General features: G+C 44.5%; 5 protein-coding genes and 1 long non-coding RNA gene across 8 annotated transcripts; 2 read left to right on the top strand and 4 right to left on the bottom strand.

Moving 5' to 3' along the window:
* On the bottom strand, nucleotides 1628–5023 carry LOC8059078 (aldose 1-epimerase). Of its 2 annotated transcripts, XM_002453616.2 has the most exons (5): nucleotides 4747–5023; nucleotides 4534–4583; nucleotides 3966–4089; nucleotides 3722–3829; nucleotides 1628–2478 (listed from the first exon to the last, which is right to left on the bottom strand). In XM_002453616.2, the coding sequence occupies exons 1-5, from the start codon at nucleotides 4925–4927 to the stop codon at nucleotides 1850–1852; spliced, it is 1092 nt and encodes a 363-aa protein (XP_002453661.2). In that variant the 5' UTR covers nucleotides 4928–5023; the 3' UTR covers nucleotides 1628–1849. The 2 variants fall into 2 exon arrangements, with proteins under 2 accessions (XP_002453661.2, XP_021316061.1); XM_021460386.1 differs by lacking the exon at nucleotides 4534–4583 and having other exon boundaries at nucleotides 4747–4943.
* Nucleotides 15176–18547, bottom strand: LOC110435065 (aldose 1-epimerase-like). Of its 2 annotated transcripts, XM_021460387.1 has the most exons (5): nucleotides 18298–18547; nucleotides 18085–18134; nucleotides 17517–17640; nucleotides 17273–17380; nucleotides 15176–16029 (listed from the first exon to the last, which is right to left on the bottom strand). In XM_021460387.1, the coding sequence occupies exons 1-5, from the start codon at nucleotides 18476–18478 to the stop codon at nucleotides 15401–15403; spliced, it is 1092 nt and encodes a 363-aa protein (XP_021316062.1). In that variant the 5' UTR covers nucleotides 18479–18547; the 3' UTR covers nucleotides 15176–15400. The 2 variants fall into 2 exon arrangements, with proteins under 2 accessions (XP_021316062.1, XP_021316063.1); XM_021460388.1 differs by lacking the exon at nucleotides 18085–18134 and having other exon boundaries at nucleotides 18298–18494.
* On the bottom strand, nucleotides 28723–31130 carry LOC8059079 (aldose 1-epimerase). Its single transcript, XM_002453617.2, has 5 exons — nucleotides 30947–31130; nucleotides 30738–30787; nucleotides 29889–30012; nucleotides 29666–29773; nucleotides 28723–29583 (listed from the first exon to the last, which is right to left on the bottom strand). The coding sequence occupies exons 1-5, from the start codon at nucleotides 31128–31130 to the stop codon at nucleotides 28955–28957; spliced, it is 1095 nt and encodes a 364-aa protein (XP_002453662.1). The 3' UTR covers nucleotides 28723–28954.
* On the top strand, nucleotides 39309–39641 carry LOC8059082 (putative calcium-binding protein CML23). Its single transcript, XM_002451881.1, has one exon. It carries the CDS (start codon nucleotides 39309–39311, stop codon nucleotides 39639–39641), a length of 333 nt encoding a protein of 110 aa, XP_002451926.1.
* On the top strand, nucleotides 53552–54412 carry LOC110434498. The gene is made up of 3 exons (XR_002452002.1): nucleotides 53552–53635; nucleotides 53908–54034; nucleotides 54121–54412. It is a non-coding gene; the product is annotated as an uncharacterized LOC110434498 (long non-coding RNA).
* On the bottom strand, nucleotides 56769–58696 carry LOC8080378 (protein FAR1-RELATED SEQUENCE 5). The gene is made up of 4 exons (XM_021459468.1): nucleotides 57722–58696; nucleotides 57439–57607; nucleotides 56906–57084; nucleotides 56769–56789 (listed from the first exon to the last, which is right to left on the bottom strand). Exons 1-4 carry the CDS (start codon nucleotides 58694–58696, stop codon nucleotides 56769–56771), a joined length of 1344 nt encoding a protein of 447 aa, XP_021315143.1.

Genomic DNA, 71656 nt, shown 5'->3' on the forward strand with positions numbered 1-71656 from the left:
GTTGGTCGTGTTGTTGCCCCTGCAACCTGTGGCCCCTCTAGCCAGCACCTGTGACCTATCTAGGCAGCCAGTGGCCGCCGCGCTCAACTGGCCTCCGGCTGCTCCAGGACCTAGCCATGAGCATAGAGGGCAACGATGGGAGCGCTGCCGGTGTACTCGAACTAGCAACGGTGTCAACAGCAATGCAGTGAAGGGGATACTGAGGAGCAGCAGTGACAGTGGCTCCGTCAAGCCCCCCTGCACGGGATCCATTGCTGCCCACCTGTAGATCTTGCCTCAACTGATTTCCATTGGTATGGATTTGGATATTCAGTTTAATTTAGTGTTGTACTTTGTTAGTTGATGTAGTGGTTGTAACTGAGGTTAGATTGATTTATTTTCTACAATTTTTGATGTAGATGGACAGACGTTGGATTCATGGTGCTCTGTTTATGCCTCAATATATTTGTGGTGTCCGGTCTTTCATAAACTTTATCAAAGAGAGGTTTACTAAGGCTGAGAAGATTTTGTGTCCATGTCAACACTGTCTGAACAATGAATCTCTAGAGCAAAATGAAGTGGAGAGGCACCTACTACTCAATGGCATGTCCAACACATATACCAGGTGGATAGATCATGGAGAGGATAGTAATATTCATGTTTTGGAGTAACTAGTAGTAGTTGAGGATGCAAATGTTGATTATTTTATACCTGAGGACACAAATGATTGTGGACTTGAAGGGATGTTAGGGGAACTCGTCAAGTGAACAACAAGGAAATGAGGTTGTACCAAAAGATGGAAATCAGGGTGCTATGGCATCACATTTGAAACAACTGATTGAAGATGCTAAGCGTGAGCTATATCATGGTTGTATGAATTTTTCAAGGTTCACATTTGTAATCAAGATGCTCCATGTAAAGTTATACTATAGGATCACTAACTCAGCATTTTCTACAATTTTGAAGATCTTATCAGAAGCTTTCCCACATTTCAATACTATATTCCAAAATCATATGACGAAGTAAAGAAAATGCTACTGAATTAGGACTTGGTTATGAATCAATTTTATGTATGCCCCAACAATTGTGTCATTTAGAAAGACATATATATAATTAAGGTCCTCATCTTTGTTTTGGTCATTTCTCCATTTGACTTTTTTCAAACAATTTCGAATGTGAATTTCCAAATACTAGAACTCTGAATAGAATTTTGGATACCAAAAATGATATCAAAGGAAAAAAGTGTCAACAATAAAGTTGTAGATCTCATCAAGATCTACTGCATCTTTTGTTTTGGTCATTGACTTTGAGTAGCAGTAAGTTAATCCAACCATAACTCTTCTTATGTTATGTTGTGCATGAGGTTTAAAGGCTTTTAACAGATTTTTTGTTTTATATAGTTCAAATAAATTTTTGTATGTTTATTTGAAATAACTCTAAATTGAATTGTCATTGTACCATGCGGCGAGAGCTGGATGGAGGTGGGGCGTGCGAGGTGGAAGTGGGGCCTATTTTTTTAGCAATAGACAGTTATCTATAGCGACACACAAAATCGTTAATGAGAAATTAGTGACAAATCATCCATCAATAAATATAATCTTTAGCGTCAGATGTCTGACAGTGCTATGGTGTTGTGGTGTAGTGTCTCCATACCGAGAAAAGCTGCGAACATGTTATAAACTAGGGGTTTTTTTTGGAACAAAAATCTTATGCTAAAATAACGGATGCAAAGAAGAACGAACAGCCTTAGACACGTAATGGATCTTGAAGCACTATTTCTCCACAAGTCCACAACCAACAAGTGCATTGCCACTCTGCCACATGGCTGCCCTGGTCCTATTAGACACAAACTAATACAATCGCCGGCGGTCTAGAACGAGAACTTGAAGACCATGTCGTGCCTGTACACCTGGCCAGGCCTGATGATCTGCGACGGGAACTCAGGGTGGTTCACGGCGTCGGGGTACCCCTGCGTCTCCAGGCAGAACCCCGCGTACCGCTCGTACACCGCGCCGCCTTTCCCCTTGGTGTGGTTGAGCCAGTTGGCCGTATAGAGCTGCATCGCCGGCTGGTTGCCCCACAGCTCCAGCGTCCTGCCGGACGCGCCGTCCAGGGCCCGTGCCACGGGCCGCATCTCGCCGGGCTCCCCATCGACGACGTAGTTGGCGTCGTACCCGAGCACGCGCCCCCCCACGACGCCGCGGATGCGCGCGCCGACGGTCGTCGGCGCGAGGAAGTCGAAGGGCGTGCCGGCGACGGGCGCGGCGCCGCGGCCCGACGACGGCAGCATCTCGGCGTCCAGCGGGGTGTAGCGCGACGCGTGGAGCCGGAGCGTGTGGCCCAGCACGTCGCCGGCGCCGTGCCCGCCCAGGTTCCAGTACGTGTGCTGCAGGAGGTTCACCGGCGTCGCCCTGCCCAGCGCCGTCGCGTTCATGTGCACGCCCAGCTCGTACGGCGACAGACGGTACGTCACGTACACGTCCAGGTCACCCGGGAAACCTGATCATGCCTTGTTTAGTTCAAAAAATTTTTTCGAAATAGGAATAGTAGCACTTTCGTTTGTATTTGACAAATATTGTCCAATCTTGAACTAACAGACTCAAAAGATTCGTCTCGTCAATTCCGACCAAACTGTATAATTAGTTTTTATTTTCGTCTATATTTAATACTTCATGCATATGTTTAAAGATTTGATGTGACGGAGAATCTAAAAAATTTTGTAAATTTTTTTTTGAACTAAACAAGGCCTCATATGCACGACTAAGGTTGAAAACAGAACAGAAATATCCCGAACCGAACCGCATCGTTTTCTAAATTTGACCCGATCGATTCCGTATTTTTCGGACAAATTCGGATTCGGTTCGAAATTCGGAGTACTAAATTCGAACTCGGAGCGAAATCGGTTTGGGGTTTGTTCGACCGGTTTCCATATTTCCATATTATATTCGGAATTTGATCGGTTTCAAATTCGGACAAATTCGGATTCGGTTCGAAATTCGGAGTACTAAATTCTAACTCATGTTATCTATTATATTCAAATGCTTTGACTAATGTTGTGGCTAAACTCAAAATTGAGGTATGTTATTGACTGCTTGGTGCTTGCTATCCTTAACTGTACTAGTTGCTGTATCTAATTTTAATTAACTTTGCAATAGGAAAATAACAAGGAGGAAGATGAGCACTATGAGGAGGATAGGGACAACGAGGAAGCAATAGACATTGACGGTGATCCAGACGTCATGAACGATGCTGATGAACTTTAGACATGTATTTCCTAATAATTGTTTGTTCTAGACTTATATATTTGTGTGTCGGTGTGATGACACTTGAGAGTTTATGCGGTCATGCACTTGTTTGGCTATTGACTGTTATCGGATGGTATAGTATGGTTCTGGACTTCTGGTAGTATGGTACTGTACTGGTGGCGAGTGGACACGTGGGTGGTGTTCGTACACTTTGTTAAGATTATGTACTGTGGATCGGTATTCCGTATTAATTCCGTATACCGACCGTGTTCGATATAATTTCGCTCGAATTGGTTCGTGTTCGAGATTCCGTACGTTCGAGTTCGTGTTCGTGTACGGCTTTACCGTTTTCGTTTCCGTTTTCGTATTTAAATGTAAAAATAGAAAACAATTGAGCAGTATTTCGACCGAGTTCGACCGTTTTCATCCTTATGCACGACGACACATGTAGGGAACTCAAGTAATAAAGAAAGAAAATATTCAAATTTGTATTGTACCTTGCTCTCCGTCGAAGCTGCGATAGTATAGGGTGACGTACGGGGAGTCGCCGCCGGCGACGTACTCCTTCACCGTCCAGATGACTTTGTTGAATCCTCTGCCGCCACCTGATGAATATATAAACAAACAGATAGAGTGTAGTGTGGCAAGCCCAATCACATTACGTTCGGAGCAATATGTAAACGTAATTAATTACTAGCACACATTGAGCAAGCAGCATGGACAATAGTAATTTATAATCACCTTGAAGCGTATTCCTGCCGTCGTTGATGTCCAGATGGTATACTTTCCCGTCGAGGACGAACCGGCCCCTGGCAATTCTCCCTGCTACGCGCCCGGCCACCGGGCCGAAGAAAGAAGTGTCGTTCTGCTTGCCAAGACGATCAAGTTGCATTAAAACAACATCAAACACATGGGAAAGTTGGGAGCACGGCTGCAACTTGAACCACCACATGTTACTGCTACCAGGTGTGAGGGTGACTCCACATGCATGTTCTTGAATATTACTGTATTGCAAGACAGATCTGTGAAGGGTACCGATTGACAGTGCTAGCTGATTTCTTAAAAAATGCTACAAGTTGGTTTGTTCGAGAAAAATTCTGCTAGTTGCACTATAACTAGGTGATTATTTGTAGTAAGCAAACAAAACGAGATGTTCAAGTGTTATGCTTCTTCCTGCAAAAATGTGTTCGTCAAAGAGACGACGACGGCATGGTAATCCACACACACACAGGAACTTCTGCATTAAGAGAGACAAGCTAGCGCAAGAAAAATGCCATTAATTGGAGGGCTTTTAATTTGGTGATCTTACAATGTATTCAGCGATAGTGTCCTTGCCAAGGACGACATCAGCCAAGTTCCCTGCAAATTAATTAAAACAAGGAGCTAGCCTGAAACAAATTAAAAGCCTCGGCCAAATTAAAGAACGAGGAAGAAATTAAGAATCACAACGACAGAGGAGAGGGGGTCACAATAATCACAAGAGGACGAGATGAACACGAGAGAACCGAAGGTACGTACGCACCTTTGGAGTCGGGGAGAATGACCGACATGATCGTGGTGCCCCAGTTGGTGATCTTGACGGAGAAATCCCCATGCCTGAGCTCGTACACCCCAATCGTCTTCCTCGCTCCGCCGGCACCGGTGGCGGCCAGTGCGGAGGCCACGAGGCACAGCGCGAGGCGGAGCATCTCAGCTCTCGCCATTGCCAGACAATCAACGACGACGCTAGCTAGCAGAAGGGGGGGGGGTTTGAGCTAGCAGGAGGGCAGGACTCACAAATTAAAGGATGGTGGGCATTGGGCAATGTCCCAATGGCATTTGAAGGGAGACAATGGTGGGTGATCTTGACGGTTGACTTTGAAGGTTGTGCGGATCTGCATGCATGCTCCCCCTTCTTTATATTTGGTGTTTTCTGTGCACCCCGGCCGGCCGGCCCTAAGCCCCTAACCACATGCATGGCACCGGTTGGATTCTCCCATCAAATGTTTTATTGCAAAGATCCCCACTCTACACATTTTTGTTGCAAAAATCACCCCACCATGGGTAAACTCAATGGATTCCGCTTGTTTCCGTCAATGTAAACCTGTTAACTTAGTCTATATCAAAGACATACACTTCTACAAGTGCAATCTCAATAGTTTCTGAAGTCCCTGCTAAAGATATTGTCAATGAAAGTGTAATCATCATCACGTTAAGTTTTACTCTTTGTACTTTTTTTTCACCATAACACGATGAATAAGTAATTTAAGTCATTATCTAATTCTACATACTTACCTTATCTTATAGTGTCTATATGTTCGCAAAAGCATACAAAACAATTATTAAACATATGTGTAGCGGGGTGTTTTTTCCCCCAAAATTGGCTAGGGTGGGAAATTTGCAACAAAATGTCTTGTAGGAGGAAATCTCAAAACTTGCGGGTGGGTTTTTGCAATTTTGCCAAAAATTTATCAAATACGAGGTAATTTAGGACAATAATCTATCATCTCTACCTCCATCTGAGAAAGAATTCGATTCTGAGATATTTGGGAAAAATTAAGGTGGATACCAAATGACTTTGTTGCCCTAATCAATTAGAGATAGCTTCCATACAAACTTAATTAACAAGGCAAAAGATCTGCATGCATGCATATATGTGAAAGAAATCATTTTGGGTTCTTTCATTAAGGTCATCTTCAGTGAGAGTTTTATGACCTAGTTTCCAACAAACAATGTAGAAGAGTTTCATGGGGATGAAACTCTCTCTACTTCCATGAAACTCTTATCATCTCTCTCTTTATTAATACAGTACCACATCAGCATATTTAATGTGCATGAAACTTTAATCAAATTGCATTGAGATTGACCTAATTGTTGCAAGCCCACAGCACCCACAATAGCAACCTTTATGAACAAAAATTAAAATGTCAAATCTAATTCTTTATGGGACGAAGCACCTTATACCAGTGAGAATGTCAAGTGTTGTTGGAGGTGCACTATTTTTTTGTCACACAATCATTACTAAAAAGTTACACATGTAATTAGTATGTAATTTCGTGTAAAATCGAGTTATATATTTTGAATTTTTTTTGCATCTTGTCTAAAGCACAAATCTTGGCATAAATTCGACATGGTAAAATTTTAGGTGTTGGAGTACTATGAAACCCTTTAGGTGATTTAGTTTTTCCCTTGTTATCTATATTATTATTTAAGACTTCCTACGTTTTAGGTGTCTAAAATTTTTCAGCTGTGTCAGACAACCTATATTTAATGTTGCAATGGTTGTTTATCAACATTGTATATGTTGTTATTAATGTTACGAACAGTGCAACACAAGACCAACGGTGGTTTCATTCTCATTCATTAGGTGTCATGTCATCATAAAAATGTGGTATCAAATTAATGATGAATAGGGGAGGGGGGATGGTTTCATCCTGATGAAAAGCACACTGTTTCGAGAATTGGAAACCATGTGAAACTAGCATTCGGGGATATGAAGTTTCATCTCATCCAACAATCAGTCAATCAATCATGAGCTTCACGTGTTAAATGTTATGATTAGCCTATAAAATAATAATAAGATAAAACAAGTATTGGATGGAGGTGTTTCATTCACACCATTTCAAAGCATTATAGATGACCTCATAGCCTAGGTAACATCAAAATGAAACACCCCATTAGGATTGGCCTAACAACATTGTTGCGGTGAGAGTGAGACCTTTTTTTTCCTCAAAGAATTGAAATGATAGCAAACATGACAGACATTTTTCGATGATGTTTCAGATGTTCCATTTTGATGTTGTGACTGTCGTTTGAAAATTATTTAAATTTTGACTTTCTTCATCTCAAATTTGACCAGTCGTCTTATTTAAAAAATTTATGCAAACATAGTCAAATTCAAATTATTCTTGAAGAATTTTTTTATTAATAAACTAGCCATGACAAAAAAAAGATATTATGAGTGATCAAATTTAGTGTGAAAAGGTCAAATATTTTATAATTTGAGATAGATTAGGTATATAATATATAGTCTCCCGTAAGCCTGGGCGTTCGGGTTATCCGATTTTGTCGGGTTAGTTAATTCGGGTAATGAAAAATGTTACCCGATATTAATTTTGAAAAAATACTACCCGCAATTTCGGGTACCCGATATTTTGAGTTCGGGTACTCCCGATTTACCCGCATTTTCATAAGACAACACACTACACAAAATTTTAATAGCAATTTATATATAATTTTAGCACAATTTGTATAGAATTTCAATAGCATTTTGTAGAGAATAATATATTACGGTCACTTGTTCAAACAAAGAGAATTATATTCTAATAAATTGATAAGTTCTAATGTTTAACTAACAACACATGATAAATACAAAGACATAGACAAATGTTTGGATAATTCGGGTAGTTTGGGTACCGGGGGATATTACCCGAATTACCTAAACTAATTTCGGGTAATCAAAATCGCTATCCGAATTTAGGATTAGGTACCTTGGGTTCGGTTAATTAAGTCTGAGTCTGAATAATTCGGGTACAGGTAATGGGTATCGGGTAATTTGCCGAGGTTAATCTTCCGTATTATTTCCCTCCAGACACCCAACACACCGATTTTACTTGAGAACAAGTAAATCTTGCAGATGCACCTACTAGAAGGAGAACTTGAAGACGGCCGGGTCTCACGGTGATCGACGGGAACTCGCGGGTGGTTCACGGCGTCCACGTACGCCATGGTCGCCGTACTTGTCGTACACCTTGCCGTCCCGTGGTGTGGTTCAGCCCGTTCCCCGAGTACAGCTGTATGGTCGGCTGGTTCGCCCACAGGTGGAACGTCATGTACGCGTCCACGTTCCTACACAGGCAATAATACAATGTAGTATGTACATACTCAGCATTGCTTATCTGGATCATCAAAATATGCTTTGAAATTTGTGCTGCTGCACTTTTTCTCACTGTTTCACATACTTTCGCTATTGTTTCACACATCTCGATGCATACTGAATAATTTAGATAAGCAATACTCCCTCCGTATCGTTAAAAAACGACGTCCTAGCTCCTACGGTGGATTGCGAATTAAACAACGTCGTAGCACAGTAGCCCATTTCCTGGACTTCTTTGCCCTTAACACATCGATCTCCGTATACAGTAACTCCACGCCTCGATTCCCATCTCTGCCGCACGGCTCGCCCTCTCGCATCGCGTCTATTAAACCGGCCCGCCGGTCAAGCAACGATCGCATCGCAGCTACTCGCTGCGTCGTTCCCCTCGCCGCGCTGCTCCGTCCGTCGTTCCTCGCGCTCATGGCTTCACCGCATTCTAGGGTTGCGGCGCCTGCGGACTCGACGTCGGAAGAGCTCGTGCCGGACTCCATGGAGATGACTCCGGAGTCCTTCGTGCCGGACTCGATGATGGCGCCGGACTCCGTCACGTCGGAGTTGCAGGAGCTAATGCCAGACTCCATGGAGATGGCGATATATGGAAGACGTTGTCGAGGTGACTCCAGAGTCCTTCGTGCTAGACTCGCTGATGGCGCCGGACTCCGTCACCACGCCGGAGTTGCAGGAGCTCATGCTGGACTCGGAGATGGCGCTGGGCTCCTTGACGTCGGAGGTCTAGGAGCTCACGCCGGACTCGGAGATGGTGCCTGATTCCTTGCCGTCGGGTGCTTTTCTATGCGGTCGCTGTCATCTCATCCATAAGGACCGCGAAACATGAAATCATGCGCACTCGCGGTTCACCCGTGCTCTCACTGTGGTCTCATCCATCGTGACTTGTTTATGGACGCTATCGACAAATTCGTGAAAACAGACTGCGAGCTTTTCTTCCAGCATTATCCGTTCATGCTGCCAAAAAAAAGATGACGACAAAGCATCGGTAAGCATTACAGGGACTTGTTACAAGAATGTCTCGACTAGTACATGTAAACTTGCATCCATCTAGCTAACATCATCTAACTAGCTTTCATCTAATCTTTCATGCAGCAAGAGTAGCCTCGGCTTCAGGAGCAAAGATGGTTCACAAGGGATAGAAGTTGGCAGTCGATCTTCTCTTTCTAATTTATCTTTGTTCATGTGAGGGATCATGAACTTGTTGCATCCTTTCACCTTCATAGCTTCAATGTAAACACTTTGTAGTGTTACAAAGATCCGATTTGCTTGCTTTACCGAGTACTATATGAATGCCTACAAATGAATGAATGACCAAATCTGTAGTTCAAGAAACAATGAAACATGTGTGGACATTTCGATCAAATTACCTGTTGCACTGTTGTAACTAGAGCTTCTAATGTTTTTTCATTCTTCTTGAATTGAATTGCTTGAATAGCTCGAAAAAAACCCAAGTCAAGAATGTTGAAATCGGGAGAATTGGGCGGTTGGCAAATTAGGCGAATATCTAATCCTTCTTGCTTAGCATGCTCACAAAATTCCGGATCATCCAATTTCAAATGGGTAGGTGCATTATCTTGTTGAATGAATATTGGTTTGTCCACATCTTCTCTTGGCCATTTGGCACGAATGTTAGGCAACACTTTTTGTTGATCATGAATTCTCTAATAACTTCTCTTGTGATTGAAGTTATGGGCTTCATAACCATGGCTCCATGGACACGGCTGGTTCTATCATTATCTCTCTAAGCTGGCTCATATCGAACAAGTGGGAAACAACCAATTCTACCATCAAAAATACAATTCCCGTCCCTAAATCTTGGTCGAGCAACAACACACAAGAACATGATCTTAGGGATGTAGTTCTTGTTCTTACAAGTCCGATAGGCATCATTTTCGTCAGGTAGCATATAATATTTTCAGATTTTTGATAGAGGAAGAACCATTTTTCATCAATGAACACAAAGTGAAGGATCGAGATGACATACTAGAGGGGGGTGAATAGTCCTTTCTAAAACTTATCGCACCGGCTAACCGAAATAAATGCGGAACTAAAACTATCGGTCTAGCCAAGACTACACCCCTCTATCTAAGTTCTCTAGCACCTTGTAAAAGATCCTACACAAGCAAACAAGGTGCTACCTTATCAAGAGCTCACGTATCCAATTCTAGAAGCAAGGTCACACAAACCAATGCCACTAGTACTTCACAAACCTAGGAGCTCCTATACAACTAGTAAGCAAAAGCACAAAGCTCATAAGCTCACTAGCAAAGCTCAATAACAAGGCAACCAATGCCAAATTAGAGAGCGCAAACTACTTAGCTACACAAACTAAGCATTATGACTAACAAGATTACACAAACCAAATTAGTCACACAAAGGAACTACTTCAAGCTACATAAGCGAGAAGGTAACTAGCAAGCTACACAAGCTAACTAATTACAAGAGCAACTACACAAGCACAAGTATATAAAGAATGTAAATACAAGCTCATGTATAGTGAATGCAAACCACCGAGAAGAGTAGACAATGTTGACACGGTGATTTTTATCGAGGTTCACTTGGTTGCCACCAAGCTACGTCCTCGTTGTGGCGATTCACCCACTTGATGGATCACGAGCTAATTGGCAATCCAAAGCCAAACCCTCATCAGGTGCCACACATCCACTCTCAGGATGGGGATCCTCCAATGCCACAAGCAATCTACTAGAGTTGCTCTTCGCGATCCCTGCGGGGTGAGCACCGTACCCCTCACAATCTCTTCTCCGGAGCACCGCACAATCTTCTTGTGTGCTTCGATGGAGTCACAAGCCACCAAGCCGTCTAGGAGGTGGCAACCTCCACGAGTAACAAGCACCATTGGCTTGCAACACAAACACCTAGTGCCACTCAATACAATCTCTCAATGCAATGCACTAGAATCGCTCACTCACACAATCGGATGATCACTATCAAGCACATGTGAGTTAGAGGCTTCACTAGCACTCTCCAAGCATGGACACTAAGTCTCAAGGGTGCTCAGCGCCAGCCAAGGCCGGCCACCACTTCTATTTATAGCCCCAAGGGCTAAACTAGTCGTTGCCCCTTCACTGGGCAAAACACGGGGGCACCGGACGCGCTAAGGGAGCCACCGGATGCTCAAACCCAGCGTCCGGTGCTCACACGATGGCCATGTGTCACTAGCCGTTTGAACTCGACCATTGCCGGCAACGGCTAACTCGCACGTGCGCCTGAAACAGTAGCACCGGACACTCTGCTGGTCCACACCAGATGCGTCCGATGCATACCGGACTCGTACGCATAGAGGGTGTTTACACCTAAGGCCACCGGACGCTCTCCTGCGTCTGATGCTGCAGGCTCTTCTTCTATAGATCACCGGACGCTCGGCACCAGACTCGCTCGCATTACTGCACATGCATCTGGTGTGTTCACCTCAGTAGGTTCAACGTCCAAAGCTCACTCTACACCTGCGTCATCAACTGGCAATACATCGGACGCTCTGGTCCAATGATTGATGCCTCCGAGGCCAGCGTTCGGTGAGTGTTTTTCCATTGAAAAACACTCCCGCGACTTCTTCAAATTTTCCACCGACGCATAGAAAATATGCACTTAATTTTCTCAAAAGCGTCGAATCAGAGAGGAACCCAAATCTCTCTCTATCCTAGGAACTCTACCTCCTTTGCAAATGTGCCAACACCAACAAGTTTACACCACCATGTGCAAGTGTGTTAGCATTTTCACAAACATTTTCACAAATGAGTTAGCCTCTCAACTTGCCACACCACTCGATCCTAACACGTATGCAAAGTTAGATCACTCAGTGGCACTAGATGACCAATATGCAAACAAGTTTGCCCCTCTTGATAGTACGGCCATCTATCTTAAATCCGGTCATAAACTTCTCTACACACCTATGACCGGTGAAATGGAAATGCCCTAGGTTATACCTTTGCCTTGCGCATTCCATTCCATCTCCTCCAATGTTGATGCAACACATGCACCATTCAATTACCAAATGATATGATCCACTTTATATCATCACATGACCGTATTGTTCATTGATCTTGACCTCACTTGCTCTTCACCGTTGCCTCGGTCCATCGACGCCAAGTCTTGCTCAAGCTTCGCCGACACACGCGGTCCCTCGCTTCAAAGCCTCCGACTTGCCCTTCACTCTTGCAACTGGTCCATCGAGCCAAGCCTCATCTTGATCTTCTCCACCTTGGTCACATGACTTCATGTCATGTCTCATGTGCAATGAACTCCTTCATCATCACATAATCACCTGTGGACTAATCTCCTGTGTATCTCACATAAACACTATTAGTCCACCTAAGTTGTTGTTGACACCGTTTTTGGACACGTACCCAGAGACCAGTAGAGTATAGATCGGCAGGTGGAGCAACGGTAACTAGCCTGCAGAAGAGCTACCGATGAGGATAGTTGCTGATGAAGAGACGATTGAATATGACTAAGTCCAGAGGTGGTGACGTGTTCTTGCCGATGCTCAATATTGGTGTTTGTCGATGACTATAATAGGAAGACTGCCGATGACTCTGAAGGGAAACGTGGAGGTTGCCGATTGATCTGTGGCGGTGTCCCAGTTAGTTACGAGGGGTGGTTCTATGTTTTCCTTAGTTATTTAAAATCGTTTTGTATACGGATTCTGTTTAATTTGGAATTTGAGTCCTAGTCGTGTCTGATTGTAGCTCTTTGAGCAGGGTATAAATGTAGACCCTAGGGCCTTGTAATGAGAGATCTATCAATCAATCAAACACAAGTTTTTACTCATATTCCAGCATCTACTTTTTCGACGACTTCGTTATATTTTCCTTTTTATTATGAGTTCTTAGGAGTTCGTCGACTTAAGCTCGACGTATTCTCGAGTTCCGCGTGAATACCTCTTGGCCGTGACATTCGGGCGCATCGCTGTTGTCGGGACCAAAGTATTCGAGTTATCACCTTTGCCGATAGTAAGGTCAAATCGGTTGGCACGCCTTAACGTTTAAATCGGGTATTAGCCCTTTGTGTTTGCAGATCAGCTTTTACATTAACACATCTTTTGGCACGTCCAGTGGGACTTATTCAAGAGCAAGATCGACATGTCGACTACCGAATTCGATTTGGAGAACGTCATCTCTGTGACGGAAGCCAATCTCAGAGATGAGCTGAAGCAAGCTATTGCAAAAGCTATAGAGGATTACAAGCAGCAATGTTTGAAATCCTTCAGTATCAACAGGAGTGGCGAGGTGATCCAGAAGGAAGCACTGCCGGCGCTTCGGCAGGTTACTTTTGAAGCCAATCCTGGTAAACTTTAAGACATGGTTGATAGTGCAATTAACCGTGCCTTGATCAATCAAGCTGGTGTGCTGTCCAATACGGTTTTCAACGCCGTGGCTAGAACTTTCAAAGAAGGACAATTGCCACCAAACTATGTGGGCCCTGTCTATCATCAGCCAGGATCACTAGTTGTCACGGCTCCATCGGCTGCTACGGCCGCTGCGGGTACAGAAACTACCGTTCCTCCAAGCACGTTAGGAGTCACTAACGCGCAATCTACGCCGATGACAACCAATCCATCACCGTCAGGTGAGGAGATCAAGCTTACTACGGATCTATTGGCATCGGCAATGTCGGGGTCAGTTCCTCCCAACTGGTGGGGTTATGGTATGCCCCCAGAGATGATGTTGAAGACTCCTAGAACATCTCAGACGGCTGACACGAGAGGCAAGGCTCCTATGGCATCGGCACCTCCAAATTTGCCGATGAATCAGAGTCCCCAGTATACTACAACTACTACTGCAAGACCTTACACTAGGAATTCTCAAGCTCCAATGTTTCGGATGCCTAACGCATCGGCAGATTCGATGCTGACGCAGCAGAGGTTCATGACACAACCAGGGTTTGGCAATTCAATGATGATACCCAATCTTCAGTCATTGGCAGGGTTCATGCCGATGAATGCTAATAATGGATGGACAGGGCAGCTAGTCTTTCCACAGATGCCTCAGCAGAATCATCAGGCTGTTGGATTCCAATAAGGACAGATCCAACCTGGGTTTCAGAATCAAGGATTGATCAACCAGCCGATGAATCTGGGACAGCAGATTGGTGGTCAGATGGTTAATCCCATGTTCCATGCAGATCGTGCGCCTCAGCGACACGTGGAAGCTTAGCAGCAGGTGCTAGATACACAACCACCCCATCGGCAAGATGCCGATGCTTATTGGGCCGATAAGATTGCTGAAGTAATGAGAGACTAATTTGGGATAAAACCCAAAGTCAACACTTACTCTTATCGGACACCGTATCCTCCTGCATATGATTTAATCCCGCTTCCAAATCGGTACAAGGTGCCGGATTTCACTAAGTTTTCTAGGCAGGATGATACATCGACCATGGAGCATGTCAACAGGTTCATCATCCAGTGTGGGGAAGCTGCTAACAGGGATGAATTGAGGGTTCGATTGATTTCATCATCTTTATCTGAATCAATTTTATGTATGCCCCAACAATTGTGTCATTTAGAAAGACATATTTATAATTCAGGTCTTTAACTTTGTTTTTGTCATTTCTCCATTTGACTTTTTTCAAACAATTTCAAATGTGAATTTCCAAATACTAGAACTTCGAATAGAATTTTGGATAGCAAAAATGATATCAAAGGAAAAAAGTGTCAACAATAAAGTTGTAGATCTCATCAAGATCTACACCTTTTGTTTTGGTCATTTTTATATTGACTTTGAGTAGCAGTAAGTTAATCCAACCATAACCCTTCGTATGTTATGTTGTGCACGAGGTTTAAAGGCTTTTAACAGATTTTCTGTTTTATATAGTTCAAATGAATTTTTGTATGTTTATTTAAAGTAACTCTAAATTGAATTGTCATTGTACCATGCAGCGCGAGCTGGATGGAGGTGGGGCGTGCGAGGTGGAAGTGGGGCCTATTTTTTTTACGATAGAAAGTTCAACGATTATCTATAGCGACAGACAAAATCGTTAATGAGAAATTAGCGACAAATCATCCATCAATAAATATAATCTTTAGCGTCAGATGTCTGACAGTGCTATGGTGTTGTGGTGTAGTGTCTCCATACCGAGAAAAGCTGCGAACATGTTATAAACTAGGGGGTTTTTTTGGAACAAAAATCTTATGCTAAAATAACGGATGCAAAGAAGAAACGAACAGCCTTAGACACGTAATGGATCTTGAAGCACTATTTCTCCACAAGTCCACAACCAACAAGTGCATTGCCACTCTGCCACATGGCTGCCCTGGTCCTATTGGACACAAACTAATACAATCGCCGGCGGTCTAGAACGAGAACTTGAAGACCATGTCGTGCCTGTACACCTGGCCAGGCCTGACGATCTGCGACGGGAACTCAGGGTGGTTCACGGCGTCGGGGTACCCCTGCGTCTCCAGGCAGAACCCCCCGTACCGCTCGTACACCGCGCCGCCTTTCCCCTTGGTGTGGTTGAGCCAGTTGGCCGTGTAGAGCTGCATCGCCGGCTGGTTGCCCCACAGCTCCAGCGCCCTGCCGGACGCGCCGTCCAAGGCCCGTGCCACGGGCCGCATCTCGCCGGGCTCCCCATCGACGACGTAGTTGGCGTCGTACCCGGGCACGCGGCCCCCGACGACGCCGCGGATGCGCGCGCCGATGGGCGTCGGCGCGAGGAAGTCGAAGGGCGTGCCGGCGACGGGCGCGGCGCCGCGGCCCGACGACGGCAGCATCTCGGCGTCCAGCGGGGTGTAGCGCGACGCGTGGAGCCGGAGCGTGTGGCCCAGCACGTCGCCGGCGCCGTGCCCGCCCAGGTTCCAGTACGTGTGCTGCAGGAGGTTCACCGGCGTCGCCCTGCCCAGCGCCGTCGCGTTCATGTGCACGCCCAGCTCGTACGGCGACAGACGGTACGTCACGTACACGTCCAGGTCACCCGGGAAACCTGATCATGCCTTGTTTAGTTCAAAATTTTTTTTCGAAATAGGAATAGTAGCACTTTCGTTTGTATTTGACAAATATTGTCCAATCTTGAACTAACAGACTCAAAAGATTCGTCTCGTCAATTCCGACCAAACTGTATAATTAGTTTTTATTTTCGTCTATATTTAATACTTCATGCATATGTTTAAAGATTTGATGTGACGGAGAATCTAAAAAATTTTGTAAATTTTTTTTTGAACTAAACAAGGCCTCATATGCACGACTAAGGTTGAAAACAGAACAGAAATATCCCGAACCGAACCGCATCGTTTTCTAAATTTGACCCGATCGATTCCGTATTTTTCGGACAAATTCGGATTCGGTTCGAAATTCGGAGTACTAAATTCGAACTCGGAGCGAAATCGGTTTGGGGTTTGTTCGACCGGTTTCCATATTTCCATATTATATTCAGAATTTGATCGGTTTCAAATTCGGACAAATTCGGATTCGGTTCGAAATTCGGAGTACTAAATTCTAACTCATGTTATCTATTATATTCAAATGCTTTGACTAATGTTGTGGCTAAACTCAAAATTGAGGTATGTTATTGACTGCTTGGTGCTTGCTATCCTTAACTGTACTAGTTGCTGTATCTAATTTTAATTAACTTTGCAATAGGAAAATAACAAGGAGGAAGATGAGCACTATGAGGAGGATAGGGACAACGAGGAAGCAATAGACATTGACGGTGATCCAGACGTCATGAACGATGCTGATGAACTTTAGACATGTATTTCCTAATAATTGTTTGTTCTAGACTTATATATTTGTGTGTCGGTGTGATGACACTTGAGAGTTTATGCGGTCATGCACTTGTTTGGCTATTGACTGTTATCGGATGGTATAGTATGGTTCTGGACTTCTGGTAGTATGGTACTGTACTGGTGGCGAGTGGACACGTGGGTGGTGTTCGTACACTTTGTTAAGATTATGTACTGTGGATCGGTATTCCGTATTAATTCCGTATACCGACCGTGTTCGATATAATTTCGCTCGAATTGGTTCGTGTTCGAGATTCCGTACGTTCGAGTTCGTGTTCGTGTACGGCTTTACCGTTTTCGTTTCCGTTTTCGTATTTAAATGTAAAAATAGAAAACAATTGAGCAGTATTTCGACCGAGTTCGACCGTTTTCATCCTTATGCACGACGACACATGTAGGGAACTCAAGTAATAAAGAAAGAAAATATTCAAATTTGTATTGTACCTTGCTCTCCGTCGAAGCTGCGATAGTATAGGGTGACGTACGGGGAGTCGCCGCCGGCGACGTACTCCTTCACCGTCCAGATGACTTTGTTGAATCCTCTGCCGCCACCTGATGAATATATAAACAAACAGATAGAGTGTAGTGTGGCAAGCCCAATCACATTACGTTCGGAGCAATATGTAAACGTAATTAATTACTAGCACACATTGAGCAAGCAGCATGGACAATAGTAATTTATAATCACCTTGAAGCGTATTCCTGCCGTCGTTGATGTCCAGATGGTATACTTTCCCGTCGAGGACGAACCGGCCCCTGGCAATTCTCCCTGCTACGCGCCCGGCCACCGGGCCGAAGAAAGAAGTGTCGTTCTGCTTGCCAAGACGATCAAGTTGCATTAAAACAACATCAAACACATGGGAAAGTTGGGAGCACGGCTGCAACTTGAACCACCACATGTTACTGCTACCAGGTGTGAGGGTGACTCCACATGCATGTTCTTGAATATTACTGTATTGCAAGACAGATCTGTGAAGGGTACCGATTGACAGTGCTAGCTGATTTCTTAAAAAATGCTACAAGTTGGTTTGTTCGAGAAAAATTCTGCTAGTTGCACTATAACTAGGTGATTATTTGTAGTAAGCAAACAAAACGAGATGTTCAAGTGTTATGCTTCTTCCTGCAAAAATGTGTTCGTCAAAGAGACGACGACGGCATGGTAATCCACACACACACAGGAACTTCTGCATTAAGAGAGACAAGCTAGCGCAAGAAAAATGCCATTAATTGGAGGGCTTTTAATTTGGTGATCTTACAATGTATTCAGCGATAGTGTCCTTGCCAAGGACGACATCAGCCAAGTTCCCTGCAAATTAATTAAAACAAGGAGCTAGCCTGAAACAAATTAAAAGCCTCGGCCAAATTAAAGAACGAGGAAGAAATTAAGAATCACAACGACAGAGGAGAGGGGGTCACAATAATCACAAGAGGACGAGATGAACACGAGAGAACCGAAGGTACGTACGCACCTTTGGAGTCGGGGAGAATGACCGACATGATCGTGGTGCCCCAGTTGGTGATCTTGACGGAGAAATCCCCATGCCTGAGCTCGTACACCCCAATCGTCTTCCTCGCTCCGCCGGCACCGGTGGCGGCCAGTGCGGAGGCCACGAGGCACAGCGCGAGGCGGAGCATCTCAGCTCTCGCCATTGCCAGACAATCAACGACGACGCTAGCTAGCAGAAGGGGGGGGGGGGGTTTGAGCTAGCAGGAGGGCAGGACTCACAAATTAAAGGATGGTGGGCATTGGGCAATGTCCCAATGGCATTTGAAGGGAGACAATGGTGGGTGATCTTGACGGTTGACTTTGAAGGTTGTGCGGATCTGCATGCATGCTCCCCCTTCTTTATATTTGGTGTTTTCTGTGCACCCCGGCCGGCCGGCCCTAAGCCCCTAACCACATGCATGGCACCGGTTGGATTCTCCCATCAAATGTTTTATTGCAAAGATCCCCACTCTACACATTTTTGTTGCAAAAATCACCCCACCATGGGTAAACTCAATGGATTCCGCTTGTTTCCGTCAATGTAAACCTGTTAACTTAGTCTATATCAAAGACATACACTTCTACAAGTGCAATCTCAATAGTTTCTGAAGTCCCTGCTAAAGATATTGTCAATGAAAGTGTAATCATCATCACGTTAAGTTTTACTCTTTGTACTTTTTTTTCACCATAACACGATGAATAAGTAATTTAAGTCATTATCTAATTCTACATACTTACCTTATCTTATAGTGTCTATATGTTCGCAAAAGCATACAAAACAATTATTAAACATATGTGTAGCGGGGTGTTTTTTCCCCCAAAATTGGCTAGGGTGGGAAATTTGCAACAAAATGTCTTGTAGGAGGAAATCTCAAAACTTGCGGGTGGGTTTTTGCAATTTTGCCAAAAATTTATCAAATACGAGGTAATTTAGGACAATAATCTATCATCTCTACCTCCATCTGAGAAAGAATTCGATTCTGAGATATTTGGGAAAAATTAAGGTGGATACCAAATGACTTTGTTGCCCTAATCAATTAGAGATAGCTTCCATACAAACTTAATTAACAAGGCAAAAGATCTGCATGCATGCATATATGTGAAAGAAATCATTTTGGGTTCTTTCATTAAGGTCATCTTCAGTGAGAGTTTTATGACCTAGTTTCCAACAAACAATGTAGAAGAGTTTCATGGGGATGAAACTCTCTCTACTTCCATGAAACTCTTATCATCTCTCTCTTTATTAATACAGTACCACATCAGCATATTTAATGTGCATGAAACTTTAATCAAATTGCATTGAGATTGACCTAATTGTTGCAAGCCCACAGCACCCACAATAGCAACCTTTATGAACAAAAATTAAAATGTCAAATCTAATTCTTTATGGGACGAAGCACCTTATACCAGTGAGAATGTCAAGTGTTGTTGGAGGTGCACTATTTTTTTGTCACACAATCATTACTAAAAAGTTACACATGTAATTAGTATGTAATTTCGTGTAAAATCGAGTTATATATTTTGAATTTTTTTTGCATCTTGTCTAAAGCACAAATCTTGGCATAAATTCGACATGGTAAAATTTTAGGTGTTGGAGTACTATGAAACCCTTTAGGTGATTTAGTTTTTCCCTTGTTATCTATATTATTATTTAAGACTTCCTACGTTTTAGGTGTCTAAAATTTTTCAGCTGTGTCAGACAACCTATATTTAATGTTGCAATGGTTGTTTATCAACATTGTATATGTTGTTATTAATGTTACGAACAGTGCAACACAAGACCAACGGTGGTTTCATTCTCATTCATTAGGTGTCATGTCATCATAAAAATGTGGTATCAAATTAATGATGAATAGGGGAGGGGGGATGGTTTCATCCTGATGAAAAGCACACTGTTTCGAGAATTGGAAACCATGTGAAACTAGCATTCGGGGATATGAAGTTTCATCTCATCCAACAATCAGTCAATCAATCATGAGCTTCACGTGTTAAATGTTATGATTAGCCTATAAAATAATAATAAGATAAAACAAGTATTGGATGGAGGTGTTTCATTCACACCATTTCAAAGCATTATAGATGACCTCATAGCCTAGGTAACATCAAAATGAAACACCCCATTAGGATTGGCCTAACAACATTGTTGCGGTGAGAGTGAGACCTTTTTTTTCCTCAAAGAATTGAAATGATAGCAAACATGACAGACATTTTTCGATGATGTTTCAGATGTTCCATTTTGATGTTGTGACTGTCGTTTGAAAATTATTTAAATTTTGACTTTCTTCATCTCAAATTTGACCAGTCGTCTTATTTAAAAAATTTATGCAAACATAGTCAAATTCAAATTATTCTTGAAGAATTTTTTTATTAATAAACTAGCCATGACAAAAAAAAGATATTATGAGTGATCAAATTTAGTGTGAAAAGGTCAAATATTTTATAATTTGAGATAGATTAGGTATATAATATATAGTCTCCCGTAAGCCTGGGCGTTCGGGTTATCCGATTTTGTCGGGTTAGTTAATTCGGGTAATGAAAAATGTTACCCGATATTAATTTTGAAAAAATACTACCCGCAATTTCGGGTACCCGATATTTTGAGTTCGGGTACTCCCGATTTACCCGCATTTTCATAAGACAACACACTACACAAAATTTTAATAGCAATTTATATATAATTTTAGCACAATTTGTATAGAATTTCAATAGCATTTTGTAGAGAATAATATATTACGGTCACTTGTTCAAACAAAGAGAATTATATTCTAATAAATTGATAAGTTCTAATGTTTAACTAACAACACATGATAAATACAAAGACATAGACAAATGTTTGGATAATTCGGGTAGTTTGGGTACCGGGGGATATTACCCGAATTACCTAAACTAATTTCGGGTAATCAAAATTGCTATCCGAATTTAGGATTAGGTACCTTGGGTTCGGTTAATTAAGTCTGAGTCCGAATAATTCGGGTACAGGTAATGGGTATCGGGTAATTTGCCGAGGTTAATCTTCCGTATTATTTCCCTCCAGACACCCAACACACCGATTTTACTTGAGAACAAGTAAATCTTGCAGATGCACCTACTAGAAGGAGAACTTGAAGACGGCCGGGTCTCACGGTGATCGACGGGAACTCGCGGGTGGTTCACGGCGTCCACGTACGCCATGGTCGCCGTACTTGTCGTACACCTTGCCGTCCCGTGGTGTGGTTCAGCCCGTTCCCCGAGTACAGCTGTATGGTCGGCTGGTTCGCCCACAGGTGGAACGTCATGTACGCGTCCACGTTCCTACACAGGCAATAATACAATGTAGTATGTACATACTCAGCATTGCTTATCTGGATCATCAAAATATGCTTTGAAATTTGTGCTGCTGCACTTTTTCTCACTGTTTCACATACTTTCGCTATTGTTTCACACATCTCGATGCATACTGAATAATTTAGATAAGCAATACTCCCTCCGTATCGTTAAAAAACGACGTCCTAGCTCCTACGGTGGATTGCGAATTAAACAACGTCGTAGCACAGTAGCCCATTTCCTGGACTTCTTTGCCCTTAACACATCGATCTCCGTATACAGTAACTCCACGCCTCGATTCCCATCTCTGCCGCACGGCTCGCCCTCTCGCATCGCGTCTATTAAACCGGCCCGCCGGTCAAGCAACGATCGCATCGCAGCTACTCGCTGCGTCGTTCCCCTCGCCGCGCTGCTCCGTCCGTCGTTCCTCGCGCTCATGGCTTCACCGCATTCTAGGGTTGCGGCGCCTGCGGACTCGACGTCGGAAGAGCTCGTGCCGGACTCCATGGAGATGACTCCGGAGTCCTTCGTGCCGGACTCGATGATGGCGCCGGACTCCGTCACGTCGGAGTTGCAGGAGCTAATGCCAGACTCCATGGAGATGGCGATATATGGAAGACGTTGTCGAGGTGACTCCAGAGTCCTTCGTGCTAGACTCGCTGATGGCGCCGGACTCCGTCACCACGCCGGAGTTGCAGGAGCTCATGCTGGACTCGGAGATGGCGCTGGGCTCCTTGACGTCGGAGGTCTAGGAGCTCACGCCGGACTCGGAGATGGTGCCTGATTCCTTGCCGTCGGGTGCTTTTCTATGCGGTCGCTGTCATCTCATCCATAAGGACCGCGAAACATGAAATCATGCGCACTCGCGGTTCACCCGTGCTCTCACTGTGGTCTCATCCATCGTGACTTGTTTATGGACGCTATCGACAAATTCGTGAAAACAGACTGCGAGCTTTTCTTCCAGCATTATCCGTTCATGCTGCCAAAAAAAAGATGACGACAAAGCATCGGTAAGCATTACAGGGACTTGTTACAAGAATGTCTCGACTAGTACATGTAAACTTGCATCCATCTAGCTAACATCATCTAACTAGCTTTCATCTAATCTTTCATGCAGCAAGAGTAGCCTCGGCTTCAGGAGCAAAGATGGTTCACAAGGGATAGAAGTTGGCAGTCGATCTTCTCTTTCTAATTTATCTTTGTTCATGTGAGGGATCATGAACTTGTTGCATCCTTTCACCTTCATAGCTTCAATGTAAACACTTTGTAGTGTTACAAAGATCCGATTTGCTTGCTTTACCGAGTACTATATGAATGCCTACAAATGAATGAATGACCAAATCTGTAGTTCAAGAAACAATGAAACATGTGTGGACATTTCGATCAAATTACCTGTTGCACTGTTGTAACTAGAGCTTCTAATGTTTTTTCATTCTTCTTGAATTGAATTGCTTGAATAGCTCGAAAAAAACCCAAGTCAAGAATGTTGAAATCGGGAGAATTGGGCGGTTGGCAAATTAGGCGAATATCTAATCCTTCTTGCTTAGCATGCTCACAAAATTCCGGATCATCCAATTTCAAATGGGTAGGTGCATTATCTTGTTGAATGAATATTGGTTTGTCCACATCTTCTCTTGGCCATTTGGCACGAATGTTAGGCAACACTTTTTGTTGATCATGAATTCTCTAATAACTTCTCTTGTGATTGAAGTTATGGGCTTCATAACCATGGCTCCATGGACACGGCTGGTTCTATCATTATCTCTCTAAGCTGGCTCATATCGAACAAGTGGGAAACAACCAATTCTACCATCAAAAATACAATTCCCGTCCCTAAATCTTGGTCGAGCAACAACACACAAGAACATGATCTTAGGGATGTAGTTCTTGTTCTTACAAGTCCGATAGGCATCATTTTCGTCAGGTAGCATATAATATTTTCAGATTTTTGATAGAGGAAGAACCATTTTTCATCAATGAACACAAAGTGAAGGATCGAGATGACATACTAGAGGGGGGTGAATAGTCCTTTCTAAAACTTATCGCACCGGCTAACCGAAATAAATGCGGAACTAAAACTATCGGTCTAGCCAAGACTACACCCCTCTATCTAAGTTCTCTAGCACCTTGTAAAAGATCCTAGACAAGCAAACAAGGTGCTACCTTATCAAGAGCTCACGTATCCAATTCTAGAAGCAAGGTCACACAAACCAATGCCACTAGTACTTCACAAACCTAGGAGCTCCTATACAACTAGTAAGCAAAAGCACAAAGCTCATAAGCTCACTAGCAAAGCTCAATAACAAGGCAACCAATGCCAAATTAGAGAGCGCAAACTACTTAGCTACACAAACTAAGCATTATGACTAACAAGATTACACAAACCAAATTAGTCACACAAAGGAACTACTTCAAGCTACATAAGCGAGAAGGTAACTAGCAAGCTACACAAGCTAACTAATTACAAGAGCAACTACACAAGCACAAGTATATAAAGAATGTAAATACAAGCTCATGTATAGTGAATGCAAACCACCGAGAAGAGTAGACAATGTTGACACGGTGATTTTTATCGAGGTTCACTTGGTTGCCACCAAGCTACGTCCTCGTTGTGGCGATTCACCCACTTGATGGATCACGAGCTAATTGGCAATCCAAAGCCAAACCCTCATCAGGTGCCACACATCCACTCTCAGGATGGGGATCCTCCAATGCCACAAGCAATCTACTAGAGTTGCTCTTCGCGATCCCTGCGGGGTGAGCACCGTACCCCTCACAATCTCTTCTCCGGAGCACCGCACAATCTTCTTGTGTGCTTCGATGGAGTCACAAGCCACCAAGCCGTCTAGGAGGTGGCAACCTCCACGAGTAACAAGCACCATTGGCTTGCAACACAAACACCTAGTGCCACTCAATGCAATCTCTCAATGCAATGCACTAGAATCGCTCACTCACACAATCGGATGATCACTATCAAGCACATGTGAGTTAGAGGCTTCACTAGCACTCTCCAAGCATGGACACTAAGTCTCAAGGGTGCTCAGCGCCAGCCAAGGCCGGCCACCACTTCTATTTATAGCCCCAAGGGCTAAACTAGTCGTTGCCCCTTCACTGGGCAAAACACGGGGGCACCGGACGCGCTAAGGGAGCCACCGGATGCTCAAACCCAGCGTCCGGTGCTCACACGATGGCCATGTGCCACTAGCCGTTTGAACTCGACCATTGCCGGCAACGGCTAACTCGCACGTGCGCCTGAAACAGTAGCACCGGACACTCTGCTGGTCCACACCAGATGCGTCCGATGCATACCGGACTCGTACGCATAGAGGGTGTTTACACCTAAGGCCACCGGACGCTCTCCTGCGTCTGATGCTGCAGGCTCTTCTTCTATAGATCACCGGACGCTCGGCACCAGACTCGCTCGCATTACTGCACATGCATCTGGTGTGTTCACCTCAGTAGGTTCAACGTCCAAAGCTCACTCTACACCTGCGTCATCAACTGGCAATACATCGGACGCTCTGGTCCAATGATTGATGCCTCCGAGGCCAGCGTTCGGTGAGTGTTTTTCCATTGAAAAACACTCCCGCGACTTCTTCAAATTTTCCACCGATGCATAGAAAATATGCACTTAATTTTCTCAAAAGCGTCGAATCAGAGAGGAACCCAAATCTCTCTCTATCCTAGGAACTCTACCTCCTTTGCAAATGTGCCAACACCAACAAGTTTACACCACCATGTGCAAGTGTGTTAGCATTTTCACAAACATTTTCACAAATGAGTTAGCCTCTCAACTTGCCACACCACTCGATCCTAACACGTATGCAAAGTTAGATCACTCAGTGGCACTAGATGACCAATATGCAAACAAGTTTGCCCCTCTTGATAGTACGGCCATCTATCTTAAATCCGGTCATAAACTTCTCTACACACCTATGACCGGTGAAATGGAAATGCCCTAGGTTATACCTTTGCCTTGCGCATTCCATTCCATCTCCTCCAATGTTGATGCAACACATGCACCATTCAATTACCAAATGATATGATCCACTTTATATCATCACATGACCGTATTGTTCATTGATCTTGACCTCACTTGCTCTTCACCGTTGCCTCGGTCCATCGACGCCAAGTCTTGCTCAAGCTTCGCCGACACACGCGGTCCCTCGCTTCAAAGCCTCCGACTTGCCCTTCACTCTTGCAACTGGTCCATCGAGCCAAGCCTCATCTTGATCTTCTCCACCTTGGTCACATGACTTCATGTCATGTCTCATGTGCAATGAACTCCTTCATCATCACATAATCACCTGTGGACTAATCTCCTGTGTATCTCACATAAACACTATTAGTCCACCTAAGTTGTTGTTGACACCGTTTTTGGACACGTACCCAGAGACCAGTAGAGTATAGATCGGCAGGTGGAGCAACGGTAACTAGCCTGCAGAAGAGCTACCGATGAGGATAGTTGCTGATGAAGAGACGATTGAATATGACTAAGTCCAGAGGTGGTGACGTGTTCTTGCCGATGCTCAATATTGGTGTTTGTCGATGACTATAATAGGAAGACTGCCGATGACTCTGAAGGGAAGCGTGGAGGTTGCCGATTGATCTGTGGCGGTGTCCCAGTTAGTTACGAGGGGTGGTTCTATGTTTTCCTTAGTTATTTAAAATCGTTTTGTATACGGATTCTGTTTAATTTGGAATTTGAGTCCTAGTCGTGTCTGATTGTAGCTCTTTGAGCAGGGTATAAATGTAGACCCTAGGGCCTTGTAATGAGAGATCTATCAATCAATCAAACACAAGTTTTTACTCATATTCCAGCATCTACTTTTTCGACGACTTCGTTATATTTTCCTTTTTATTATGAGTTCTTAGGAGTTCGTCGACTTAAGCTCGACGTATTCTCGAGTTCCGCGTGAATACCTCTTGGCCGTGACATTCGGGCGCATCGCTGTTGTCGGGACCAAAGTATTCGAGTTATCACCTTTGCCGATAGTAAGGTCAAATCGGTTGGCACGCCTTAACGTTTAAATCGGGTATTAGCCCTTTGTGTTTGCAGATCAGCTTTTACATTAACACATCTTTTGGCACGTCCAGTGGGACTTATTCAAGAGCAAGATCGACATGTCGACTACCGAATTCGATTTGGAGAACGTCATCTCTGTGACGGAAGCCAATCTCAGAGATGAGCTGAAGCAAGCTATTGCAAAAGCTATGGAGGATTACAAGCAGCAATGTTTGAAATCCTTCAGTATCAACAGGAGTGGCGAGGTGATCCAGAAGGAAGCACTGCCGGCGCTTCGGCAGGTTACTTTTGAAGCCAATCCTGGTAAACTTTAAGACATGGTTGATAGTGCAATTAACCGTGCCTTGATCAATCAAGCTGGTGTGCTGTCCAATACGGTTTTCAACGCCGTGGCTAGAACTTTCAAAGAAGGACAATTGCCACCAAACTATGTGGGCCCTGTCTATCATCAGCCAGGATCACTAGTTGTCACGGCTCCATCGGCTGCTACGGCCGCTGCGGGTACAGAAACTACCGTTCCTCCAAGCACGTTAGGAGTCACTAACGCGCAATCTACGCCGATGACAACCAATCCATCACCGTCAGGTGAGGAGATCAAGCTTACTACGGATCTATTGGCATCGGCAATGTCGGGGTCAGTTCCTCCCAACTGGTGGGGTTATGGTATGCCCCCAGAGATGATGTTGAAGACTCCTAGAACATCTCAGACGGCTGACACGAGAGGCAAGGCTCCTATGGCATCGGCACCTCCAAATTTGCCGATGAATCAGAGTCCCCAGTATACTACAACTACTACTGCAAGACCTTACACTAGGAATTCTCAAGCTCCAATGTTTCGGATGCCTAACGCATCGGCAGATTCGATGCTGACGCAGCAGAGGTTCATGACACAACCAGGGTTTGGCAATTCAATGATGATACCCAATCTTCAGTCATTGGCAGGGTTCATGCCGATGAATGCTAATAATGGATGGACAGGGCAGCTAGTCTTTCCACAGATGCCTCAGCAGAATCATCAGGCTGTTGGATTCCAATAAGGACAGATCCAACCTGGGTTTCAGAATCAAGGATTGATCAACCAGCCGATGAATCTGGGACAGCAGATTGGTGGTCAGATGGTTAATCCCATGTTCCATGCAGATCGTGCGCCTCAGCGACACGTGGAAGCTTAGCAGCAGGTGCTAGATACACAACCACCCCATCGGCAAGATGCCGATGCTTATTGGGCCGATAAGATTGCTGAAGTAATGAGAGACTAATTTGGGATAAAACCCAAAGTCAACACTTACTCTTATCGGACACCGTATCCTCCTGCATATGATTTAATCCCGCTTCCAAATCGGTACAAGGTGCCGGATTTCACTAAGTTTTCTAGGCAGGATGATACATCGACCATGGAGCATGTCAACAGGTTCATCATCCAGTGTGGGGAAGCTGCTAACAGGGATGAATTGAGGGTTCGATTGATTTCATCATCTTTATCTGAATCAATTTTATGTATGCCCCAACAATTGTGTCATTTAGAAAGACATATTTATAATTCAGGTCTTTAACTTTGTTTTTGTCATTTCTCCATTTGACTTTTTTCAAACAATTTCAAATGTGAATTTCCAAATACTAGAACTTCGAATAGAATTTTGGATAGCAAAAATGATATCAAAGGAAAAAAGTGTCAACAATAAAGTTGTAGATCTCATCAAGATCTACACCTTTTGTTTTGGTCATTTTTATATTGACTTTGAGTAGCAGTAAGTTAATCCAACCATAACCCTTCGTATGTTATGTTGTGCACGAGGTTTAAAGGCTTTTAACAGATTTTCTGTTTTATATAGTTCAAATGAATTTTTGTATGTTTATTTAAAGTAACTCTAAATTGAATTGTCATTGTACCATGCAGCGCGAGCTGGATGGAGGTGGGGCGTGCGAGGTGGAAGTGGGGCCTATTTTTTTTACGATAGAAAGTTCAACGATTATCTATAGCGACAGACAAAATCGTTAATGAGAAATTAGCGACAAATCATCCATCAATAAATATAATCTTTAGCGTCAGATGTCTGATAGTGCTATGGTGTTGTGGTGTAGTGTCTCCATACCGAGAAAAGCTGCGAACATGTTATAAACTAGGGGGTTTTTTTGGAACAAAAATCTTATGCTAAAATAACGGATGCAAAGAAGAAACGAACAGCCTTAGACACGTAATGGATCTTGAAGCACTATTTCTCCACAAGTCCACAACCAACAAGTGCATTGCCACTCTGCCACATGGCTGCCCTGGTCCTATTGGACACAAACTAATACAATCGCCGGCGGTCTAGAACGAGAACTTGAAGACCATGTCGTGCCTGTACACCTGGCCAGGCCTGACGATCTGCGACGGGAACTCAGGGTGGTTCACGGCGTCGGGGTACCCCTGCGTCTCCAGGCAGAACCCCCCGTACCGCTCGTACACCGCGCCGCCTTTCCCCTTGGTGTGGTTGAGCCAGTTGGCCGTGTAGAGCTGCATCGCCGGCTGGTTGCCCCACAGCTCCAGCGCCCTGCCGGACGCGCCGTCCAAGGCCCGTGCCACGGGCCGCATCTCGCCGGGCTCCCCATCGACGACGTAGTTGGCGTCGTACCCGGGCACGCGGCCCCCGACGACGCCGCGGATGCGCGCGCCGATGGGCGTCGGCGCGAGGAAGTCGAAGGGCGTGCCGGCGACGGGCGCGGCGCCGCGGCCCGACGACGGCAGCATCTCGGCGTCCAGCGGGGTGTAGCGCGACGCGTGGAGCCGGAGCGTGTGGCCCAGCACGTCGCCGGCGCCGTGCCCGCCCAGGTTCCAGTACGTGTGCTGCAGGAGGTTCACCGGCGTCGCCCTGCCCAGCGCCGTCGCGTTCATGTGCACGCCCAGCTCGTACGGCGACAGACGGTACGTCACGTACACGTCCAGGTCACCCGGGAAACCTGATCATATCATATCATATGCACGACGACATGTTACGGAACTCAAGTAAAGAAAGAAAAGATTCAAATTTGTATTATATACCTTGCTCTCCGTCGAAGCTGCGATAGTATAGGGTGACGTACGGGGAGTCGCCGCCGGCGACGTACTCCTTCACCGTCCAGATGACTTTGTTGAATCCTCTGCCGCCACCTGATGAATATTATAAACAAACAGATAGAGTGTAGTGTGGCAAGCAAATATATATAAACGTAATTAATTACTAGCACTTTGAGCAAGCAGCATGGACAATATAATTTATAATCACCTTGAAGCGTATTCCTGCCGTCGTTGATGTCCAGATGGTATACTTTCCCGTCGAGTACGAACCGGCCCCTGGCTATTCTCCCTGCTACGCGCCCGGCCACCGGGCCGAAGAAAGAAGTGTCGTTCTGCTTGTCAAGACGATCAAGTTGCATTAAAACAACATCAAACACATTGGAAAGTTGGGAGCACGGCTGCAACTTGAACCACCACATGTTACTGCTAGCAGGTGTGAGTATGACTCCACATTCATGCATGTTCTTGAATATTACTGTATTGCAAGACAGATCTGTGAAGGGTACCGATTGACAGTGCTAGCTGATTTCTTAAAAAAAAAATGCTACAAGTTGGTTTGTTCGAGAAAAATGCTGCTAGTTGCACTAGAACTAGGCATGGACGAAGCTAGCGGTGGGGCTAGAGGGGCTCTAGCCCCCTCTACCGCTGCTGATTCAGTGGAACTCCTAGTGTTTTTTTCTAATTTTAGACACAAATTTATAAGGTAGGGTGGGCTGAGACCTTTATATTTAGATATATTTTGTGAATTAATATAAGACTACCTAAAGCTAATATATTTTTTTCTATTGTGAGGGGTTATAGTAAAATTAAATCGATGTAGCAATTTTGTTTAGCCCGTCCTACAATTTTTTCTAGCTTCGTCCCTGGAACTAGGTGATTAGCAGTAAGGAAAAAAAACGAGATGTGCAAGTGTTATGCTTTCTTCCTGCAAAAATATGTTCGTCAAAGAGACGACGACGGCATGGTAATCCACGCATAGGAACTTCTGCGTGAAGAGAGACAAGCTAGCGCAAGAAAAATGCCATTAATTGGAGGGCTTTAAATTTGGTGATCTTACAATGTATTCAGCGATAGTGTCCTTGCCAAGGACGAAATCAGCCAAGTTCCCTGCAAATTAATTGAAACAAGGAGCTAGCCTGAAATAAATTAAAAGCCTCGGCCAAATTAAAGAACGGATAAGAAATTAAGAATCACAACGACAGAGGAGAGGGGTCACAATCACAAGACGACGAGATGAACACGAGAGAACCGAAGGTACGTACGCACCTTTGGAGTCGGGGAGATTGACCGACATGATCGTGGCGCCCCAGTTGGTGATCTTGACCGAGAAATCCCCATGCCTGAGCTCGTACACCCTAATCGTCTTCCCCGCTCCGCCGGCACCGGTGGCGGCCACCAGTGCGGAGGCCACGAGGCACAGCGCGAGGCGGAGCATCTCAGCTCTCGCCATTGCCGGACAATCAACAATGACGCTAGCTAGCAGGCGGGGTGGGGGGGGAGGTGAGCTACCAGGAGGGCAGGACTCATCACAAATTAAAGGGTGGTGGGCATTGGGCAATGTCGCAATGGCATTTGAAGGGAGACAATGGTGGGTGATCTTGACGGTTGACTTTGAAGGTTGTGCGGATCTGCTTGCATGCTCCCCCCTTCTTTATATTTGGTATTTTCTGTGCACCCCGGCCCTAAGCCCCAGCCACATGGCACCGGTTGGATTCTCAGCTCCCATCAAATGTTTTATTGCAAAGATCCCCACTCTACACATTGTTGTTGCAAAAATCACCCACCATGGGTAAATTCAATGGATTCCGCTTGTTTTCGTCAATGTAAACCTGTTAACTTAGTCTATATCAAAGACATACACTTCAACAAGTGCAATCTCAATAGTTTCTGAAGTCCCTTCTAAAAATATTGTCAATGAAAGTGTAATCATCATCACGTTAAGTTTTACTCTTTGTACTTTTTTTTCACCACTAGGTAAATGTCCATGCGTTGCAACGGGAATATATAATACCACGATAACATATGTATGAGCGTGTGTTATACTATATTATCTAAAATAGATATCACAATCATAATGTTTCAATCAATATTATATAACTATTCACGAAAGATAGATAGTTAAAATATAACTTTAAATTTGAATGCAAAACTGAAACAACAACTCCAATTGTCGCATCACTTCATGTCTATGATACGTGAAAAATAAGGTTGCACTTCTTTAGGAATCAAGAGCTATGGAAAGATAATTATAACAAGTTTGTGTTGTAGAATACATGCTTTTTAATCTATTCTACAATTAAGAATCTAATCTCTCAATAATTGGACCAAGAAAACGTGTGACATGTGATTATCTTTCAACTGGTCACCAATTAATGATGATCCAAAAGATTTTCTAGTTCAAGATGCGACATGTGACTTCTTGCAGTAGAAGCATGTAGATAGATGACAAAAGCTGTAGTTACAAGTATCCTGCAAAAAAGTTTTTGTTAATTTTTAAAGTTAATCTACCCCTGATATCCTGAAAAATATGTATCGATGTGTGATGTATTACCTCTTTTAGAACCTTTTTATATACGATATTATTTGTGAATATATGCTTTGTCGCTTTATTCTTCTCCTTATGTTTCTCTTTCCCCTTGTTCATGTTATTCTCAACAGCCGGGACGGCTAGGATCCTAATGTTCGATCTTGCTGTAGCTCTTGATAGCGCCACATACAATTGGCCGTGCGAGAACACTAGTTCTGGCAAGTATACCCCAACTTTAGGAATAGTCTGCCCCTACGACTTGTTAATGGTCATCGCGAAGCTGAGCCAGATAGGGAACTGTTTTCGCTTAAATTGGAAAGGGAACATCTCATCGTCTGACGGGCATAAGGGTATGCGAGGCAGAAAAACCCGCTTGCCAACGTGTTGTCCTAATACAATTTCTACGTCTATGGTATTCTTTTGAAACCCTCTTATGATTAGTCTGGTACCATTACATAGTCCGTTTGCAGGGTCAATATTCCTAAGTAATATGACTGGACAACCAAGCTTTAGCTTTAACACATGTGGAGGTAGACCATTGGGTGTCAAAGTGTTAAGGAATTCCTTAGGGTAGTAGTTGTGTGGATCATCCACCGCACAGTCAAAGCTATGGTACACCATCTCATTTCCGTGGAAATGACCTATCATCTTCATATTAATCATATCAACCCAGTCGTTCCGCATAGATAAGATCGCTCGAGAGGTGATATAATCTTTGCTTGACATATTCGTATTGAGGTTAGGGAATATGCAGTCAATTAGAGTATCAAGATCACTATCTTCACCGGTGTGTGGTATGCATATATCATGAGGAAGACGTATTTCATCATCAATAGTCGCCTCCTCTGATCCTCCATCGACACGCAACAAGTATTCTGCAAACCAGGGGTCACTCTTTGCCCTCATGTTGCGCACCAGTTTTAGATGTCGCATGGAATCCCAAAGGTACGACATCCGTAGCGAGGCACCAACCACCTGAGCCCTCGACCCTCTCCGAACAACGGGAAGAACTTGTCTGAAATCTCCACCAAACACCATGGTCTTCCCTCAAATGGCAGCTCTGGTCGGTCCATTATATCACGAAGACTATTATCCAGTGCCTCGACAGACTGCCTTTTTGTCATGCTAGCCTCGTCCCAAATAATGAGAGATGATGCTCGAAGTAGCTTGGCAGTACCACTCTGTTTCGTGAAGGTGCAAAAGGCCCCATTATCAATGGTGAGGGGAATCTTGAAGCGTGAGTGGGCAGTTCTACCGCCAGGCATTATTGAGGCCGCAACACCAGATGTAGTTGTTGCCACAGCAATTTTTTCTGACTGCGTATAGTAGCGAGAAGTGCTCTATACAAATAAGTCTTTCCGGTCCCACCAGGACCATCCACAAAGAAGAGACCCCCATGTTCGGTATCAATGGAGGACATAATCTCATCATATGCAGCCCGCTGCTCCTCATTAAGGGTGTTTGATAGAGCCACATCATCCTCGTTAGCCTCAATGCTAGTCTCCTCAAAAATCTCTCTAGGAATGTCATGAGAGGCATCATATGTGTCATTGATATCAGGAAGTGGATACATCTTTATATCCTTCTGCATTGACTATAGCAATTTTCGAATATCTATGAGGACCATCTACTCCACCATGATGGTGGATTGATTATTGCGCCTATAGTCCTCTGACATTGCCTCCTTGTGTTTCTCCCATAGTCCAAACACATTGCTGGGCTCACAAAATACCAATATTGTTGCAAAGAGCCTTCGCAGCGCATATGGCATCATCTAATTGGTTGCCTCAATGAGACTCTCATTCAATGTGTTGTCCTCTTCAATTAGGCCCCTTCTCTCTGCAGCTTCACGGAAGGTCGGTAAAATTTTGCCATCCACGGTCCTTAGGCTCTCAAAAGAGGTTGCACCTGCCACATGATTGAGGACAACCCTAAGATAGTAACGCTCCCCCTCGGCTGGATTGGCAGATACGATTCTTCTAATTTGTCGTAGTGTATCACGACGTATCCTATTTTGCCAAACTTTGCCCTGTGCTTGCCATGTATAGAACTCAGGAAAGTCCCGGTACAATATACCTCGAGCCGTTTCATCTGTCCTATTCTTCTCAAAGTACGCTGTAAGCATTGACTTGTCAGCACCTGGACGATCAAGCACTCGTCGAATCCCCTGGCGCCGGTGAAATGACACCATGTGCATGTCTGGAAGATGTAGCTGTAAGGACAAAATAGAAGGGTATCTATCACTTAAATCAAACCTGTATATCCTGCACAAGGCTTCTAGGGGGGTTACCCATCTAGCATCCCTGTACTGCTTGATCTCATCAACATTCCCTTCACTATCCTCCTTGTCATTCTCTCTCATAGCCACAGACGCCCGGTCATGACCCTTGTAAATGTACTTAAATAGGTACTTGACTGCCTTGATGCTCCCACATGCCTCAACATTGATGTGGCAGTTGAATAGACGGAGAAGATACGGGTTGTAAGGCACGACCCATCTATTGTCAAGCTCATGTCCGCGAACTTTTTCTTTTCGGCCATCTTCACGTCGTCTATAAATTGGATATGAATCTTTGCCTTGTACTATGACATCACAAAAAGGTCTAGGGTAATGGTTCTTGCAGGAATCACGACCCTTTGTGCATGGACAATCACGATTAAGCACTCCACAAGGGCCATGCATCATATGTTTGGTAACCATCTTGTATAAGACTGGGTACTTCTTCTTGTTCGGGAGCTCAGCTGAGATGAGGCGATCATACTGCTCTGGGCATGTGATCTTGTACTTCCTATCCATGATTAGCAAAAAATGTGCATGCGGCAGACCCCTCTTCTGGAACTCCACAACATAAACATGTGCGTGCACCTTTCCAAGGATATCCTTTTTTAGTAGTCTATCCTTCAACTCTTGCAGTTTTGCTCTAAAGACACGAACAACAAGATCCGAACGATCTTGTGGTGTCTGGCCTAGGTAGAGCTCACGCTTGATCTCGTCCCAGTTTGGGTTACATGTCATAGTTAAGAAGATGTCCGGTTTACCAAACCTCCGTACCAAAGCCATGGCATCCATGTACCGACGCCTCATGTCACGTGGGCCTCCAATAAATGATGAAGGCATCACTGTCCGCTTTCCAACAGCTTCTAATCTACCTTCACCAGCATGTATACTATCAACCAATCCTTGATAGTGGTCGGCCCTAATATCATCTTGATGGTTGCCTATATAATTTAATCGAGAACTCTCGATCTTGATGTACGTGTCAACTGCAAACTGCTGAAATAGACGCTTGCCGTACAGTATGGGGTTGAATATTCCTGGACGCATCTGAAACTTGTAGCAGTAGTAGTCACGCACAGACACGCATAGTCTACCAGGGGAGTCTACAAAAAATATCATGAATTAGAGTTGTTTGTAGAATAACCACTAAGGTACATCTATGCAAAGTATTTAAATTTAAATAAGAATAATAGACCTGTTTCTTCTTCTAACCCACTACGAGCCTTCTGTAGGGCATGATACTCGATGACTTCTTCCATACTAACTCCTTTCTTTGGAATATCCATGTGCCACCCAAGCTCACCCTTAGGGAAAAATAGAGGTTATGAAAGAGCATCATAACATCCATGGTATGAGCAGATACCGTGTCTACTTCTATCTTTCCCATGCAGGACAACACTATTCTGGAATTGACCAAGGAGTTCGCTTCCCTCGATCCAAACAGCAGCCACTTCTGAAGTTGATGGTACATTGTATGTTCTCTGGTCTAGTCTTTGGTCAAGGTTTAGTGTGATATGATAGTCCTCAAGGTGGTCAGCCTGTCCCACACTCCTAAGATGTTGTGAGTATGGGTTGTCACGAAGGATGGCTACAAGCCTCTCAATGTCTTCCTTGTCTTTTTGGCACTTTTCTTCACGACATCATCGATAGCGGTGCTCAAGGCTTGGATCATCATCGTAGAAGTAAAGCTCAAGATGTCTTGGCTCCTTACCATCTTCTTTGCCAAATGACCTTATGTTGTGGTAGATCTGGCCATGTGCACGAAAGGTGTATATGCCACTATTTTTCTAGCTTGCAGTAGCACTATCGAGGCGACAATATAGAGAAGTGAAAGAGAAATGACTATTGAAAAACCTAATATTGTTACGAAAGTGCCTAGCATCTGTGTCATTACATGACCAAAGCCTCATAAGCTCATTAGGTACATTCAGTTCATTGAGCTCAACCTTTCTGTCGCGACAACAGAACCCACGTGGTTCATGTTCAAACCTTTTTGCATCACAGTGCTGGCAATTTGCAACATGTTTTAACATATGGGTATTTGTAGGCATGTTACTATACACCTTTTCATATTGGTCAGGTACTTCAGGGACAAAAGCCATGTCTTCCTCATGGTCATTTTCTTGGACATCGTTATCATCTTCATCATCTAAAATGGCATTTAACACATAATAGTTTAGATAAAGCAGTGGAAGACTTGATTTCTATTCGGTCTTTGACACAAATACCTTGCCCAGCAAACAAGTATCCCTCATCCTCTTCAAATATGTCTCCCTCATCATCATCTATGACCATCAAAGATATGTAATTTAGTAGAACTACCGGTAAAAATAAACAAAGGAGTTCAAATAGTTTATACAATGTTACAAAAATAGTGTAAATTACCACTGTCATCAAAAAGTGGTGTCGTTGGTGCATCTGATGCAGGCTGAAGGCTAGGTCTTGTCCTCCCTACGATGACCATGGTTAATTTAGGTATATATAATATAGGTCACCTAAATGGGATCATGAGGCATTAGTATTTACCGTTGATGGTCAGGACTGATTGAGGCAAGGGTGTGTTATCATTCAGATGTTCTTCATCCATGCATTCATAATCATCAAACAGTGGTGTCGTCGGCGTGGCTGATGCAACATGAATGTTGGGTCCTGCACTTTCTGTTAATCACGGAATGACCATGGACCAGTTAGGTACAATATGGTATATAGGTCCCTTAAATAGGATAATGAGGCATCAGTATTTACCGTTGTTGGTCACAACTGATTGAGGCAAGGGCGTGTTAGCATCCACTCGGTCTTTAGCCATGCAGTCACCATCTTTATTAGATGTTCTTGTGTTCAAACCAATGCGGCCCTCAAACATCATGTTACGATGGGTTAACAATGCATGTCTTTGTCCAGATGGAACATGTGATCTATGTGTCATATGGCTAGGTAGTAACTCATCGCATCCTTCATCATCGGCCTCCTCATGACATGGAGGAATATAAAGAGGTGTTGCACTGGACTCTGGGATAATCCAATCACTGGATTTTTTCATTGTTCCATAAGCTCCAGATGCACCAACGGTGGGCCACACAAGCTTAGGGATAAATAATGGGTTCTCCATGGCGATGGACTCATGATGCAAAGTGTGCTTTTGTAACTCCCTTCGTTTTTTCACCCCTGCTATGATAGCCTCCTTTCGCCCAGTGGCCCTATAACTCAACCGATGTTGTTCACGTCTAGCATGCCTCTCTTTTGGTGCCATATTTATATATCGCTCCCTAAAGTATTGGCTTCTTGTCTCATTTCGTTGATGGGGTTTATCAAGTGTAATAGTAGGGGTAGCACAATCAATGTTATGTTGGGTGTCCTCATCACTTGTTGTACTCACTTGTTGCAACCGTCCTGATGTATTGCACTAATTATTAAGAGAATGTGGAGTCTACACAAAATATTATTTTAAACCAATAATCATTACAAAACATGCCTTAAAACTATATACATTTATCAAGATTAGCAATTTTGTGTACTTAAGTCAATCAGTCTATCATTTGCACTTATCACTGAGCAAGTACCTACATAAAATATTGCTCTTAATTTTAAAGTGGAACTGTACTCTCGATGAAACCTCATAACTATACATATATTGTATAGTACCTATATTCTCTTTATCAATTTGCATAGGCTGGTATGAATCATTCCTGTATAACCAATCATCATTTTCGATGTCACCTATGGTTTCAGTGTTGGATGTAATATCACCATCTACAAAAAAGAAGTGCAACATATTATACATTTGGGTTGTACAAAGAACGGGAATTGTATTCGAACGATTTCATAGTGTATACAGTGTTACCTTTGGATACTTTAGCGAGCATAGATTCAGCCTTTTTACGATGATATGTTTCACGCCGCTTCCTATTAATTTCACTCCGTTTTTCTTCCGTCATTGCAGCACGTCGCTTTTTGCTATTTATTTCATTTCGTTGCTGGGCATAGCTGCACGCCGTGCTCTTTCTCTTTGTCTTTTACGTTCTTTTGAATCAATGACTTGTGCAAGTGCATTGGAGTCAATTTGTCCATCTAACGTGTGTAATTAGAGAAGTAAAAAAACGTAATAACTAATACCATTTACTTACATTAGAAAGCATTGATATATATACATGGACCAGTAGTTACCTTGGTTGATCTGATTTGTCAAGTCTTTAAATGGTGTGCGACAACTCTGATTTTCATTGGGTTCCATGTACCTAAGAATAACTAAACATAAAAGATTAATCAAGCTTTTAAAACAAGGTTGATTATATATAGTTTTCATGCTTTAACTTTATCTGTATTTTAATCATAGAGTTTTTTTTTGCTTTTAATCCCCACTCAGACGGTGAGATCTCATTCACTCTCACAGATCATTGGCAACTTAGAGTAGCAAATCGTTGCTGACTTCAAGTGGAGATTAGCATAAGAATTTCCACTGATAGAGAGGGTGAGTTAGGTATAGGAAATAATTAGGTTTAAAGTAGGCTCCGCATATCTGTATCTATATCTATATCTATATCTATATCTATATCTATATCTATGTACCTACCTCTATATCTATATCTATACCTATACCTCTAGAGAAAAAAAATACGACTTAGGCTCGTGGTTAAGCCCATCCGACTCCGACAAGACTATAAATCCTGACGCATATGATCTCTCAGTCAGTCACTAAGCGCGATTGATTTGCCGATCAAGCTGGTCAAGAGCCCAACCAAATAGAAACAATACTGGCTTCATTCGGCCGCGACGGCGACGGCGAGGTCTCGGCGGCGTCTAAGCTGTGGGGGCTCTGCCTCTGCATGCGGACACGTCGAACGAGGACATGGGTGCACTCAGCGGCGAACACTGGCGGCGACGGCGGGCCGCTGGACGAGGAGGATGAGCTGGCGGGGGAGCAGGCGGAAGCCGCCGGAGAGGAGGACGACGACGAGCGCACGTGGCTGCGGGAGACGTTCGGGATGTACGAGATGGAGGGCACCGGGTGCATCACGCCGCTGAGCCTGAAGCTGGTGCTGGCTAGGCTCGGCGCGCGCCGGAACATCGCCGAGTGCCAGGCCATCATCTGCCGTTTCGACATGGATAGCGACGGCGTGGTCAGCTTCAACGAGTTCAGGACCATGATGACGGTCTAGCTCATTACTCGTGATGACGGGCCAGCGTTGCCACAAGCACGATGGGCCAATGGGGCCAGGATGGGCTGCTTGGTCCAGAAGCTGTCTAGGAGGCCGTGATCCAAACATGTCATTTATTTAGGCCCTGTTTGGTTTTTAGCTAAGTTCCAAACACATTGACTAAAAAAACTAAAATAGTTTAGTTCCCTTAGTCACCCAAGAATAGGTAAAATAATTTTAGTTAGCTAAAATTTAGCAAGGGAACCAAACAGACCCAGTATTTTTGTTTGTCAACGCAAACCTGTCAACGCGAACCTGGTGATCATCAAGTTGCGATACGAATTCAGCATGGGCAAAAACTCAAACATCATCATCGGCAGGCACCCTCTTAATGCAGTATTAATTACAAAAAATGTTTTTGTTAGAATTATATCATTACCATGGTCCCATCCCATTAAGGTTTCAAAGTTTTATTTTTCTCCCGTTGCAACGCACGGGCATGCATGAACTAAATCTTGATCAGTTTGTTGTCTAATCCAGTCTAAATAAATTTATTTTTAGAATCATCGATGATGACTGCCATGTAAAAAATCAAGAAAGGTCTCTCATTATAATCATCGCACAAACTAATTCTTGAGACGTCGTCAAATAACTCCTTGCAGACTATAGTTAAACATTATATGAGTCCTAAAAAAAGTCAGCTCAATTGATTTAGACACGTTGGCAAAATAGTCTAATTTTTTTTGTGTCTTCAAACATGACATCAAAAGAAACATTCAAGGTTATATTTTAATTTGATATAATTTTAATAAGACATTATTATTTTAATGACAACACTAAGTTATATTATAGATATCATAGTCATCGTAAAAATAAATTACAAATTTTATGTTTTATATAAAGGATAATTTATAAATAGAATTATATCATTACCATGGTCCCATCCCATTAAGGTTTCAAAGTTTTATTTTTCTCCCGTTGCAACGCACGGACATGTTTTGCTAGTCTATACCTATCTATAAAGAGCCAAAATTTCAGTCTGCCCTCTAAATTTTTCTGCCAAATCTGTCTGCTCCGTGATTTTATGAATCGGCAATCAGGATGCGAGGGACCAAGGACCAAACCGAGATTGAATCAAAATCAAATCCACAGAGCAATGCAAGATTTTTTCGATCCAAATTGGCAAGCAAGGAACGGACGAAACCAAAACTGAATTAAATCCACCGCTTCGATCCAGATCCAAATCTAAATCCAAATTTGATACTACTCCAAGAAATACAAATAGCTTATCAAATCAAAACAATATAAACCTATGGTTTCTTCTACGGACCTCCACAACAATCACCAAAAATCAAGATTGAAGAAGAAATCAAACAAAGAATTGAATAGAAAAATACAAAGAAATAATGGACGAAGACATCACGTCTCAAAGCCGCCCGAGGAGCGCCAAGCCCTCCTGCCACCCCCGTGACTGCGTTCACCGGCCAGAGCGCCGTCACACTCACCTCCCACAGCGCGCGTGGCCAGGTGCGCCGCTATGCGTGCTACTGCCTCTTGCGGCCAGGTCAAGCTTGGTCCTCCCACCGATAGGGGACAGGAGCAGGTACCTCGCCAGCATCCTCCTCAGGTTGGCGTCGACGCGGTCGGCAACCCCGCAGTTACTAGCTCCTTCCGGAAGCGGCGGTCGCCGATGGTGAGGACAACCCGGCAGGGCAGGGCTTTGCCAGGACTCTCGGTGGTGGTGGAAGAGTTGCGAATATGCGAATATGCTGCACGCGGGGAGGATGCAATTGCGTCCAGGTCAGCGATCCATATGATGGATCAAGGATCCGATGGTGTGTGGCCATGAGGAGCAGCGGGGCCTAGCTGTCATGGATGCCAAGAAAACACAAAGGAAAGAGAGGGAGCAATAGGCGTGCAGATTTCAGGGAACAACAAGATTGGCGGTGCAGCTTCGGATCCTGTGGTCGTGCGTGTGGCAGCAAGGGGTGTGGCCGCTGGCCGCGTGACACGAGTCGGCAGTTTTCAGGAAATAGGGTGTGGCGTTGGCTGTTTTGCCATTCGGACACGGTCGCACGGAGAGCTTCAGTGCTACTCTGGTGGTAAATTCATCTCAATTCTTAAAGAATATTTATTTATATCTTCCTATAAACAACTAGAAGATTAAATATTATTATATAGTTTATGTTTTTTGATGTTGATATCTTTTAAATATCTTTTTATTTTTTTAAAAAAATAATCTATTTTTATTAGTTTACATCTATTCATAGCTAATATATCAAAAGGCCAATTTTCCTCAAATTTTCGTTTCTTAGTCCTCCTCGTGAGCTAAAATCTCTTGATGAGTTTCAAGCTGATACGATTAGTTTGCTACCACAAGTTTCATGTGAATACTACTTTTTCTCCAACTCAAAATAAATTTCAATAGATTATTCAAAAAAAAAGTTAAAGTATATTTCGTATAACTATATAACATTATACAATTCCGTTGCAACGCACGGGCATATTTGCTAGTAATACTAAAGAGGCAAAATTTCAGCCTAATTTTTGGTCTGAAATTTTTTTGGTCTGGCCTTCCTATCTACCAGGTTGCGGTACTCGAGTTTGCCTCGGAGCCGCCAGCGTAGCCAACTAAAAAAGAAAAATCCTAGCCAAGCACGCAATGCAACCCCACCTCGGCCGCTCCGGACCATATAACCCGCTCCACCGCGACACACGTTCATCTCATCTTGCGTTTGCTTTCTCCATCTCTCTCCCCCGTCCGGCGTCCGGCCCCCTCACGAATCTCCCATAGCAACACCGACCCGGCGGCCATAGCCAGGCGGTTCTCAGATCCCACGACGCGCTCAACAACAGGATGCATCTCGACGCGTACACCCCGTCCTCGGCGAAGCTGCGCTGGGTGCCGAAGCCCCAAGCCTGCGGCCGCGGCCAGCTCCCGCTCCCGCACCGGTCTGCGGCGGCCGTTCACCAGCGCACCCTCTGCTCCGCTGGCCGGATCGGGCCACAGGCGCCCGCCGTGGTGCCGAAAAAGAAGATGGTGTCAACCCCCGCCGAATCAAATGCGGCCGTGTACGCGGGCTCGACGATGTTTTCTGCCGTGGCGCCCAAGCCGAGCTCACTCCCCATGCCAGCCTTCTTCCTCTGGCGCGCGGAGTCCGAGGCCACCCAAGGTCTCCTCCGCATCGGCGAGCTCGCCTAACATGGCTGACAGTCCCTCAACCAGACTCTGTCTACTCCTCCATTCACCCTTCAGCTTCGTCTGACAACACCATGAACGTCGACACTAGGCCAATTTAACTCTTGTTGATGCGGGTGGTGGAGGTGCTGTTACTATATATTATATTGTCATCCATGATGACATCATCCTCAGCCGTGACGATCAGGTCGATGCGGGGAGACATCCTGTGCGCTAGGCGAAAGAGCTACCTCAAGTGTGGAGTCGTCGTCGACTACGATGCTGGCCTGCATGCACACATGCAAGATGTTTCGTGAGTGAGTCAGTCACGGCAGACGACACCCAAACGTACATACATAATTTTTTTTTCCCGTGTTTGTTTCCATAATGAGGATCAACACTTTAGCTTACTTTTTTCGTTGTGAAACAGCTAAGATAAGCAGGAAGCGACGAGAAAAGAATGAACACAAAACGAAAGAAAAGATACTTTCATTATTAAACTACTAGGAGGAGAATCTGTCTTACCTAAGGTTTTCAAAAATGTTGTGGTTATATATAATGTATAACTTACATTTATTATGGGTTTAAAAATGTTATAACAATATTCATCCTATTTATGTTTCATACGTTTTCTATCAAAATATTGTAATAATATATAACAATGTTTGTGGATTTAAAATATTATACTAATGTATAACAATGTTTGTACGAGTTAAAGCAAAACACAGTTGATTTGAAGACGAATTGAAACACATTTCACTTCAGTCAAAAGTTATAAATGACAATTCAATAAATTATATGTTCCCGTAGCAACGTACGGGCATTTTTCCTAGTAATACTAAAGAGGCAAAATTTCTGCTAGTATTTTTGTCTGAAATTTTTTTGGTATGGCCTCTCTATCTGTTGTACATCGGACTCGAACTCCACCAGAGAAAACAAAAAGCCACGTTCGAGACGAGACCCTGCGCAAGAGGACTCGAGCACTTGCTGCAGCAGGTCCTACTGTGCCACCTCAGCCCCTCGGCGGTGGCGGCGGCCAGCGGCGCCCCGCCCGCCATCTCCATGAGAATCCCGTCCCATACTCTTTCTGTCTCCTTTGCTCCGGCCAAAACAGGTGTGCGGGTCTCGATCCGGCCGCCTCAGATCTGTTATTGACCGACGAGGGTGTTGTGTGTCTGTGCGTGTGCGTGGCAGACAAGCGCGTGCGCGGCGGGCAATAGCCCGGCGTACCACCGGACGCGGGCCTTCGCCGACGACGTCGTCATCGTTGCGTAAGTGAAATTTGGCTCCCTCCAAAAATCCTTTTCTGTTAAAAGCTTTTGATTGCGACTGGATTGGTTCCTATGAGAATCAGCGACAGGACTGTGTAGAATTATGGTCGAGCGCGCCCATGGCTGCAACTGCAATGAAGCATTGCCGCAAATTTTGGACTCAGCCTGTCAGTACAGACTGAAGAGGCCGGTGATAAGGTTCTACTTAGATTATACTGCAACTTTGAAAAACTCAATTTAACTGTGACCTTTTTGTTACTTAATTATATTTCAGAAGAGCTTTAGGCTAATTGTGAGAAATCTACTTTTGAATTTATGCGTCCAAAAGAATTTCTGGTTAGATATGTCCTTTTATTAGCCAAGGATTTTTGGAATATGTAGGTTTCTGGTCGTGAGTGGTGATGACACGTCAATTTGGCTGCTCATAGTAGTTAGTGACCTCAAGCTATGACATCCCCGTCCTGTTGGTACCACTACTGCAGAGAGGATCTTTGCCGAGGGCTTTCGGCCTTCGGCAAAGGCTATAAGAACCTCGGCAAAGGCTTTGCCGAGGGCTGCCCTCGGCAAAGAGCCCTCAGGAAATTTTCCGTCGGCAAAGGGATCTTTGCCGAGGGCCATTTCTTGGACACTCGGCAAAAATTTTGCCGAGGGCTGACGCCGGCCTTCGGCAAACAAAAGTTGCCGTTAGGCCACAGACTGTAACTGACGGCGTCTTTGCCGAGGGCCCAACGTCGGACCCTCGGCAAAGAATTTTTTATATTTTTATTTGGGTAATTTTTTTGCCGAGGGTTCCCATGCAGGCTCTCGGCAAAGAATTTTTAAATTTTTATTTGGGTAATTTCTTTGCCAAGGGCTACCAAGCAGGCCCTCAGCAAAGTATCTTTTTTTATTTTTTCTAGAGAATTCTTTGCCGAGGGCCTTGACCATAGCCCTCGGCAAAGACCTGTTTTCTATTTTTTCTGAGAAATTCTTTGCCGAGGGCTATGGTCAAGGCCCTCGGCAAAGACCAGAGAAATTTTAAATTTTTTTTATTTGTTTATTTGCATCCAGACAATAGACAGATACATATATATACCATCACACACACAGAGTCCACAACGAGCACATACATCTCACCATCACATATATATATATCACGAACATCATGTATGTACATCCAGTAGTCCACAAGTTCACCAAATCGAACCAAAGTTCCAAATCGCCGACACGTACGCACCGTAGGGCTGCGAGAACTCACCATCCTCCCCAACCGTCCTGCCTCTGCGTCGAGGGTGGTGTGTCGAAGGCTCCAGGATCCGGTGACGTACGAGGCGGGTTATTGGATCCCGCTGTTGACTGAGGCTGCACAAACAGTTAGATGTTTATGTGAGATTGCAGTAATTATTTCTGCACTACAGTTACAAAGAAGAAGTTCACTTTGACACTTGCAGTAGAACTAAACGGCGGTGGAAGCTGAGGCGCTGGAGCTGACATCGTGACGTCCACACCTGTATGCTGCCCAGAGCGGCCAGGACCCTCATCATCTCAGCCATCCTCTGGTCCTGGGCCTCTCGCGCGAGACGCTCAGCCTCCAGCCGAGCAGTGAGGGCCGTGATCTGCTCCGTCTTCTGGGCGTTGTCGGCCTGCAAGATTACACTCCAATGTTTCAGTAATGCAAATGTAATTCAGTTGCGAGAATATTAATTTACTATGAGTGAACCTAGAATTACCTGGAGCGAAGCTAACATGCTCACTGTCGGAGTCGGCCGTGCACGGATGGGCTGGCTGGAGCTCGTGCTCTGTGCTCTGAGCTGGCTGAGAGTGGGGGTGGTGTTGGGGTCGATGGCGGCGTTTGCGATCCAGGCTCGGCCGTGCTTCCTACCGCCCTCATGACGGCCTCGGCATCTAGTGGCTCGGTGCGGACGTCGTACTCTGGCCCGTGCCGCTCCCGTACCGCCGACGTGTACTTCTGGACCTTATCGTACACGTTGGGGTCGGAGTACGCCTCGCGAGGGGCAGCTGTGTCCCAGGTGCGTTGGCCTGCAGTCCGGTGAGACGCAGCCCAAGCCGTGAACATGGACACCTCCTCGTCCGGGTGCGCAGCCTCCTACGAGAAAAGCGACAGAGGGTGAGTAATCAAGCATACATTAAACGCGAAACTAAATAGAAGACAAATCACTTACATATGATTTTTTGAAGGCGGGGAGGCTCTTGCTGCCTTGGTGGTGAGTGGCAGCTGGTCTTTGCACACGCAGTGCCCGCGGAGACTCGTGCCTGTCTAGGTAGTCCTGCGTGAACCAGCTACCCATGATCGCGGCCCAGGCATCGGCATGCGCCCGACACCACCAGGGAATCACCTACAAGACAATGAGTGTTTGACAGATATGAAGATATAATTTAATATATTAAATTCAAAAAAGAGACAATCTGAATGTTATTCATCTACCTCCAGGTACTGCTCCTGGGTCATCGTCATCGTCCGCGCCTGAGCCTTCGTGATAGTCATACTACGCGCCGACGCGTAGAAGTCTATCACTACCTGGACGCGCGCCTCATGGTGCATGTCGGTGACATACTTCCTACAGGAGGCGTGCGCCACAGACTCAGCCAGGGCCACGTCTTCGTCCTCCACCCTGAAGTACCTCTGCACAAAAGATAATACATCCAATTATTATTTAAAAAAAATAGCTGTTAATGTAATGGATGAATTATTGTTGTGCGAAAGGAACTTACCCAAAACTCGGCCAGTATCCTCTTCTGGGGGTTGCCGTACGTGTCGTCCTCCCCTAAAGCGTACCTGTCCCAGGTGGTGGCCGGCTCGCGGGCCCCCGACGCCAACTCCACGAGGCCGGGGAAGTACTTCCGGCACAGGGTACCCAGGATGGTCGGGGGAGCGCGCACGGGAGTACCCGACACCAGATCCCAAGACCTGCACCAGTTAGAAAAAAATAGTCAGTTTCTCTCTAAACCCTCAAACCTATCAGATGAGGTAGTTGTGATATCATTTAGATTTACTTACTTGGGCGGTACAGGGCGAAGCAGTGCCCGACTCTGAGGTAGTGGGTATGGAGGGAGCTTCGCGGGACCTCGCTGGTAGACACCCGACGCCGCGCCTCCCTCGTCCTCGGACGCCGCGCCGTGCTCCTCGTCATGGCCCTCGTCCTGGCCCTCGACCTGGTCCTCGTCCTCCTGGTACTCCTCCTCTAGCGTCGGAGCCACGGGGTCTGGGGTGGGACTCCGCGGCCTCCTACGCCCCTGGCTGGTACTCGTCGTGGAAGGCCTCCCCCTCCTGCGGCGTCCTGCGGCGGCTGCCCCTGACGACTCTACCTCGCCAGTGAGGGAAGGGCGTCTCGCGTAGGCCGAGGGTGTGTCACGTCGTGGCCGCCTGCTCGCCATCTTTGATCAAACACCTGCACACACAAAGAATGAAACAAGACTTATTAGTAAGCATATTAGAGACTTGAAAATAAATAAACAAAATAAAAATGTCAATAATTAAAAAAAGACAGTATTACATGTATTACGAATAGTCCTCGTGGTTGGGATTATAGGTCTCGTCATCACTGTCAATGTTATCCAAATAAGCGACACTATCCGAAGGTCCTACGTCATCGTCTTCGTCTTCATCACCAGCGACAAGTAATCGCTCAAGCATTTGTATGTCCTTGGCATTTTGCACCACGTCTCCATCATCCTCGTCATCAACCGTTTCGTTGTCTTCTTCCATTTCGAGGGCCTGAGGTAGGAGTATCTGAAGTGTCCCCGATAGCCCATCTTCTTGATAGAACTCTCCATCATATGTGTTTGTGTTAAAGTTGTAATCGTCATCGTTTGGGGCTGGGAGTTTCCCGTGTGGAGAAACCTGGTGCACAATAGCCCACCCCTGAAGCTCTTGTTTGGCTTGATTCGCATATCTCGTGTAATACACCTGCACGGCCTGTTGAGCCACAATGTAGATATCCTTTCCCGGATATACAGAATCTTCTCGCACCTCGACTAGCCCAAGACTAGGGGTGAGTCTCGTTTTGCGAGGATTAAACCAGTGGCATTTAAACATGACAGGTTTCAGAGGTTTGTCACCATCAAATTCAAGTTGGTAGATGTCCTCAACTCTTCCATGGTAGTCGAGGCCATCAGTGCCGGGAGTACAAACTCCACTATTTGTGGTTTTCCGATTGGGCCGGATATTCTCGTATCTTGTTGTGTGGAAGCGATAACCGTTCACATCATATCCGGTAAATGACTTCACCCTAACTTGGCAGCCGCTTGCAACCTGTTTCAACTCGACACTCATGGACGAGTCGGTCCGGGCCTTTCGTTAGAACCAAGAAATGAAATCAGGCCTATCCGCTCCCGGGCCCCGGGATAGAAGGATGTCTTGTTCTTGCGGGGTTGGATCTCTTGGTTCATTCCAAGATTCACGAACAAATTCCCCGATAAACGGTTGCACCTCAGTAAGGTTGTTGAACAAGTATAGCATGATACTGCGCCATTCGTTATTTGTCAAAATCTTCACGGTGGAAGCACTTGCGCTACCGAGTTGTCCATGGAAAAGACTTAGAGTCGATTCATTTTCGTCGACATTGTAACATGGAAGTGGGTTGTGATTGCTCGGCAGATTGGGCTTGTAATACTGTGTAGTGAAGTTTGCCACCTCCTCCCTCAGGTATGCCTCTGCAACGGAAGCCTCAATTCTGGCTTTATTTGTACATTTCTTGCGAAGAGTCTTCAGTACCCTCTCCACTGTAAAACACCAGCGAAACTGCACAGGCCCCCCAAACGTACTTCAGTGGGAAGGTGCACGATCAAATGCTGCATCGACAAGAAAAAGCCCGGTGGGAAGATCTTCTCCAGCTTACAGACCAACACAGGTGCCTGTTTTTCTAACTCTATAGCGACGTTTCGAGATACCTCCTTAGCACACAACAGGCGGAAGAAATAGCTCAACTCAGCCAACACTTTCCAGACATGCTCAGGGACTTACCCACGGACCATTGCAGGGAGAAGCCGCTCAATCCATACATGGTAGTCATGACTCTTCATCCCGTTGACTCGCAAAGTGGTTAAGTTCACTCCTCTGCTCAAATTAGCGGCATAGCCATCTGGAAACATCAAGTTCTTGATCCATTCAAGCACTTCCCTTCTCGCATCTATTTTCAAGACGAAATCCACCTTAGGCTTTTTCCACTTCTTGTTTTGACCACTAGGAGGTTGCATCTCTTGTTTATTTCTATCGCATAACGTCGACAAGTCCACTCTAGCCTTAACATTGTCCTTCGATTTCTCTGTGTTCATAAGAGTGCCCCAAAGGGCCTCGATGATATTCTTTTCAGTGTGCATTACATCAATGTTATGCGGCAAAAGAAGGTCATCAAAATAGGGCAGCCTGGTCAACCCGGACTTATGAGTCCACATATGTTGCACACCATAACCCACAAAACCACCTCCTTCGGCGGGCACAAGAGCATCAATCTAAGCACGAATCTCAGCACCACTCTTGATGTGGGGTTTAGGGTCTGTCACTACCACACCTTTTCTAAAGTTCTTCACGTCCCTTCTGAATGGATGGCCAGCAGGAAGAAACTGACGATGCTGGTCAAACGATGAATACTTGCCACCCTTTTTCAACCAAATAAACCTCACAGCTTCCATGCATACGGGACACGGAAACTTCCTGTGAACACACCAGGCGCAGAATAACCCGTACACCAGGAAATCATGTAGAGAGTAGTGATACCAAACATACAGTTTGAAGCTTGACCTTATAGCTCGGTCGTATGTCCATACCCCTTCCCAAGCTTCAATCAATTCGTCAATCAGAGGCTCCATGAAGACCCCCATGTTGCTCCCTGGGTGTCCAGGAATTATCAAGGACAGAAAAACATTTTGTCGTTGGAAGGCAATGCCAGGGGGAAGGTTGAGAGGAATAGTGAACACAGGCCAACATGTGTATGGGGAAGACATCATTCCATAAGGATTGAATCCATCTGTTGCAAAGGCCACACGTACATTTCGAGCCTCAGCTGCTTTCTCAGGATGTCGATCATTAAAGTATTGCCATGCTTCAGCATCGGATGGATGGACCATCTTGTCCGGATGGTACCGCTTGCCATTCTTATGCCAAGTCATCTGTTTCGCAGTTTCCTCGGTCATGAAAAGTCGTTGGATCCTCGCCATGAAAGGAAGGTGACGTAACACTCTAGCGGGATGGTAAGCTGCACATTCTGGCCATCACCGGATACTGCCTCGAGGTATCTTGAGGCTCCACACTTCGGACAGTACTTTGCATTCTCGTGTTCTTTCCGAAATAGGACGCAACCTTTCGGACAACAATGTATCTTATCATATGGCATCTTGAGCGCACGAAGTAGTTTTTCTGACTCGTACAAGTTGGGGGGCAGAATATGATCCTTCGGTAGCATGGTGGCAAACACAGTCAACATCTTATCGAAGCCTTCTCGACTCAGGTTCAGCTCGGCCTTCAGCCCAATCACACGCCCAATGCCATCCAGCTGAGAAATAATTGTATGCTCGTGAAGGGGTTTAGACGCCGACTCCAACATTTTGTAGAAGGCTTCTACGTTTGCCTCCATGTCCTCCTTGTCACGTCCTTCAGCGAACTGAGCTTGGTGAGTGTCGTCTAGCATGTCGGCTACCCCAGCATTATCATTAAACGGCTCAAGACGTGGTCTCACCACCTCCTCTCTGATACGGTCTTCACCATGGTAGATCCACCGGTAGTAGCCCGGCGTATAACTATGGTACACCAAATGTTTACCCATGGTCTCCTTGTTCACCCTCCTCTTGTTGTCACAGTGGCTGCACGGACACCAAACTAGCAAATGCCCTCTAGCTACAACTACGCCAAATGCGTGGTTCAAGAAAGCATCTGTCCTCTTCACCCAATCCATGTCGTAATCATTTCGGCTTCTTCGCCCGGTGTACATCCACTGACGGTCCTCCATCCTTTGACAAATACGACACCAAGTAACGTAACCACCTAGCCGGTATTCCTACTGTCTAATAGGTGAGGATAGGTCCTAATCCCACCCGCGTATACGTAGATGAGGTCAGTTTCCATGCTCCGCTACGATCCGAGACAGAATTTCGGCAGCACCTCCCCGCTGTTCTCCCAATACACGTCCTGCAAAGGAGTTTGTGTATTCGGAGAACAATGGAAAGGTGATGCCGAAATTCTGGCCAAGATCGGAGCGGAACATGGAAACTAACCTCATCTACGCATACGCGGGCTGTCCAAGAAACATGGACAATCCGAAACAGATACGATCGGATACACACACTGATCTATATGCATCCAATCGTATCTCTTTCGGACGGGAGACATCTAACTCGTTTACGCATTCTACGACAAAGACAAAGGAGTAGAGCTGGTTTATACCTAAGGTGGCGGTGGAGAAAGGGTAGCGAGGCAGTGACGAGTCGGGGCAGTGGCGAGTCGCAGCGGTGCAGGCAGACCAGCAACACTGACGTAGACGATCAGCTCCTCCGAAGCTCCTCTCACGTCCTCTGCTGTGTAAAATAAAAAAATATTAGTTAAAAATTTCGGCAGAACCTCCCCTGTACGGGGAGGTTCCCAAAACCTGCAAAACAAAATCGACTCGATGGCCGACACACAGAAACACGGCACGACGGTCGATATATTATCAATAGGAGGCACGAAGGCCATCCGCATCAAAAAAACGGCGCGATGGCCGAGAACCCATTAGTTTTACCTGAAACTCGGCCGAGGGACGGGACGGGACGGCAAAGTAGTCGAAACTAAACCACCTGCATTCAACAACATGTATAAGACAATATTTGGATTTTTCAGAACTAAACACTACTACTACTACTAATCTACTACTACTCTTCTCCTCGTACTACTCCTCTATTTATACTACTCCTCCTCTACTACTCCTATTACTACTACTCTACTAATCTTACAACTACTCCTTGTCTACTCCTACTACTCCTCCTACTTACTCCTCCTACTTCTCTTCTACTCCTACAACTACTCTTACTACTCCTCCTCTACTAACTAAAATTTCTAACTAACTATACTAACTACTACTACTACTAAAAATCCTAACTAAACTATCCTAACTAAAACAGAGAAGGGGGTGGAGAGTGCTTACCGGTGGTGGCCGGCGAGGTGGTGAGGAGGAGGCCAGGGCGGGCGGTGGTGCTGCTTGCCGGCGGCGGCGGGGCTCGGAGGGGCGGCGAGCTCGAGCGGCGGGCCTGCGCGGGGCGGGCGCGAGCGCCGGGCGACGAGGCGGCGTCCGGCGAGTGGCGGCGGCTGGGCTCGGAGGGGTGGGCGCGGCGGCAGAGCTCAGAGGGCGGGCGAGGCGGCGGGGCTCCGAGGGGCGGCGAGCACGAGCGGCGGGGCGGGCGCGAGCGCGGGGCGGCAAGGCGGCGAGCGGCGGCGGCGGCGGCGGTGGGCGAACGGGCGCTGGGGAGTGAAATGACCCCCAGCGCCCGCTCGGACGTTTTAATAGGTCTGAGCTCTTTGCCGAGGGCCTAGATCCAGGGCCATCGGCAAAGAATTTTTTATTTTTTTTTATTAATTTCTTTGCCGAGGGCATGACCTAGGGCCCTCGGCAAAGATTATTTTGAAATTTTTTTCGACAACCGGCTAGTCTTTGCCGAGGGCCTTGAATACGAGCCCTCGGCAAAGATACTATCTGGTGCCACGTGGAAACTCTTTGCCGAGGGTCTTACCATAGCCCTCGGCAAAGAATTTATTTTTTTTAGTTTTTTTTATCTAGTTTTTTTCTTTGTCACACCTACACTATTTTAAACTACATGACAAAGTTTGGTTCATTTTGAAATAACTTTGTATATTTTTTGGATTTTTTGAATTTGTTGAATTTTTCGACAAATTTCAAATTCAAACTACAGGTGCATTAAATAATAGTATTTAATTATTTCAATCTTGACATTTATGATTGTTAGTGCATTTCCAGGCCGTACGCAGAAAGCCACATGAAATATCGAACGTTTACCCCCGAAACATGTCGACCAAGTTGCGTGAAATCGTTTTTTTGAATATATAAAATGAAACCAAACTCAGAAAATCACGAAACTTGGCGACATAACAAGTTATCACATGTGGATGCTATGATAAAAATTTCAAAAAATTCTGAGTCTGTGGTAACGTCTGCTGCACAAAACCCACACCGCCGAGCGTCCCTTCTTTGCCGAGGGCTCGGCCCTCGGCAAAGATGGACCTTGACCGAGGGCGTTTCTCTGCCGAGGGCCCGGCCCTCGGCGAAGAAGCCTTTGCTGAAGGTCGCTCTTTGCCGAGGGTTGGCCCTCGGCAAAGATGTCCTTTGCCGAGTGCCCGAAATCCGGCCCTCGGCAAAACAAAAAACCCTCGGCAGCGTTGCTGTTTCCAGTAGTGTACTGTACCTCCTTTTTTCGTTTGGATGGGTAAGTTAACGCATATTTCTTATTTTGAGCATACTTGATTTCATAATTATGTATTCCTACTATGATTTTTGTAGGTCCTACATCAAGTCTAAAGCAATGCTGAAAATAATGGAGAACCCCAATAACTTGCCTTTCCCACAAGTCACCATCTTCCTCAGGTTTGTCCCTCTAATATCTCCTCTCCCTGATCAGCTTAATTTGTGTACTATGATATGGTACTTAGGCTTTGGAATATATGTTATTAAGATCCAAGGGAATTAAGGAACGAATATGACCCAACAACATCATTTTTAGGGCAAAAATCACTTACCAGCAACATCATATTTTCGTTCATATAAAGGTCGTTAGAACTGCAATAACTACATGCCGGTGTCTGTCAAATTGTTGATCATCACTTACCGGTGTCTTGTCCTCCCTTTTGTACTGTCAGACCGAGAAGCAGATAGAGATGGTGAGGGTAGGAGAAGCAGATCAGCGGCACCCGACTTGGCAGCACCAGTCTTGGCGTCGCCGGCTTGGAATGGCAGATCACTGCTGTTTTTAGAGCCAAATGCATGGTTGTATTATTAGTTCATATAAAGGTTTTTTGACAATTTTTGTAGCGTGACTTACCCGTGACTTGTCGTGCCCTGTGTATGAGCAGATCGCGAGGGAGACCAGCGTTGTCTGACCGAGAAGCAGTTCGCGAGGGAGTCTGGCAGAATCAGAACCGTGGATGAACGCTGACCACGGCGACGGACAAGCGTATGTGGGCACGCATCGATGACGATGTCAGTTGCGACGGGGCGTCCAAGGATTGGGGTAGCGGATCGCAGAGCGCGGCGGTGGCGGCGGCGATGACGGCTTGGAGGAGACGGTTGCCGAGTGGTCACGGTGAAGGCAGTTCTATTCTCACGCGTGCTAAGGTCAGAGGAGCTAATAGGGATCATATGAGACCTGACACTAATTGCTTCCCTTATTTTTGCATGGAACGACACTATTTGTTTCCTGATTGTCTGTTTCCTTTATCTTTCTGTGCACTGGTTTATTTGGAAAGAAACATGCGGTGAATTGCTAGAAGGGTCACGGATCGCAGGGCACACGGTAATTAATTTGATGCCACGGATCGCAAGGCACGTGGCTATCAGACGGGTGGACGAAAACTATAGCTGCTTTTTAGTTGTAGAGATAACACGATGAATAAGTAATTTAAGTCATTACCTAATTCTACATACTTACCTTATCTTATAGTGTCGCAAAAGCATACTACAAAACAATTAAACACATGTGTAGCGGGGTGTTTTTCCCCCAAAATTGGCTAGGGGTGGAAAATTTGCAACAAAATGTCTTGTAGGAGGAAATCTCAAAACTTATGGGTGGGTTTTTGCAATTTTGTCAAAAATTTATCAAATACGAGGTAATTTAGGACAATAATCTATCATCTCTACCTCCATCTGAGAAAGAATCCGATTATTAGATTTTGGCAACTGCTCCGGTACTCCTCTTTTTCAAATTCTGCACGAATCTTAAAGCACATAATTTAAAGAATTAATTGTTTTATTATTTTGCATCTGGGTCTCGCGTGGGCTCAGCCCGTCCAAGCATAGACCCGGGTCCAGCCCGTCCGCTTGGCTCCGTTGGAGCGTTTGAGACGGCGTCGCCAGGAAAAAAAAAGAGTCTCTACTTCAACCTCCCGTAGTCCCGTGCATCCATCCTCCCACGCCGTCCGACCTCACCCCGCCGCGGCACCGGCGACAGGAGGCGGCCGGCTGCGACACAGGCGGCTGGAAGAGGTCCGCGCCGCGCCTCGGCCGTGGGAGGTGCCGGCCCTCACCCTGCGCGCACCCCCAGTGGCAGGAGGCGGCTGGCCGTGAGCCGCCGCGACACCCGCGGCTGGAGGTCCGCCGCACTCCGCTGCAACACCGGCCGGGGGAGGCGCCGCCCCTCACCCCACCGCGCCACCGGCGGCAGGAGGCGGCCGGCCGTGCCCCGACGCAGCATCCTCCACGCGTGGGACCCGCAGGTCGGTATTCGTCAGGGGGAGCTCCGGCGGTGTTCAGACCTTTTTTGGAAACAGTCATGAATTTAGTATGAACTGAGCACCATGAACTGAGCACCAATGCCTGACCAAAGCCTGACCAAAGCCTATAGCATGTCTTCAGTTCACCTGCTATCAACTGATAAGATTGGTTTCGTTAGGGATGTTCGTGGTTTGTATTCGTGCACCCCTGAATGTGAGGATTGACTGATTAGGTATCTTCAAGGTTGTGTTCTCATATTTTAGTTTCTGATTGGGTATTCTAAACGTGGACTAACGTTTCACATTCTTCTTCCAGGGTTGACAGAACCACTGATTAGAGGATATAACAGGGTGAATCAATGCAGAAGTGCTCCCTACATGGACACAGATCAAGCATGTCTCGTGTGAAGGGTCCCTGGAGGTTAATGCTGATGTCGTCAAGGATCTGGACATGGCTCATATTCTTGTTCCGAAGGCCCATCCATGCCCAAAGCTGCCTGCCGTCATTGTGAAGTTTGTAGAACGTGCATGTTCGTGGTCATAATCTATATGTAAAACTTTGTTTTTTACAACAAGATCAGTTTTATTTCAACAACATGAAGAATGGGTAGTCTGTAAGTGTAAGTTCAGAAGTCAGTGCAAATTATTGTTGTGCTAATTTATGAGCAGTTTGGTTTTGGCGAGTTTTTATTGTTGAGTTGATGAAGTTGTATGACAGATGCTTGATCCTCCAGTCAGTTGGCGGCAGGGCATGCTGCCTCAGGCATGACCACCGTCAGTGTCTGCAATTGCTGCCTTGATGTGGATATTTTTTGTCATCATGGCAGATTTTATCTCAAATATGCAGGTCGATGTAAAATCATAATCAATAAGAAGTGTACAAACATTTCCAGATAGTACAATTTCAAATTTGTCACCGATAGTATAAATTTGGAGGCTCAAACGCACAAGTTTAAGACTAATCATAATCATAAGTGAAGTTTTTGTTCATTGCCACTAAATAGCAGCATGCGAGTTCCATCCAAAGCCTAACACCTTGGATAAGAACTGAATGATACACAACCAATTGTCCAGTACCAGTGTATCTCCTCTCAATACATGGGAAGGCAGAAACTTCAGACACATGAACAAAATATATTTGGAAGGCTAAACCCAACCTATTACCACACAGGAACCCAGAAGTATTACAGAACTAGATGTGGACTGCAAGTCATGCTACTACAAGAATTTTTTTTAAACAACTACTACAAGAACTGCTGTAAGCATATCAGTTCACATCCAGTGGTAGCAGATCAGTCGCACCCTTGTTGCACCTGAGCAAAAAAAACGCAATGTCACTTTTTCACTCAAATTATACAGACAGGCACCTCATACATAGAACAACCAGCAGATGCATGTAAACCATATATGTCACAATTAAATTACTTACTTGTTTCTCACATGTCTTTCTGTTGTGGCCCTGCTGCTTGCATAGAGTGCACTTGTACTGCCGTTTCTCAACAAATGATTTGTACCTCTTCTTGGACAAACCATCTACGTTCGAATTGTTTGGCACATTGCTATTCTTCCTGGGTGCACCTTTGGTGGCAGCAATAATTGGATCAAAAACTGAACCGATTGTAGTATGCCAAGTTTGATCATTAAAATGAACCGACCTCTGCTCATCTCTAGCATCATGGTGAGTATTGTGTTTTTTTGAAATGAGGTTCCCCAAGTACTGCTTAACTCCACAAAACTGTTCATGATTCTTTGATGCAACATCAAATGCTTCAGCCCCAAGCACAGTAAGTTCACTGAACCTTGATCTCTTCGTGGTCCAAACATGTAGAGCGCTTTTTCTCTTGGAAGGAAGGCCACCCTTGGCGTCTTTTAAGTGTCGTTGCAACATACAACACTTTGGTATTTCATATATTTTTAGATGATCCAAAACATGAAAAATATGAGCGCAAGGGAGACCATCACGTTCCATCTTACGGCAGCTGCAGTGAATTGTGTGGCCTGAAGTATCAGACCAGTAGTCCACCTCAAACACTGATTTCTTCTTCTCATTGTGTACTAGAAAATATCTTGATGAACCCATAGCAATAATCCTATCATGTATATGATAATCATTAATCTTCAATAATTCATGCTGCAACAAAAAAAAGTTAGCGGCCGTAAATATATGGGAACAAGCCACTTCAATCTCTTTGTATTTTGTTAAAGGCACTGGCTTCGACTGTGAAGATCGGCAATCAAATTCAACCTCAGTTTCACGAAGGCGCGATACGCAGTTCTCATAGTGCTCAACCAAGTCAAGTAATGACATATATATGTCCAGGTGCCTATGAAGACTGGAATTGAGACTTTCACTTCTCTGATTACTTCTCATACCCAGGAAAAACTTGTCCCTTTGAAAAGCAGCAGCCCATAGTTTTCTATTTTTGTACATCATTGCAAGCCATTCTCTATTTGTTGCAGTCTCGTACTCTGAAAGAAAGGCATTCCATCTGGCTTCAAATGTTTCTGAACTAGCATAATACAAAAGTGTGCGGAACCCATCCAAACAGTTGCTATGCAAATGCTTCAGAATATTTTTCTCCACGTGCCATGAACAAATGCGATGACTTACACCAGGAAGCACTTGCCGAATAGCTTTAATCATGGAGTAATCGCCATCAGTAATTACTGATTGTGGTTTCTTCTGACACATTGCTTTCAGAAATGCTTGGAGAACCCATATATACGAATCAGCCCGCTCATCACAAATGATGCCACAACCAAAAACAGTTGTGTTGCGGTGATGGTTCAGCCCAACAAATGGGACAAATGGCATCTTATACCTATTCATCCGATAAGTGCTGTCAAAGACGACCACGTCACCAAATGATTGGTAGTCCATACGAGATTGAGTATCGCACCAAAATAAGCTCATCAGACGACTGTCATCATCTACTTTATAATCAAAGTAAAAATCTGGATCGGTGTTCCTCCTCTTCAGCAGCAAACCTAGAACTGTCCTTGCATCACCTTCTGCGATTCTTGACCTCTTGTTCTTGGAACAATAGTTGTAAATATCCTTAGTAACAATGCCAACTTTGTCATATCCTCCATATCTGCATTGAAGAACATCTCTTATGACATGCTTACGGATTCCAGCAGCTTCCATTGACATGATCTCATTTCTATGGAAATCCTTAATCTTCCGGTGAGACCATAGGAACGGAACTTCATCAGGCATAGCTAGGCGATGGTTATGCTCATCCACAAAATTATTCACGTACCATACTCCACGGGATCTGTGTAGTCTAATATCAAGTAATGCTCTGCAATCACATCCCTATTTATTCCTATACAGAGAACTGGAATTGAACGTATGACCAAATTTGCGAGACGGTCATCCCCCCAGCTACCAACTAATGTAGGCACTTGGAACATCCAACCCATAAACAATCTGCCTCAACAAACTGATGGGTCAGTACAATGCAACACTAATTATTATTCTTCTAGTATCTAGAGTAAACTTATTTTTTTCCTACTCACAGATGTTCCTGTGGGTTATTTGTGCTCAAGTATATGGAGCTCTGGGATGGAACAAGGCTAGTCCGAGATTTCACACAGGTCAGTCATTAGGCCAACACTTGATTTGTACTTCACATTCATTGTACTTTTCTGATTGAGGGAATACTCATGACGGAATTGTTATAACCAGGATGACGTTCACATCTTTCGGATGAGTGTGATTGCGGACATTATATTTTCCCCGACAAATGATATTGAAGAATCCAAACAGCGCGTTGAAGGCATCATGCAAGAATTGAAGCGTTAGAGAATAGATATTTATTTTGGTTAGCTTAGCTGTAATGGTTTGCAACCTTTCTTTGAGACTCATGTCACTTATTGGATTACAAATAAGATTAGTTTGAATGGATTGTTAGGCTTTGGATGGAACTCGCATGCTGCTATTTAGTGGCAATGAACAAAAACTTCACTTATGATTATGATTAGCCTTAAACTTGTGCGTTTGAGCCTCCAAATTTATACTATCGGTGACAAATTTGAAATTGTACTATCTGGAAATGTTTGTACACTTCTTATTGATTATGATTTTACATCGACATGCATATTTGAGATAAAATCTGCCATGATGACAAAAAATATCCACATCAAGGCAGCAATTGCAGACACTGACGACAGCATGCCCTGCCGCCAACTGACTGGAGGATCAAGCATCTGTCATACAACTTCATCAACTCAACAATGAAAACTCGCCAAAACCAAACTGCTCATAAATTAGCACAACAAGAATTTCCACTGACTTCTGAACTTACAGACTCTACCCATTCTTCATGTTGTTGAAATAAAACTGATCTTGTTGTAAAAAACAAAGGTTTACATATAGATTATGACCCAATCAGAAACTATGAGATGAGAACACAACCTTGAACATACCCAATCAGTCAATGCTCACATTTCAGGGGTGCACGAATACAAAACACGAAGATTCCTATCGAAACCAATCTTAGCAGTTGATAGCAGGTGAACTGGATACATGCTATAGGCTTTGGTCAAGCATTGGTGCTCAGTTCATGGTGCTCAGTTCATACTAAATCCATGACTGTTTCCAGAAAAAAGTCTGAACCTCTTCAATTGTCGCGTCTCGCCCCACCAGTTGACGAACACCATGGCGCCGAAGCGGATGCCGAAGTAGCCCGCCAGAGCTCCCCCTGACGAATACCGACCTGCGGGTCCCGCGTGTGGAGGATGCTGCGTCGGGGCACGGCCGGCCGCCTCCTGCCGTCGGTGGCGCGGTGGGGTGAGGGGCGGCGCCTCCCCCGGCCGGTGTCGCAGCAGGGTGCGGCGGACCTCCAGCCGCGGGTGTCGCGGCGGCTCACGGCCAGCCGCCTCCTGCCGCCGGGGGTGCGCGCAGGGTGAGGGCCGGCACCTCCCACGGCCGAGGCGGGGCGCGGACCTCCTCCAGCCGCCGGTGTCTCGGCCGGCCGCCTCCTGTCGCCGGAGCCTGTGGCACGGCGTGGCGGGCTGAGGACCGGCGCGTCCTGCCGCGGGAGTCGCGGCGGGGCGCGGCCAGCCGCCTCCTGACGCCGGTGGCGCGGTGGGGTGAGGGGCGGCGCCTCCGCCGGCCGGTGTCGTGGCGGGGCGCGGCGAACCTCCTCCAGTCGACGGTGTCGTAGCGGGCCGCGGCCGGCCGCCTCCTGCCGCCGGTGGCACAGCCGGTTGAGGGCCAGCGCCTCTCTCAGCTGGTGGCATGGCGTCTTCAATGAGTTCGGCAGCGGCGCTGCAGTCGACGCTGGCGGAATGCGCGGCCAGTGGAATGCGTCCGATTCGGCATCTAGGAGTAGAGATTTTTTCTTTTTTTTCTGCCAACGCCGTCAGACGGCGTCTGGGAAGCCACGGGATGGGCTTGGACGGGCTGGACCGGGGCTTGGCTTGGACGGGCTGAGCCCAAGCGAGACCCAGATGCAAAATAATTAAACAATTAATTCCTAAAATTATGTGTTTTGAGATTCGTGTAAAATTTTAAAAAAGGGAGTACCGGAGCAGTTGCCTTAGATTTTTGGGAAAGATTAAGGTGGATACCAAATGACTTTGTTGCCCCTAATCAATTGGAGATAGCTTCCATACAAACTTAATTAACAAGGCAAAAGATCTGCATGCATGCATATATGTGAAAGAAATCATTTTGGGTTCTTTCACTAAGGTCATCCCAGTGAGAGTTTGATGACCTTATTTCCAACAAACAACGTAGAAGAGTTTTATGGGGATGAAACTCTCTCTACTCCCAAAAAACTCGTATCATCTCTCCTCTTTATTAATATAGTGCTACATCAGCATATTTAATATGTATGAAACTCTAATCAAACTCTATTAAGACTGACCTAATTGTTGCAGGCCCACGAAGCACCCACAATAGCAACCTTTATGAACAAAAAATGTCAAATCTAATTCTTTATGGGACGAAGCACCTTTTACCAGTGAGAATGTCAAATGTTGTTGGAGGTGCACTATTTTTTTGTCACACAATCATTACTAAAAAGTTACACATGTAATTAGTATGTAATTTCGTGTAAAATTGAGTTATATATTTTGAAATTTTCTTGCATCTAGTACTCACATTCTGAAGCACAAATCTTGGCATAAATTCGACATGGTAAAATTTAGGTGTTAGAGTACTATGCCCTTTAGGTGATTTAGTTTTTCCCTTGTTATCTATACTATTATTTAAGACTTCCTACGTTTTAGGTGTCTAAATTTTTTCAGCTGTGTCAAACAACCTATATTTAATGTTGCAATGGTTGTTTATCAACATTGTATATGTTGTTATTAATGTTACGAACAGTGCAACACAAGACCAACGGGGGTTTCATTCTCATTCATTGCCATGTCATCATTTTTTATGATGTGGTTTCATCCTGATGAAAAACACATCGTTTCCAAGAATTGGATACATGTGAGGCCCTGTTTAGTTCTCCATCCAAAAAATTTTTATCCATCTCATCAAATCTTTGGACACACATGCATGGAACATTAAATGTAGATAAAAATAAACTAATTACACAGTTTGGTCGAAAATCGCGAGACAAATCTTTTAAGCCTAGTTAGTCCATGATTAGCCTTAAGTGCTACATTAACCCATATGTGCTAATGATAGATTAATTATGCTTAATAGATCTGTCTTGCAGTTTCCAGAGGAGCTATGTAATTTATTTTTTATTAGTTTCTAGAAACTCCTCCCGACATCCTTCTGACACATCCGATATGACACTAAAATTTTTTTCATCTCCAATCTAAACAGAGCCTAAAACTAGCATTCAGGGATATGAAGTTTCATTTCATCCAACAATCAATCAATCAATCATGAGCTTCGTGTGTTAAATGTTATGATTAGCCTATAAAATAATAAGATAAAACAAGTAATGGATGGAGGTGTTCCATACACACCATTTCAAAGCATTATAGATGACTTGATAGCCTAGGTAACATGAAAATGAAACACCCCGTTGGGATTGGCCTAACAACATTGTTGCGGTGAGGGTGAGACCTTTTTTCCCCAAAGAACTGAAATGATAGCAAACATGACATAGATATTTTTTGATGATGTTTCAGATGTTCCATTTTGATGTTGTGACTGTCGTTTGGAAATTATTGAAACATTTGACTTTTTATCTCAAGTTTGACTAGTCGTCTTATTTAAAAAATTTGTGTAAACATAGTCAAATTCAAGTCATTTTTGAAGAATTTTTTATTAACAAACTAGACATGACAAAAAAAATATTTTGCACAAATTTTTGAATAAGATGAGTGGTCAAATTTAGTGTGAAAAAAGTCAAATATTTTATAATTTGAGATGGATTTGGTATATAATATATAGTCTCCCGTATTATTTTCCTCAAGACACCAACACACCGATTTTACTTGAGATGCTAGCTTGTGCACACAGTATATAACAGGTAAATCTTGCAGATGCACCTACTAGAAGGAGAACTTGAAGACGGCCGGGCCTCAGGGTGATCAACGGGAACTCGGGGTGGTTCACGGCGTCCACGTACGCCATGGTCTCCAGGCAGAAGCCGCCGTACTTGTCGTACACCTTGCCGTCCTTCCCCGTGGTGTACTTGGTTCAGCCCGTTCCCCGTGTACAACTGCATGGTCGGCTGGTTCGCCCACAGCTCCAGCGCCCTGCCGGACACGGCGTCCCGCGCCTGCGCCACCGGCACCGGCACCGGCTGTGCATGCCGCCTGGCTCGCCGTCGACGACGTAGCTGGCGGATGCGCGCCCTGATCGGCGTCGGGTTCCAGTACGCGTGCAGCAGGAACCCCACGGGCGTCGCCTTGTCCAGCGCCGTCGCATTCATGTGCAAGCTCAGCCTGTACGGGCTCGAGCTCTACAGGCGGAACGTCACGTATCCACGTTCCTGGGGCAACCTGCGATTTGCACCGATTATTACTACACAGGCAATAATACAACGTAGCATGTACATGCTCAGTATTGCTTATCTAGACCATCCAAATATATTTTGAAATTTGTGTTGCTGCACTTTTCTCCACTATTTCACACTTTTTATCACTGTTTTATACACTCTCCATTGTTTCCCATATCTCAATGCATTCTAAACAGTGTAGATAAGCAATACTCAACATGTAGACATCAAAAAACTGCTACAAAGGCAAAAAGAATCTGGTCAAGTAAAACCAACCACGATCTGTTTTGTGGCTGTTGTTAACTAGTACTCCCTTCACGCCAAATTATAAGAAATTACAAGAATTTTGAAAAGTCAAAAGCATTAAGTTTGAGCAAAATTATATAAAAAATTACAAAATTTTTGTGGCATTAAATAGATATACTATGAAAATATAATTAATGAAGAATCTAATGATACTTAATTGATATTATAAATATTATTATTTTATCATATAAACTTAATCAAATTTAAAATACTTTGACTCTTTAATTCTTAAAATGAATTTAGTACGGAGGGAGTACCTTGTTCTCCGTCGAAGCTGCGCGCGGTAGTACAAGGTGATGTAGCGAGTCGCCGCCGCCGCCGCCGGACTCCTTCACGGTCCAGATGCTTCTGCTGAACCCTCTGCCGCCACCTGAATAAACGAACAGATACATGTTGGTCATACAGTGGCACGTACGGCAGCATCGATCATGGCGGATCTATCGTTTCCCAGTCCGAGCAGAGCAATCCTGTGGGTGAATTTTGCGTCCATGCATACCGTGGATCGAGAGTTCCTGCCGTCGTTTTTGTACAGGTGGTAGACTTTGCCGTCGAGGATGTTAGAATATTAGACAATTTCATTGTCATTTTAATTCCATAAATTAACAATATGATGATGACATATATGATATTACTGATAAATATAAATATGACATGAATCATAATTATGACATGTAACCATGATCCATAAAGCATATCAAATATCAAAACATAACATGGTATATAATTATCTGTAACAGCACCAAACATGATATAACTATCGAAACAGATAAACAGATGTACTGAAACAGAAAAACACATACTAGCGAAACAACCGAACTGTAGAACAGAGGCATACACGCAGAACTTAAACATAGCAGGAACAGACAACAGATATTTTGTGAAATGATGAAACAAACCTACTGAAACAGTTATGACACAACTAATGAAACTGCACGACAGAGCTACTGAAACAAACAGAAACAGAGCGACGTAAAACTGAGGGAAGACGAACAGATCATACCCTGAGACTCGTGCATTCAGATTTCCAGAACTTTGTCCTTCCTCGATCGCCATGGAGTAGAGACGAAGGTGAAGACGACGAACCAATCACCGGAAAGGAGAAGACGGCGACCGGCAACACTAAGAGACCTCCGCGAAGAAGATGAACAGCAGCAATGGAGTTGGGCAGTCGCGTAGACGCTCCCCAAAAACCCAATTGCCGATCCCCCGTGCAAGGTCTCGAACGGCAAAGGCTTCGGAGGCACCTGCCCTCTCGCTCCTCCGTGCGCGCGAAGTTACGAGATGGGGATTTCTACTTTTGCAACGGAACTGTGATATGTATGTTCTCTCTTCATGTACCAAAGAGATGAGTCTCCTATTTATCCTTGTGGCTCGAGAGGAGAGGAGGGGAAGGGACTTCCCTGCTGGCGGCTGAGGAGACGGGCATCTGAAGGGTTTTCACGCGGAGTTGAAACTCCCTCAATTAATTATCGAAACACCCGCAGATAATGAGTTGAAACTCCCGTACCATCAGCCAGCCACTCCAACCCTTGGACTTGCTCCTATTTGGTACAATATATATATTGTCCATAATTACACACCATAGAGTTTATTGATTTATTAAATCTAAATGGGTCTAACCCATAATAAATTCAACAATCCCCACCAAACTCTAGGGTTTGTAATGATGAAGCATCAGAACCACAGTTCTTTGATATACCAGTGTTTCGATGGAGACTGTTAAGTTGAACATCCACCTAGAACCAGAGTTTCACCCAGTCACAACTGAACAATGGACTAAGCCTTGAATTGACAGTTTTGTGCGAGATGAGATTCACTCAAGTCCTTTGCTGATACTAGGCTGCATAAGGCATCCCCGCTGTTTGAAGCATATAAGTCACACTTCTGTGCCTTTCATGAGTATTTAGGGATTACCCAAGCCCCATAGACTGTGACTAGTAGTCTGACTCATATAGGTGTACTCCTCCATAGATGTTCTGTAGGACAACATCTCACCTTTGGAATACATTAAGGTAAAAACCAACCTGCCTTACAGATAGGAAAGATGAGCATCAGAGATGAGTCAAGAAAGGGATCTTTCCTCTCAATCTACTCATAGCTTGTTTCACCACTCTACTTCACGGGATCTCTAATCACATAGAGCAGGTTACCACTACAGTAGATTTCACGTGGGTTTCATACCCATCTCTCTCGATGCACCTTCTATCACATTGCGTGATAGACCCTTGGTGAATTGATCTGCCCAGATTATTCGACGTATGGACATAGTCCACCGTTATAACTCTGGAGGTTTTCAATTTTCTGACAGATTTTAATCTTCTCTTAACATGCCTTGTGGACTTCATGTTATTCTTTGAACTATTAACCTTTGTAATCACAGTCTGGTTATCACAGTTCATGGAGATAGCCGGTATCGGTTTTTCAACTACCAGTAAATCCAATAGGAAATCACGTAGCCACTCAGCCTCAGACCCAGCAGTGTCCAATGCAGTGAGTTCTACTTCCATTGTTGACTTCGTTAAGATAGTCTGCTTGCAAGACTTCCAGGAAACAGCGCCACCTCCAAGCAGGAACACATATCCGCTCGTGGTATAAAGCTCATCAGCATCAGAGATTCAGTTGGCATCACAATAGCCTTCTAGCACTCTGGGTTGTCCGGTATAACGAATACCGTAGGTCATAGTACCTTTAAGATAACGCAATACTCTCTCAAGAGCACGCCAATGATCATCCCCCGGTTTGATACAAACCGACTTAGCTTGCTCACAGCATAAGAGATGTCAGGCCTTGTTGCACTCGCAAGGTACATTAGTGAACCAATGATCTGGGTGTATGTCAATTGATCCCTTGCTATTCTCTTATTTTTCCTTAATAACACACTAGGGTCATAAGGAGTAGGTGCAGGATCACAGTCACTAAACCCAAAGCGACTTAGAACCTTTTTCACATAGTGGGACTGTAACAAAGTTACCCCACCATCACCTTCCTTTATAAGCTTGATGTTGAGAATTACATCAGCTTCTCCCATATCTTTCATTTCAAAGTTGCTCGTCAACAATTTCTTTACTTCCTCAATCACATTGAGGTTTGATCCAAAGATCAAAATGTCATCAACATAAAGGCACAACATTACAGCCTCACCCCCACCATACCGATAATACACACAAGTATCAGCCTCATTTATAGAGAAACTGGCAGATGTCAAAGTATTGTCAAACTTTTCATGCTATTGCTTAGGTGCTTGTTTCAGGTCATATAATGATTTTAGCAGCCTACACACCTTGTTCTCTTGACCATTTGCAATGAAGCCTTCTGGCTGATCCATATAGATCTCCTCTTCCAACTCTCCATTTAGGAAAGCTGTCTTTACATCCATCTGATGAATGATAAGACCGTAAGAGGCTGCCACTGCAATCATTGTGCGAATTGTAGTCAATCGAGCAACTGGTGAGTAGGTGTCAAAGAAATCTTCACCCTCTTTCTAGGTATATCCTTTGGCCACAAGCCTTGCCTTGTACCTCTCAATTGTACCATCAGGCCTAAGCTTTTTCTTGAAGATCCATTTGCAACCTATAGGTTGACACCCATAAGGACGGTCAACGACCTCCCAAGTTCCATTAGACATAATAGAATCCATCTCACTCCTTACTGCTTCCTTCCACAAGTCAGCATCAGGAGAGGAATATGCCTCTTTAATGGTGGATGGTGTGTCTTCCACAAGGTACACTATAAAGTCATCACCAAAAGTTTTGGCAACTCTTTGCCTCTTACTCTTGCGTGTGACTATAGTGTCATCCTCCTCAGGGTTGTGCACATGAGAATCCTCAGCATGATCTATAGGAATAGACAATTCATGCTCATGGGGAATTATAGTCTCATGACTTGTTTCACTAGGTGTATTCTTCATGGGAAACTCATTCTCAAAGAATGTAGCATCTCTTGATTCCATGATAGTATCAACATACATGTCAGACACATCGGATTTTATAATTAAGAACCTATATCCAACACTGTGGAAAGCATAACCAAGGAAAATACAATCAACAGTTTTAGGTCCTAATTTACGCTTCTTGTTGATTGGCACATTCACCTTTGCCAAACAACCCCAAGTGCGTAAATATGAAAGATTTATTCTCTTCTTTTCCCATTCCTCGAATGGAGTGATCTCTTTGTTTTTAGTAGGAAATCTGTTTAGGACATGACACGCGGTCAAAATTGCCTCACCCCACCATTCCTTGGATAATCCCGCTGTATTTAACATGGCATTCACCAACTCTGTTAAAGTGCGGTTTTTCCTTTCAGCAATCCCATTGGATTGTGGTGAGAATGGCAATGTCCTCTCATGAATAATATCGTGTTCCACACAAAATTCATCGAAATCATTTGAGAAATATTCTCCACCTCTATCAGACCTTAAATGTTTTATTTTCCTCTCTAGTTGGTTTTCAACTTCAGCTTTATAGGTCTTAAAATAATGGAGCGCTTCATCCTTTGTTTTTAAGAGATACACATAGCAAAATCTAGTGGAGTTATCTATAAATGTGATAAAGTATCTTTTACCGCCTTTAGTCAAAATACCATTCATTTCGCACAAATCGGAATGAATAAGTTCTAGAGGTGCCAAGTTCCTCGCCTCAGCAGCCTTATGAGGCTTGCGGGGTTGTTTTGATTCAACGCATACATGGCACTTAGATTTATTGACCAAGTTAAATTTAGGAATTAAATTCAGATTTGCTAACCGCATAAGACAGCCATAACTTGCATGACAAAACCGTGAATGCCATAAATCCGACTCATCAGAAATATCAACAGAATTCACTAGTTTATTACACACATCATGTAGAGATAAGCGGAACAAACCTCCGCAATCATATCCTTTACCAACAAAGGATCCATGTTTCGACACAACACATTTGTTCGATTCAAGGACAACTCTATAACCATCTCGACATAGCATAGAAGCACTAACAAGATTTTTCTTGATAGAGGGCACATCCTGCACGCTCTTCAATGGCACCGTCATCCCCGAAGTAAACTTCAGAATGACCGTACCAACACCAAGAACATGAGCACGCGACCCATTTCCCATCAACAAGGCGCCAGACCTCCTGACCTGGTAAGTGGCAAACAAGGAAACATCAGCACACACATGTATATTTACACCACTATCCATCCACCACTCAGGTGAATTACAAACTGAAAGAATATATGACAAAGAATTACCATACCCAGATGCTCCTACAGTCTGAGTGGTTACAACATTAGCTGATTTCTTCCCTTGGAAGAACTTGCGATCTGGGCACTCACTTGCCTAGTGTTCCTCACTGCCACAAACAAAGCAGTCTCCCTTCTTCTTGCTATTGTTGGTAGTTTTCTTGAATTGAGTGGACTGATTGGGCTTATGGTTGTTCTCTTTCTTTTTCTGGTTTTTCTTCTTGTTAAACTTGTGGAAGTTCTTCTGCACCACATTGGCAGTAGAAGGCTCAGCACCTTTTCCATTATCCTTTGCTCTCGCCCTCTCCTCAACATCAAGAGTACCAATGAGTTCCTCAATATTGAACTCTTGCCTCTTATGTTTGAGAGAAGTAGCAAATTCCTTCCAAGAAGGTGGTAATTTGGCGATAATACCGCCAGCCACAAACTTGTCAGGCAGGAGACAAGGGAAAAGTTCAAGTTCCTTAGCCAGTGCTTGAATCTCATGAGCTTGTTCCACTACAAAATGGTTCTCAACCATCTTGTAGTCATACAACTGCTCCATAAGATACAGCTCAGTACCAGCGTTAGTAACTCCAAACTTAGCCACAAGAGCATCCCATAACTCTTTTCCGCTTGGAAGAATTATGTAGCTTTTCTAGAATTTTGGATCAAGTGCGCTAATCACTGCACCTCGAAAGAGGTTGTCATCAGCCTTAAACTTAGCCTCATCCTCAGGAGACAAGTTAGCAGGCTTGCCCTCAGCGGCATGATAACATGACATAGCAGTTAGCCACAATTCTATCTTAGCTTTCCAGATCAAGAAGTTTTTACCATCAAAAGTATCAGGTTTCAACACGACAGTAAAACCTCTGACAGAAAAATGCCTATACTTAGGTTTTTGGAGTGTTAGAATATTAGGCAATTTCCATGTCATTTTAATTCCATAAATTAACAATATGATGATGACATATATGATATTACTGATAAATATAAATATGACATGAATCATAATTACGACATGCAACCATGATCCATAAAGCATATCAAATATCAAAGCATAGCATGGTATATAATTATCTGTAACAGCACCAAACATGATATAACTATCGAAACAGATAAACAGATGTACTGAAACTGAAACAGAAAAACAGATACTAGCGAAACAACAGAACTGTAGAACAGAGGCATACACGCAGAACTTAAACATAGCAGGAACAGACAACAGATATTTTGTGAAATGATGAAACAAACCTACTGAAACAGTTATAACACAACTAATGAAACTGCACGACAGAGCTACTGAAACAAACAGAAACAGAGTGACGTAAAACTGAGGGAAGACGAACAGATCATACCCTGAGACTCGTGCATTCAGATTTCCAGAACTTTGTCCTTCCTCGATCGCCATGGAGTAGAGACGAAGGTGAAGACGACGAACCAATCACCGGGAAGGAGAAGACGGCGACAGGCAACACCAAGAGTCCTCCGCGAAGAAGATGAACAACAGCAATGGAGTTGGGCCGTCGCGTAGACGCTCCCAAAAACGTAATTGCCGATCCTCCGTGCAAGGTCTCGAACGGCAAGGGCTCCGAAGGCACCTGCCCTCTCGCTCCTCCGTGCGTGCGAAGTTACAAGATGGTGATTCCTACTTTTGCAACGGAACTGTGATATGTATGTTCTCTCTTCATGTACCAAAGAGATGAGTCTCCTATTTATCCTTGTGTCTCGAGAGGAGAGGAGGGGAAGGGACTTCCCTGCTGGCGGCTGAGGAGACGGGCATCTGAAGGGTTTTCACGCGGAGTTGAAACTCCCTCAATTAATTATCGAAACACCCGTAGATAATGAGTTGAAACTCCCGTACCATCAGCCAGCCACTCCAACCCTTGGACTTGCTCCTATTTGGTACAATATATATATTGTCCATAATTACACACCATAGAGTTTATTGGTTTATTAAATCTAAATGGGTCTAACCCATAATAAATCCAACAGAGGACAGCAAGTTTCATTCACAAAATGACTTGAAGTGAGATTTAACAAACTGTCGTTCTCTACCAGCTTAAAAGTCATGATGAACGGAACCATTTCTGAAAATCTGGTTGGTGTCGAAGATTAGATCATGCTTGGAGATTATTATGTTAGCGTAATCCAGTTTTGACTAGTCTGATGCAGAGTTCTGTGTTCCTGGTCCTGTATTTTCTACCACTATATCATCTAGATAGCTCACAACAATGGTGATAGTGACGATGAGCCACCTTCTTATGATAAAATTGTGCAAGAAAATCTTAACTTTGCTAAAATTTGCACTATTGAACAAAAGAAGCTTAAGATGTTGAAAGAAAAGTTAGATAGCTCACAGGCTTTACTTGATGTGGAGCTATCTACTAAAACTGAGCAACTTGAGTCTAGTGCAAACACAAATGAATGCACAATCAATGATGTGCAACTTGTAAAGAAAATGAAAAATTAAAGGAAAATTTATCTAGCTCACAAGATGCTTATAAAAGTTTGCTTGCTAAAATGGAAACCATGTGCAAACATTGTGATGAGCTAACTAATGAGGTTGCTAATCTTGAAACTGTTGGTACAAACCCCAGCGAGGCACCTAAAAAGAAGAGTTCAATCTTTGACATGCCTAAAAAGATGCCTCTACTTCTTGCAATGATTTATGTCTAGACTCACCCTTTTGTGACCAAGTTCATTTTGAGAAAGTTGTTGTAGAGACATGTACACAAGAGGTCACAATGGAGAATGAGCAA

This window comes from Sorghum bicolor, chromosome 4 (assembly GCF_000003195.3).
Source record: "Sorghum bicolor cultivar BTx623 chromosome 4, Sorghum_bicolor_NCBIv3, whole genome shotgun sequence".
NCBI lineage: Eukaryota > Viridiplantae > Streptophyta > Magnoliopsida > Poales > Poaceae > Sorghum > Sorghum bicolor.

Bases quoted from the DNA above. Each gene is read 5' to 3' on its own strand.
- LOC8059078 (XM_002453616.2), bottom strand. From the start codon at position 4,927: ATGGCGAGAGCTGAGATGCTCCGCCTCGCGCTGTGCCTCGTGGCCTCC. The intron at 4,584-4,746 runs GTGCGTACGTAC...ATTAATTTGCAG, and splicing joins CATTCTCCCCGACTCCAAAG to GGAACTTGGCTGATGTCGTC. The intron at 3,830-3,965 runs GTGATTATAAAT...TATATTCATCAG, and splicing joins CGGCAGGAATACGCTTCAAG to GTGGCGGCAGAGGATTCAAC.
- LOC110435065 (XM_021460387.1), bottom strand. From the start codon at position 18,478: ATGGCGAGAGCTGAGATGCTCCGCCTCGCGCTGTGCCTCGTGGCCTCC. The intron at 18,135-18,297 runs GTGCGTACGTAC...ATTAATTTGCAG, and splicing joins CATTCTCCCCGACTCCAAAG to GGAACTTGGCTGATGTCGTC. The intron at 16,030-17,272 runs GTACAATACAAA...AGGCATGATCAG, and splicing joins CAGCTTCGACGGAGAGCAAG to GTTTCCCGGGTGACCTGGAC.
- LOC8059079 (XM_002453617.2), bottom strand. From the start codon at position 31,130: ATGGCGAGAGCTGAGATGCTCCGCCTCGCGCTGTGCCTCGTGGCCTCC. The intron at 30,013-30,737 runs GTAAGATCACCA...CTTGACAAGCAG, and splicing joins ACACTATCGCTGAATACATT to AACGACACTTCTTTCTTCGG. The intron at 29,584-29,665 runs GTATATAATACA...TGATATGATCAG, and splicing joins CAGCTTCGACGGAGAGCAAG to GTTTCCCGGGTGACCTGGAC.
- LOC8059082 (XM_002451881.1), top strand. From the start codon at position 39,309: ATGCGGACACGTCGAACGAGGACATGGGTGCACTCAGCGGCGAACACT.
- LOC8080378 (XM_021459468.1), bottom strand. From the start codon at position 58,696: ATGCCTGATGAAGTTCCGTTCCTATGGTCTCACCGGAAGATTAAGGAT. The intron at 57,085-57,438 runs GTGATGGTCTCC...CAATCGGTTCAG, and splicing joins CAGCTGCCGTAAGATGGAAC to TTTTTGATCCAATTATTGCT. The intron at 56,790-56,905 runs GTAAGTAATTTA...TTTTTTGCTCAG, and splicing joins GAAAGACATGTGAGAAACAA to GTGCAACAAGGGTGCGACTG.